Source organism: Cajanus cajan, chromosome 9 (assembly GCF_000230855.2).
Source record: "Cajanus cajan strain Asha chromosome 9, NIPB_CcT2T_4, whole genome shotgun sequence".
NCBI classification, from domain to species: domain Eukaryota; kingdom Viridiplantae; phylum Streptophyta; class Magnoliopsida; order Fabales; family Fabaceae; genus Cajanus; species Cajanus cajan.
The window spans coordinates 49,057,357-49,118,304 of NC_138525.1; the positions used below are offsets into that span (position 1 = coordinate 49,057,357).

General features: G+C 32.3%; 5 protein-coding genes and 1 pseudogene across 7 annotated transcripts; all 6 read left to right on the forward strand.

Moving 5' to 3' along the window:
* The first annotated feature begins 13,461 nt into the window (after positions 1-13,461).
* On the forward strand, positions 13,462-20,116 carry LOC109811124 (glycine dehydrogenase (decarboxylating), mitochondrial). The gene is made up of 15 exons (XM_020374773.2): positions 13,462-14,952; positions 15,730-15,975; positions 16,055-16,132; positions 16,219-16,319; positions 16,405-16,600; positions 16,730-16,855; positions 17,088-17,273; positions 17,379-17,492; positions 17,797-17,949; positions 18,218-18,406; positions 18,502-18,579; positions 18,665-18,790; positions 18,872-18,970; positions 19,182-19,299; positions 19,892-20,116. Exons 1-15 carry the CDS (start codon positions 13,666-13,668, stop codon positions 19,984-19,986), a joined length of 3,192 nt encoding a protein of 1,063 aa, XP_020230362.1. The 5' UTR covers positions 13,462-13,665; the 3' UTR covers positions 19,987-20,116.
* A 2,764-nt stretch (positions 20,117-22,880) lies between these two features.
* On the forward strand, positions 22,881-26,463 carry LOC109795153 (uncharacterized). Of its 2 annotated transcripts, XM_020354575.3 has the most exons (3): positions 22,883-23,039; positions 25,096-25,272; positions 25,459-26,463. In XM_020354575.3, the coding sequence occupies exon 3, from the start codon at positions 25,490-25,492 to the stop codon at positions 26,285-26,287; it is 798 nt and encodes a 265-aa protein (XP_020210164.1). In that variant the 5' UTR covers positions 22,883-23,039; positions 25,096-25,272; positions 25,459-25,489; the 3' UTR covers positions 26,288-26,463. The 2 variants fall into 2 exon arrangements, with proteins under 2 accessions (XP_020210163.1, XP_020210164.1); XM_020354574.3 differs by lacking the exon at positions 25,096-25,272 and having other exon boundaries at positions 22,881-23,039.
* Positions 26,464-29,900: 3,437 nt separating this feature from the next.
* LOC109794887 (protein CHUP1, chloroplastic) lies at positions 29,901-34,845 on the forward strand. The gene is made up of 7 exons (XM_083063509.1): positions 29,901-30,815; positions 31,757-32,704; positions 32,889-33,020; positions 33,265-33,446; positions 33,696-33,807; positions 34,164-34,307; positions 34,560-34,845. Exons 1-7 carry the CDS (start codon positions 30,066-30,068, stop codon positions 34,638-34,640), a joined length of 2,349 nt encoding a protein of 782 aa, XP_082919635.1. The 5' UTR covers positions 29,901-30,065; the 3' UTR covers positions 34,641-34,845.
* A 17,620-nt stretch (positions 34,846-52,465) lies between these two features.
* On the forward strand, positions 52,466-54,700 carry LOC109818911 (pentatricopeptide repeat-containing protein At1g74900, mitochondrial). Its single transcript, XM_020384454.3, has 2 exons — positions 52,466-54,099; positions 54,198-54,700. Exon 1 carries the CDS (start codon positions 52,603-52,605, stop codon positions 54,076-54,078), a length of 1,476 nt encoding a protein of 491 aa, XP_020240043.2. The 5' UTR covers positions 52,466-52,602; the 3' UTR covers positions 54,079-54,099; positions 54,198-54,700.
* Positions 54,198-57,541, forward strand: LOC145949327 (protein CHUP1, chloroplastic-like; annotated as a pseudogene). The gene is made up of 5 exons (XR_014429848.1): positions 54,198-54,330; positions 54,505-54,928; positions 55,866-56,813; positions 57,001-57,132; positions 57,377-57,541. The product of XR_014429848.1 is annotated as a protein CHUP1, chloroplastic-like (transcript).
* A 921-nt stretch (positions 57,542-58,462) lies between these two features.
* Positions 58,463-60,073, forward strand: LOC145952131 (protein CHUP1, chloroplastic). The gene is made up of 5 exons (XM_083064363.1): positions 58,463-58,522; positions 58,698-58,936; positions 59,129-59,240; positions 59,597-59,740; positions 59,993-60,073. The coding sequence occupies exons 1-5, from the start codon at positions 58,463-58,465 to the stop codon at positions 60,071-60,073; spliced, it is 636 nt and encodes a 211-aa protein (XP_082920489.1).
* The last annotated feature ends 875 nt before the right edge of the window (positions 60,074-60,948 follow it).

Genomic DNA, 60,948 nt, shown 5'->3' on the forward strand with positions numbered 1-60,948 from the left:
GTATTTAGTTTTTTTTTTTTTAAATAGAGTCTAAGTTATAAAGAATATATTATTTTCTTCAATATTACAAAAATTAAAACAGGTACCAAGTGTCTAGTTTAAAACCTTTCTCGGCTTGATGATATAATGAAATCTTAGAGTATCTCCAATAGTGTGTTTAGTTAGATACTTCTTTTTAATCTTATTTTACTTTGAGTCTCACAATATCACGTGTAATATTTCAGTAATTCATAAACAAATGGCACATATTTTGTTTTAATGGTATATCTTATAAATAATCTTCAAATAACTCGTCAGTTACACTTATTTATTTATATATATATATATATATATATATATATATATATATATATATATATATATATATATATGTGTGTGTGTGTGTGTGTTTTTAAAAAGTGTTAAAAATATTGGTTAAAGAATCAAAAGTAAAATATTTTTGTTGAAAAGAGCATTTGCAAACTTTTTATGGTCCTCGGCATAAAAAAAATGTATTTACAAATTCTCTTGTGTAATTTTATTATATTTCAGTAAAAAAAAATTTATATTAAATGATTCCTTAATCATCTTAAGATATTTGTAAGATCCGTAGTGTTGCTCCTCCGCCTCTCTCATTTCTATTCCTTCCCTTTCTTCATTCTTTCTTCCTCTTTGAACCTCAAATGGTCTAAACGCCCCTCTTTCCTTCACTCTTCACTCTTTAGTTGAAATGGATACAATTTTGGTCTCATTTGCAAGTTGTTGAACCATAGTAGTGCAAGGAATCCGTTGAAGTTCCGTAGTTATTCTTCAACCCCGAAGTCGTGTGAAAACTTCTTCTTCTCCTTTCTCCTTAGCTCGGAACTGGATTCTCCTTCCTCTGAGGTTAGGGAAGCTTCATGCATTTGTTTTTCCTGGAAATAGTTAAGTTGTTGGGTGCAGATTGTTAAAATGGGTTTTGGGGAAAAGTTGAAAATGTGATGGAATTGTGTTATTTGATGTTTGCATGTGGTATTTCTGATGATTTCTGAGTTGCATGTTAGGTTGTGTGCAGAAAATGTATGATTTCGTGTGTTGGATCTTCTTGCATTGATGATTTTATATGAATTAGGTGCACTTGCATTCTGGTTTTGGGGAAAATGGTGAAGAACCTGTGTGTTTCTGTCATCAATGGTTGAGCCTTTTGAAAGGGTTGAGCCCTTTAGGGGCCACATGAAAGGGGAGCATTCCCAGGAGGCAAAGGGTTGAGCTGTTGGGAATGGCTGAGCGCTTGGTGAAACGGCTGAGCCCTTTGGGGGCTGTGTGCTAGGGGAGAATTCATGGAGGCAAAGCGTTGAGCCTTTTGGAGGCGCTAAGCGCTTTTTTGCTTTTAGAATTTGATTTTGCGGTCTTCATTAAAGTTTTAGACTTGGATCTTAGCTTTCCTATGGCATTAAAATCACCTAAAAAGGAGGTTTATAACTCAAGATATGGCTGTTTTAGTGAATAGGGGTCAATCTGTCAGCATTAGTTATAGCTGTTGCGGCTTTTATAAGTTTTGACAAAGTAGATGATGGAATTAGGACTTGATATCTTCATAAGAGTCTTAGGAAATCTTCTTATATTTCATATGAGATAAGGATGAGCATGATAGGAGTAGTATAACTCCCGATACACTATTTTATGTGAAGGATGTCATTTCACAATAAGTAATTTGATTAAGTTGAAAGTTATTTTGGGTGCTTAAGTTGTTGGAGTTGTTTATAAGGTTGCAAAGTTGTTAAGTTTTCTGATGAAGATGAGTTGAGTAGTTGTTGGCTTAAGTTGTTTATATGTTGTGTATTTGGTGAAACTAAATTGTTTACATATTGTATATTGTTTTGAATTATTAAAAAGTCAATATGTATAAGTTGAAGTAGTTTATTGTTGTAAATTTGTTTCACGTTGTAGAGTTGCATTAAGTTGATTTAAAGTTATCAAGATGACTATTATTGTAAAGCTGAATGAAGGATGTCTATAGTTGTGAAGTCATAAAGTTGATATTGTGATGACTATAGTTACTCAAGTTGTTTATTCAACTTGATATTATGATACCTATTGTTGTAAAGTGTTGTGTAAAGATGCCTTTTGTTGAAAGTTGTAAAGTTGGGGACATATGGTGAAAATATATGTCCTATGTTGAGATACATAGTACTAAAGTGATAATTTGAAAGTTGTTTTAAAGTTGAATCCCTTAGTATTGTGTGCGCGACATGGAAGTAGTTGATTCATGTCATGGTTGATTGACCAATTTGAGTAAGGTATCTAGTTAGACATATAGTCTTTAACTAGGTACTAAAGGGTGCGTGGTACTTGGAGGGAAGTGGGTGGGCTAACTCCATATGTGGATTGGTGATGCAAGCCAAGGCCGTGGTAGGCCGATACCCAAACCATTCTACCCTGACAATAGTATTGGACCTCCGAGTCTAAGTGGCACACTTGAGCAATCACCTATTGTTATCTATACCTGATTCTCTTCGAAGTTCCTAACGATGCCCTATACCTGACCTGGTTGAGATAGGTCAAAGGTTGGATTCGGTAGGATTTATGCCACCTAGACTACTCAACCTCAGTTGTTGGAGATCTCCTAGTTGTATATGTGTGACGACGCATTAGTTGATGTTGCATGTGTTGTTGCATTCAAGTTGCATATAATGTTGTATGAATGAGCTGATAGTTGAGCTATTGTGATAGAAATTGTGTGGTTGTGTTGTGATGATGAGTTGTTGATCACTAGGACTAGAGGAGAAGTTTTCGAAGCTGTTCATGCCATTGTGCAGATTGAGAAAGTTGTGGTGCTCTGAGAGCCAAATTTGTTGAAAAACCCTCATTGGAGAGTTTTCCCTTGGAGTGGATGATGTGTTGTTCTCCTCTAGGACTTAGTTGGTCCCGTGTGTGGATAAGGTCGAGGCACACGTGTATGAAGCGACCACAGTATAGGAGCCAGACCGAACTATACCGATTACAAGTGGCCAATTTGAGGAAAGTACGATGTGTTGAAAATGTTGTTGCTATTAGATGATATTGTATATCCATTATTGCATGTGTTGTGTTGCTTCAAGTTGCAAGTTGAAAGTTGAATTCTATTGCTATTTATTATATATTGACACTTTTTTTTATTATGATTATTGTTGTGAGCTTACCCTAACATGTTTTTCCTTTGTGGTTGGGATTGCGATGACTATACTTTGGTATGTGAGCAAATCAGGATTAGGTGCTCTGTTAGATTGGGTGAGTTTTTTTTTATTAAGACTCAGGAGGAGAGCTGACATTTTATTTAGTTGATTGATAGCATTCGACTACCTAGTTGTTAGTTAGGATATTATGCCCTACTTTCAGTTATATATATTATGAGACTTTTTAGTTGTGTATTCTTATTGTATATATAATTATTTAGTAGTGATATTTTATTTTATGCATATATCTGGATGTTATAGATAGTGTGAGACCTAGCAGGTCGTTAAAATATTGATTAGCAAGATTTTTTTTTTTTTACTAAATTTTGAGCCAAATTAAAATGTTAATTCAATTATTTTAATTAATTATTTTAATTGATGCGTATAAAATTATTAAATTCTAAAAATGTTATGAATTATGATGTGGTTGTATGACACATGGCACAACTTACACACGAACACTTCGCAGATTCTAATCCATGCACCAAGTAATAAATTTCAACATATATGTTAAGATGTCTTTTAAAAAATATGCAAAAAAAAAAATTTACAACCTAACAAGTATGCAATTAAGAAGAATAAAAGTTAATATTAAAAAATTAAAAACCTATTACCAACGGCTGCATTTTTGTTTCATTACACTGTCAATGCTAGAATTCTGAAGATTCATACGCCATAACTGTGTTATATTATAGAGAATCCTACAATATAAGACTGTATTTAGATTTTGTGAAAGAGGCACCAACCAAATTGTTACTATGTCTGAAATTATGATATAAAGACATATTTAAATATTAGTTAGAAGTGTTCTAAGATTTTTTTTTATTAAAATAAATGATTATTTTTAGGAAAAAAAATCAAAAACATTTATAAATTTATATTTAAACATATTTTATTTCCGTGCACTAAGAATTTGGTGAAAAGAGTATACATACTCCAACAAGAGTTCTGCCAACACAAGGATAGTTGTATTTGTTTTACCTTTTTTTGTATATATTATAGATATAGATTTTACTCTTAAATATCTTTTAAACTTTACCGTAAATAAATAAATTATCACCTTTATTATGCATATAACTGCTCGTATTTATTTTTGAAACTTTAATTTTCTTTAATCTAAATTCTAGTTTTCTTTTATCGATTAAAATTATAATAAAGATATCAAAATTCGAACTAAAGACTTTGAATACATTACCTCAATCTCCTGAGAATTTATCTTTATTTTATATGTTACATACTAAGATATCTATTTTTTATTTGTGGTGCCAAAAAAAAATATCTAATTTTTAAATTTATTTTTATAAATTAATTTAAACATATAATAGAAAATTGTTTCTTTTTTATTTCTTTATCTTATTCTTTTATAAACACTTATCTGGTATTTTATCAAAACTAAACTTATGCCTTATAATTTTTAAAATTAAGCACATTGGAGATAATGTTTTGTGAATACAAAAGACAGCCACAGAAGATAAAATGTGATGTGTGAACTGTTCAGCCAAGCTTAGGCTGCATATACACGAACCAATAAAAGATGATAATATAGACTTTCAAGATATCTATGACATATTTTGTTTTACTTTGACACGTCTCGTACTTTTTTTGATTTTTTTATATTATAATTTTAAAAAAAAAGTAATATGGTTGAATGATAAAAAGAATTTACAAATCTGCATCATTTTATCTTTTTCTCACTCTCCATCTATTTTGGTAAGTAATTTTAATTATTTTGAGTTTTACACTATTATCACCTCTCTCCTCTTTTAGTTTTCATATTCACTTGAGACATAGAATTGGTATTCGATAGCATTATAGATGTGTGTGACTTCTTTTATAGTGTCAAAGGTATCAATTCAAATGTATACTTTTTCTTCAAACATTTTTCCGTTTACATATCTAGAAAGCACAACATCAAATAATTTCAATGTTCTAAAAATTACTTTTCGGAAGTGTGTTATTTTACATAATTCTATAAAGATCTTTCCAGAACAGTAAATTTAATGTTTTAAAAAATATTTTTCAAAAGTTAATTATTTTACATAATTCCATAAAGTTATTTCCAGAATAATTAATTTAGTGTTTTGAAAAGTACTTTTCGAAAGTTTGTAAAAAATACAATTTTGGAAAATACTTTCCAGAACACTAATTTCACTATTCTAAAAAGTTTAATGTTAAGGTTTTTGGAGGAGTGAAAAGGGGAGAAGTGTTCAAAGAAAAAATGTGTGTAGTTTGGCACCTTTGAAACTGTCAAAAAAGTCATACGTGCCTAGAATGTTGTCAAATACTACTTCTACGGTTTAGATGTATGTGAAAATCGAAATAGGTAAAGGGGGAGAAAATAATGTAAAAATCAACAGAATTTAAACTACTAAAATATGTAAAATTAAGAAATTAAAAAATTAAAAAAATTAAAGATATTTTAAAAACTTTTCTTTAAAAAGATAGAGTATACTTATTTAAAAAAATGAGGTGTATGTATGATGAACCTAAGTCATTCTCAATAAGAGTTTTTTAACCGCATTCTTAAATACAATTATCAATTTGTATAAATTTTATTATTAGAATATGTTATTGTGGATAATAATATTGTGTAAGAACTATTTTTATAAAAAAAAAACTCTCAAAAACTGATTCTTATTAATAAAATATTTTTATTATTTTACTTGAACCCTAAGTGGCATTAAGAGATCCATAAAAAAATAATCAAAAATAGATTATGTAATGATCCGTCGTGATTTCTACACTTATAAGTGGAATCGCACTAACTATACTAGTTAACTAAGAGAAACTATTAAACTGGATAACAATATAAACGTGTATATAGAAGTAATAGTAAAACATACCACTATGTACAAAATTTAATACTATTTATATACAGTTATCTAATTAATAATAATACTTTTTTAGTGTCGGTCAAGTACCTCTGAACAATTACCCCAAACAGTAACTCTAACACTAGGACAAAACTCTTTAACCCGCAGTGGTCACCACGTCCAGCTCCAACCTAGCCTGACCTACTCCTATACACTATATGATCATTGCAGTCCATCCACATGAAAATAGAAGGGTAAGATAGAGTTCAACAAACCATCATACAAGCATAAGAATAAACTTCTACGCTACTCAATCATCAAATCAACAATCATACTCATAAAGTCACACCTTACACTATCATACAATAATCATGCAACAAATGCAACTCATGATAGATATCCATACATATCAATCATCTAATGCGTCATCACGCATTCACCCAGGTGATCTCCCTGATCAACAGAGCAGAATAAATGTCATCTCATCCTATCGAAATCACCGTAATCGTTTTCACACCCACTCGATCACAAAAAAATTGACATATTAATCCCCACTCGAGTTTACTCGGATGATGTCACTTACATACTTAGAAGTCTAGTTCCACTGTTAGGTATAACACATCTAGGTACAAACTTACTACGATCTTGACATGTATTACCAAGTCACTTGTGGAGTTTGCCCACCAACTATCCACAAGAAACCACACACCTTCCTCAATACTTGGTTAAGGGAATAACCATCGACCTCATACCCCACTCCAATACTAGCTAAAGACTTAGAGGAGACTCACCCAAATCAATGGCCTATACCAAGCACCACTCTCACCCAAAATCAGTGGTTTATCCAAGCATCACTCTCATCCAAAACCAGTAGTCTATCCAAGAACCACTCTCATACAAGTCAGTGACCTATCCAAGCACCACTCTCAAGAGACACTATGTGAGCTCTTCTAGTTCGAAAATATTTTTCCCTCTCTTCAAGTCCTAGGCTAGACACATGCCATAAGGCATCACATGAAAATAATGCATCATACATCATACAAAGTCAATCCACCACTATGATCAATATCATTATCATATGAACATACATACTAAATCATGTTTAAACATTCATATGTATCATTTCTAAGCATACATATGAATCAAACATCAATTTACTTCATATATCATACATATATGAACCAACATTAAACATCAATACATGCAAAAACATCACAACTCAACCACACCAACATAATATGACTTGCGCCTAGCCCAACATAGTCAGATACTCACATAGGCTCACATGCCCGATGTGCTCAACCTTGAGCCTAACGCCCATGAAGTTAGAGACTTCCAGGGATCTCCACACCTGGTGTACCCAATTGTGTGCCCAGCGTCAACCTAGTAGAGGCTAATCCTTTGGAAATTTGCCTAGTGTGACTTATATCACGTCTGGTGCCTCAAGGTCAGAGACCTACAGGGTAACCACCCTCGGCATACCCAGCCATGCGCCCGACGCCATATCAGTAAGTTCTCCCACATAGCCATTATCTAATATCGTGCTCGGCATGGTCCACCTCATGCCCGATGCGATTCATCCAGAGGCTTCCATCTAGAATCACACCTAGCACGACTAGTCTCACGCCCGACGTAATTATGAAATGGCTACCTTTGATGAATGCATGCCCGATGTCATGAATACGCGCCCGGCGCAGATTCAAACAACAACACCCTAGAACTCATAAATCCAGTCCAAACCTACAAATTTAGGCAATCTAATGACATGCAAAGCATCCAGCAGATCAATCAACCATCATACAGTCCATAAACACTATCAGATTCAACAAACACACACCCCTTTGCATTCAAAATCTCCAAATCCTGAAAATGGCCCGAAACCCCAAAATCGAAAAAAAAAATAGTAATTTAAACTCAAATGTGTAACCAATCTACAACCTTCTAGCTTCCCTCACCTGAAGATTGGTCCAAAATAGCCAAGAAGAGGAAGAAGGAAGAGAAATTCCCAAAGCTCGACCTGCGGACTTCAACCAGCCAAAAAAATCAAGTTTCCTAGCCTGAATTCCAAGAAAATACAGAAGGGATTAGTTATCCAGAGAAGAAGAGGAATCAGACAGAGAATTTGAGAAAGAAAGGAGTTCATGAACCTAGAGCCCTTCTCTCTGAAACTTCTCTCTAGAAATTATTGAGAATGAGCTTATGAGGCTCTATTCCTGAAGGAAACCTTGTACACTCTTCTTCCTAGAGTTAGTTGAACCTTAACAATTTATCTTACTACGTTACAGATTATGCCATTAGAGATGCTTTAGAACTATGGTTTAGAGTTTAAGAATAATTTGTACTAATAAAATTAGTTATAAATTAATAGTTCTTTTATATTTTGAAAATAGTTGTAATTATAAAATTATATAAATGATTGAAATATATATATCCTTATAAGAAAATATTTAAATGATATATAAATAAATCATTATAAATTTTTATTTTTATAAAATATTTAAAATTAATTTAAAAAAATAATTTATTTTTTTTATAAATAGTGCTAATTCTATCGGATTTTCTACACAAAGTTTTACAATTTTCATCTGTCTTAAATCAGTTTGATCGATTCATACCTGTTTTAAAACATATTACATCTTTCAAGTTAATAGAGTTGTTATCAATTTGATCCAATCAGTTGGTCCAATCTAATTACATCAATTATACTTTGTGGTTAATATATATCTTTTTAAAGCACCAATATGTAAGTTGATCATTATAACAATCAGTGAGATTGATATATTTTATATTTTAATAATAATTAAATAAGTAACTAATGTTTGATTGTTTAGTTGATATCTCAATTAACTCTTAAATTTCAAAATTTTGAATTTGTTTTGAATTATATAAATATATTAATTTTTTTAATTATTTAATAATAAAAGGGTATAATAAATGTGAACATTAAAGTAGTCAATAAAAAAATTATCTTCTTTATAAATTAGAATTGATAAATAAATAAAGTTTTGGTTAGTGGAAGCAATTTTACAAGAATTTGAACTAAGCTTTTACATTCAGCGTTCTAAGTTGGAGAATAGCGATGGTGTCGATAGAAATTTATGCTAAAATATTAAAACCCAAACTTGGACAATTTTAAGAGCCAGTTTATTCTTTCAAGTCTTACTTTTGAATAATAACTTTGTCTGGTGAGATGTCTTTATTATTAAAATATCAAATGTGTCCTTATATATTCATCAAAGATTATGTTGTACAAATAATACTAAAGAGTGTGAATATAAAAATCAAAATAACTATGAAACAGCAATAACTATGAATCTCTGTAAAATAAAAAATAAAAAATAACTATGAATCAGCATTCCATAAGCATTTTTTTTCTTTAGGAAATTTTTAAGGTTACTAACAAATAATTTACATTTTAAATGTATTTATTTATTATAAATTTTAATTATATAAAATAAATATTTATTATGTACATAGTATGTGTTAAAAACATTATTATTTTTAATAAATTTATTCAACTCAAATTAAATTGCTAAATACCTAATATAATATTTTGATATTAATGGTAAAAAGAGAGAGAGAGAAAATTAATGTAATTTAAAATAAAAGTTGTTCTTATGTTGAATTCATAATATTCTCCTCCTCTTATAATAAATGTCATTCTAAGATTTTTTCATATAAATAATAAACTAATAAAAAAATAAAAGGAAATAATAATTTTATACAATTAATTTATTATTAATCATGTTTAATAAAAAAAAATAAAACACACCAACAATATGTGAAAAATATTATTAAAAATATAAATAATTAATTAATACTATATTAAAAATTAAAATGACATATATTTAAGATTTTTTTACATAATAGTTATTAGAAAGTATGATACAACGGATAGAGTAAAAAACTTGTGTGAGTTGTTATTATTACCTACAACGTGAATTTTCACTTTTCAGTTGGTTTTCAATTACTTAATCTTTTTGAATTTATATTATATCAATTTTTTATTTATTAAAATTAAAATTCAAACTTAGAATCCTGTTATTAAGTGGATCTAGTAATATTCCATGAATTATTTTATTGTATTGAAGGTAAACTTAACTAACCTTTGATTCCATGAACACATACCTATTGTTTTTGCTTTAATTAAGAACAATAATTGGCGTACTGATAAAGTGTGTGTCTTTTTTGTCTCACCAACCCACCTTTGGCTTAATGTTTCCAATTCACATTCTTTTTTTTTTTTTGAACCAATTAAGATTCTTTAAATCTAATAAGCTGCGCCAGGAAAAAAAAAAAAAAAAGAAATATATCACTAGTCACCTACCATTCATTGAATTGAGGTCCCCTGCAATGTGCCAAAGGCACAAATATTAATCACACTGCTAAAACTTCCAAAGATAATATTTGATTTTAATTTTCATGCAGGGTAAACTTTTATATCCACTAATAAATTTATCTCTCTAACACACACACACATATATATATATAATTAGATTCTTGCTAAAATTTACTTAGTGATTGAATATTTTGAGTAGTTAACATGAAATTCTAAACTTATTGTCATATATAAAAGAAAAAAAATGTAATTAGCATTGAATAGTATTACTCACCTTTGGTTCTATATAATATACTAAATGAAAGTATTTTTTTAATTATAAAACATTTGGAATTACTTTTAAATGTATTAATTAATTGTTTTTTTTTATATTTTTAATTTATTATGAAGTCCATTAACAAAGTATTTACTAGTTTTTTTTTATATTGAAATAATGTGTTTTTTTCTTACTACATTATTAATATAAAATATTTATCAATTTTTTTAATAACTGAAATTTTTCGATCAACTATATTTTATTCATTTATTGGATTTCTAATGATTACCTATATTTAAACTCGTAATTTATAAGTTTTTTTTAAAAAAATTTTATAAGTAGTCATTGTATGCAATTCTAAGAATTATAATCACTTGTACACAATTATTTAAAAATTGGCTCGGATCGACCGGGATCGAACTGGTTGAACCGGAAATTGATAGTCCAGTCAGTCCAAACTTTAAGTTAGATCGATTATGCATTTGATCCATTTCATACTGAATTAAACCGGTCAATTTTTCGATTCAACCACAAATTTTTTTTAAAGGGACCAAAAACTACAAAAATAACAATGAAAATTGAATCTTTTAATGGAAGGACAAAGAGTCTTATTAAACATAACAATGACCAGTGTTTTAAAAACCGAACCGGTTATTGAACCGGTGAGAGTACTGGGTCAATGGGTCAATGGTTAGACCGGTGGGTCACCTATTAAACCGCATAACCCGATTTCTATTAAAAAAAATTAAAAAAATATTTGTTATACATATTTCATACTTATAAATTTCAAAAAAAATCACATCATACCTTAAAAGAAACTCCAAAAAAATTACAAACACATTTTAACTAATTTTTGGCAAATCAAAAATGGCGGTTGTGGAGCCCAAGTTTGAATAAAATAATGTTTAAGTAGCCGTAATCAAAAAATCAAAAAATGCTACCAATAAACAATAAAAAAAACACACATTTTCCTGTGATTTTATAACCTTATAACCTGAAGCAAAGGCGTGGTGGTGCGACGAGGCGGCGGTGCAGCGATGCAGCAATGCGATAGTGCGACAGTGCGGTGGTGCGACTATGCGTGGTGCAGCGGTGTTGTTGTGAAGCTGTGGCAGTGCGGCTGTGCGTGCAGAGAAGCGACCAGCAGGATTTGTGTCTCAAACGCAAACTAAAAAAAAAAACTTAGGGTTTGAAGCTTAAACGGAGCGTGCAACGAGAGGCATTTAAAAAAACGACGTCATTGAATTATTTTTTTTTTCAAAAAAAGTTATGAACCGATTTGGGTCCAGACCCGCGAGTCGCTGGTTCAACCGGGTTTTTAACCGGTTCACACCGAGTCATACCGAGTCAGCTGCATATCCGATCTGATCAGTGGTTCGACTCGGTCCAACCACCGGTTTTCGGTTCGACCGGTTCGACCGGCCGGTCCGAACCGAGTTTCAAAACACTGACAATGACTACTTGTTCTAGTACTTGTTTATAATATATGCAACTTAAATAACTTTTATAGTATATTATTAATTTTAAATTATATATTTACTAATATAATATCTATGTAGATATTACATATATTATTTTGTGATATCAATTGCAAGCATATTACATATGTACATATTATTTATATTTTTAATTTGCATTAATATATAGTTTAACATGTAATTTTTTTTATGTATTTCTTTATATAAAATAAAAATAAAGATAATTTTAAATAAGATGAAAATTGAAATTTAAAATAGGATATGAATTTATTAAAATTTATAAGTTTAAAATATATTTAACATGCATATTTTTAAAAAAATTTAATAAAAATCGAGTTATGTGATTCAATTAATGACTCACCGGTTCAACCTTTAACTCATTAACTCATTAACTCAGTACTCTAACCGATTTGATGACTAGTCTGATTTTTAAAACTATGATTGTACATACTACTCAATCAAATGAGTTAAATATTTTCAGTTATTTTAATTTTTTAATAACCATGCTATAAAAAAAACTGTATTTTACATTTTAATTAAATTCGGTGGGAACAGAAATTTCTCATTACATTTTAACTAAATTCTTATTCTTAATATTTTACATTACAATTCAATCAGAAAAAAACTGTATTTTGCATTTCAACCCATTGATTTTTATTGGCAAGATTTTCTACAATTTCCCCAAAACTACACAAGACTTGTTTGATTTACAAAGATAGATTCATCGTACTAACGAATCCACACTGCATTTGTCAGTGAGACACTTTCTTGAAAATTGCCTCTAACTACCCCATTTACTAAACATTTTTGAGTCATACTCAAAAATCAACATGGAGTCCCAGGAAGCCTGCATCAAAAAATCTCACGTTCAGATTGTGATGGTTCCTTTATTATGCATCTAATTCTAAGGTGTGATATCATCTCATCTCACACCATTCACAAGCATGTTAGTGACCAAAATAACCAAAATTCCAATCCCCAATTTACCCTTTCTTTCTTTTTGTCCTTTCGGACACAAAGGATAAGCCTGCTGTGAAAGAGGATCTGCCACAAAGAACTCATCAGAGTCTTACAATTTTCAAACCTCAGAAAAAAATAAATAAAAAAAACATTTTTCCCCCTTAAATGCCTTCCATTGAAACTCAATCTTCACAGCTTCAACGCCTTCCATTCATTCCTCACTTCCACAGTTTGTGGTGTTTTCTTCTGAGACACTGATAATCTTGAATCTGTCTTTTTCCTTCACAGGTGGGCGCATAGTCACCAACCACCTACCATTTTCTCCAGATCTCAAAACTACACTTTATCCCTCCCACAAAAAATTCACCATATTTTACTCATTCACTTTCAAAAACCAAACCTCTCATAATATATTATATCATATCATATATAATATATAATATACTACTATACGTTCATATTTTTATATAACAATATAGCCTTCAAAGGACTATATTATCGTCAGCCACACTTTACACCCCATCCTCACTCATACACTCCAATGGAATCTTAACAAGAAAAGTATAAACACACCCCACCACAAAACACCACTTCCTCTGCTCTCTCTTTCCATTAGACTCCTCTGTTTTCCTCTGTAGCAGCACTCATGGAACGTGCTCGCAGGCTCGCGAACCGCGCCATTCTGAAGCGTCTGGTTTCAGAGGCGAAGCAGTACCAGAAGAATGAGTCCTTTCTGCAGTCTTCCACCACCCCCATGCTGTTGTACTCTTCCTCCAGGTGCATGTCCTCTGTTTCTTCCCCTGTTCTGCGAAACAGGGGAGCCAAAACAGAGAGCCTCCTGGGGAGGAACATGAGCATCACCAACATCTCACGTGGAGTTGTCGGTGGTGGTTTTCTCAGTGTTGGCTCAACCCGATCCATCTCGGTTGAAGCGCTTCAACCGAGCGACACGTTCCCCCGCCGCCACAACTCTGCCACCCCTGAGGAACAGAGCAAGATGGCAGTGTCTTGTGGCTTTGAGAGCCTTGATTCCCTGGTTGATGCCACCGTGCCTAAATCAATTCGCTTGAGTGACATGAAGTTCGGAAAATTCGATGCCGGGTTGACAGAGAACCAAATGATTGAGCACATGAAGTATTTGGCCTCAAAGAACAAGGTTTTCAAGTCCTACATTGGGATGGGGTACTACAACACTCATGTTCCACCAGTGATCTTGAGGAACATAATGGAGAACCCTGCATGGTACACTCAGTACACTCCTTACCAGGCTGAGATATCTCAAGGGAGGCTTGAGTCACTGCTGAATTACCAAACCATGATCACTGACCTCACTGGCTTGCCTATGTCCAATGCTTCATTGCTTGATGAGGGCACTGCTGCAGCTGAGGCAATGTCCATGTGCAACCACATTCAAAAAGGGAAGAAGAAGACCTTCATCATTGCAAGCAACTGCCACCCTCAGACCATTGACATTTGCAAGACAAGGGCAGCTGGATTTGATCTCAAGGTTGTGTCACAAGATCTTAAGGACATTGATTACAAGTCTGGGGATGTTTGTGGGGTGCTTGTTCAGTACCCTGGGACCGAGGGTGAGGTGTTGGACTATGGGGAGTTCATCAAGAAGGCTCATGCTCATGAGGTGAAGGTTGTGATGGCAAGTGATTTGTTGGCACTCACTGTGTTGAAGCCTCCTGGTGAGCTGGGGGCAGATATTGTTGTTGGCTCAGCTCAGAGGTTTGGGGTGCCAATGGGGTATGGAGGCCCTCATGCAGCTTTCTTGGCCACATCACAAGAGTACAAGAGGATGATGCCTGGGAGAATCATTGGAGTCAGTGTTGACTCTTCTGGAAAGACTGCTTTGAGGATGGCAATGCAAACTAGGGAGCAGCATATCAGGAGGGACAAGGCTACCAGCAACATTTGCACTGCTCAGGTAAACTATCTCATCTGGTTGGCTCAATCAGTTTTAGTTATTGGCTTTGGTGTGCAAATGCCACTAAGAGTTTAAATATTTCTAGTCTTTTAGGGATTTAATTAGAATGCACTGATGATATATAAAGTTCTTTCATACTTTGATCTAGGCATGTTTGGATAAACTTTTCCATAAGTACTTTTAGAAGAAAAAAATAAGAAGAAAAATTGAAATAAACTTCTCTTTAACCAAAAACTAGCTTATGTATGAGTTAAAAATAAGATTTTGAAGAAACTAATAAGAAAGAATTTCTACAAATTAGTATATGGAGAGGTGTATTTTATTTTTCCTTTATAATTGTCTCTCCTAGACTAGAAGTGTTTCTTGAAAAATTTACATAAATAGACTTCAAATCTAGATTGGCATATATGGTAAGATTGTTCGCTTTTGTAATAATTAGAATGTATTGACGGTATAAAGGTTATTTACATTATCATCTAATTATGGATTGTCGTGTATGTTGAGATTGTAGACTTTTGTAATAATTGCTTTCCAGTTTATATTCATGATGATTTCTAATTTATTGACGATGTAAAAATCTTTATGCGGATAATTTATGAAAATTAAACTCTTGTTTTTTAACTGTGTTTATGTTTCGAATCATAATTTTTGTTTTGGAACTTTCTGTTATGGATGGATTGTCATAACATTTAAGACTTAAGAGTGTTCCTGGAGCTATGTTGTGAATTTGTTTGAGCTCGTTGTGGATTTTATTTAATACTGGTTGGTTTTGTTTAGGCACTGCTTGCAAACATGGCTGCCATGTATGCTGTGTATCATGGACCTGAAGGCCTTAAGAACATTGCACACCGTGTTCATGGTCTTGCTGGGGCATTTGCTCTTGGATTAAAGAAACTTGGAACGGTGGAAGTTCAGGACCTTCCCTTCTTTGACACTGTGAAGATCAAGACTTCCAATGCGCATGCAATTGCTGATGCTGCTATCAAAAATGAAATTAACTTGCGAGTTGTAGATGGAAACACTGTGAGTGTTGCTTTTTGCTGCACCAAATCTGTTAATTGTGTTTGCTGTCTTTAGATTATGGAGCTTGGTTGCTTTTCAGATCACTGTTGCTTTTGATGAAACAACCACACTAGAGGATGTTGATAAGCTTTTCAAAGTTTTTGCTGGTGGAAAGCCAGTAAGTATATGATTATATATTATATATTCGTTTCATAAATACCAATTGTGTCATTACTTATAATTTTGATGTTAATTTATATTCAGGTCTCCTTTACAGCTGCAACTATTGCATCAGAAGTTCAGAGTGCAATTCCTTCTGGACTAGCTAGGAAGAGCCCTTATCTGACACACCCTATCTTTAACACGTATATCCCTTTTCACAAACTTTGAGTTCATGCGGTTATATTAATATTATGGAAACTTACTTCAATTTTATTTTTCTTTTCATAGGTACCAAACTGAGCATGAGTTGCTTAGATACTTACATAGGCTACAATCAAAAGATCTCTCACTATGCCACAGTATGATCCCACTGGGATCTTGTACAATGAAGCTGAATGCAACAACTGAAATGATGCCTGTGACATGGCCCAGCTTCACTGATATTCATCCTTTTGCACCAATTGACCAGGCTGAAGGTTATCAGGTAATTGGATGTTCAAATAATCTTACAACAATAGTGAATCAAAGAAATTCAAATATATACTTCTTTGTGCCTGAAAATATGGGATAGAAGTTGTATTTTCTCTGTCTAAACAAGCATATATGGTAACAGGAAATGTTCAACAATTTGGGTGAACTGTTGTGTACCATCACCGGGTTTGACTCCTTCTCTTTGCAACCAAATGCTGGTGCTGCTGGAGAATATGCTGGACTGATGGTTATTCGTGCATATCATTTGGTATGGTAACTTGGATCATTATCATAATTTATTAGGAAATTTATGGTTCGTCTGATTTACTCTTAGGATATAAAAGTTTTTCTGTGGTTATTTAATGTAACATTGTACTTTCATTTTAGTCAATTATGTATAGCCTCAGTTGTGTCATTTTCTGTTCCTACATTACCATCTATGATAAATGTTCTTAAATTCATGTGATGTTCTTCTTATTATTATTCATCGGAAATTGTAGGCAAGGGGAGACCACCACCGCAATGTTTGCATTATACCTGTCTCAGCACATGGTACAAATCCTGCTAGTGCTGCTATGTGTGGAATGAAAATTGTATCTGTTGGAACTGATGCCAAGGGAAACATTAACATAGAAGAGTTGAGGAAGGCTGCTGAAACACACAAGGACAACTTATCAGCACTTATGGTACTGCTTGCTTCCTATAGAATATTACTCATATAATTGACTTTATACCATCTAATTGAGGCATAGGCATTGTTTACATTAGTTTGGTTTTGATTTAAAATGCAGGTAACATATCCTTCAACCCATGGTGTTTATGAAGAAGGTATTGATGAGATTTGCAAGATTATTCATGATAATGGAGGCCAAGTATATATGGATGGTGCCAACATGAATGCTCAGGTTTGTTTTTCTATGCATTATTTAGTTACATTCATGTAGTTAGTGTTGGGCCATGTGTCTTTTTAGGATGGTACAACCAAAGACATATAGTTCAAGAAACTAATTTCTCCCTATTTTTATTCTTGTCCAAATTGTGAATTGATCCAAAATCTTCAGTCATGTTGTCTTTCAAATTTCTTAACCGATTGTTCTGTTGGCACATTCTTCATATCATGTTGATCCAGAATTTATCAATTTGTGCCTCATTTAGTCATTCTCATAAGATGTTTTGTTCAGTTATCAAATTATTTTTCCATGTTTATAGGTGGGACTCACAAGCCCAGGTTGGATTGGAGCAGATGTTTGCCATCTCAATCTCCACAAGACATTTTGCATTCCTCATGGAGGAGGTGGCCCTGGAATGGGTCCTATTGGTGTAAAGAAACACTTGGCACCATTTTTACCTTCACACCCTGTGGTAAGCACTTTTTCTTTCCTTGTCATGGATGACATTATGTATAATACGCATACATGTTTTTAACTATATTCATTAGAAAATGCATTGCTTTCACAGAAAAAAAAAATAGTCTTTAATTTAATTTCTCCACATTGTATAGCATTTTTCCTTTTTATCTCATACATAGAACCTAATTCTTGTGAAGATTAAACATTTATATGACTTTGTTCTTGCTGTTTAATAACACCTTTGTCTTTGTATTTTTTTTTTATCTGTTACCTTAATGAAGATATCAACTGGTGGAATTCCTGCCCCTGACCAATCTCAACCACTTGGTACCATCTCTGCTGCACCATGGGGCTCAGCACTCATATTGCCAATCTCTTACACTTACATAGCCATGATGGGTTCTAAAGGACTCACCGATGCATCAAAGATAGCCATTTTGAATGCAAACTACATGGCTAAACGATTGGAGGTATGCATTCCTTCGAAATCTTTTCTTTAGTTAGTGTCATGTTACTGTGCTTTTGTATAAGATCCCTGGTTTTACTTATACTTTGATTCCTACAGAATTATTACCCGGTTCTTTTCCGCGGAGTCAATGGAACAGTTGCTCATGAGTTCATCATTGACTTAAGAGGCTTTAAGGTAAGTCCATTCCATGATTGCAGTTGTTTTTCAATTAATTGGAATTATTCATGCTCTGACAACTTTTAAGCTATTCCCATTGTAGAATACTGCTGGAATTGAGCCTGAAGATGTTGCAAAGCGCCTCATGGACTATGGTTTTCATGCACCAACAATGTCATGGCCTGTTCCTGGCACACTCATGATTGAGCCTACTGAGAGTGAAAGCAAGGTAACACTCCTTATGATGCCTTTTATTTTTTGTACAATTTTTGTTTAATGTCTTCTCTAATCCAACTAAACATCATTGCAGGCTGAGTTAGACAGGTTCTGTGATACTCTTATTTCCATTAGACAAGAAATTGCTGAGATTGAGAAAGGAAATGCTGACATCAACAACAACGTACTTAAGGTAAACGATTTTTTGTTCTTCATTTATATGATGTTACTAAGACAAGAAATGCTTGTTTTAGTTTTAATTATTCAATAGTATACACCATAATTATTCAACGTACTTAAGGTAAACGATTTTTTGTTCTTCATTTTTTGTTCTTGGTGCATATTTTAATCACAATTCCAACCTAGTTCTTGAACTTTTATTGATTATCTATAATGTTCTACAGGGAGCCCCTCATCCACCATCACTGCTCATGGCTGATGCATGGACAAAACCATACTCCAGGGAATATGCAGCATTCCCAGCTCCATGGCTCCGTGTTTCAAAGTTCTGGCCTAGCACAGGTAATCATGTAGTAATTGTTTATATAACTATATGTTCCTTATGGAGACATTATTGTATAGATGGTTACAACCAATCTTTTATGTAACATGTAGAAATAATTTGAAAATGTAATTACATGTCACATAGAGATTGATTGGGACCACAGTTTTGAATCATACAATAATTTTCCATTCCTTATGACATCCTTCTCATAATCAACATTCACTGTTATCCCTTGTTTTGTTTGAGATAGTATATATGAAATATTAGCAATACACTCTCTAACGTTAGCTTTCTAACACACCCTTCTAATGATTGAAAATCATTGATCCCACTAATTTAGGAATAGAACCCACCAAATGTCAATCCATCCTTTAAGTTACTTCTACATTTGCGCATTGGAATCTGGAAAAACTTCATTCAACGTGATTTAAATGTGTTTCCAAACACACTAATTAGTAAGATCTACATAAATTCCACCCCGATAGAATGTGTTACTAGCATGTTTCATAGTCTATTGAAGGTGTGCTATATTGAATGTAGTACCTACATAATTTTGTTTGACTAATGATAAATGCATAGACTAATTAATAAATGTAACATGTGTAACAGGACGTGTTGATAATGTGTACGGTGACCGCAACCTGATCTGCACCCTTCACCCAGCATCACAGGGTGTTGAAGAAGAAGCTGCAGCCACAGCCTAGAATTCAGTTTCCATTGACAACTATTTTCATTTCCCGTTGTACATAAAAACTCTTCCTCTTCATACAGTCCTTGCACCTGTTGAATATTGCTTCATCATATCTGATAATGATGATAATCAACTGCTCTTAAGTTTCATCCAACAACAAGAATGAAAGCCCCTCCCACAGGGAAAAAAATAGTAAAGCTAAAGAATAGTATAATTGCTACTGCTATTGGATCTTAGGAATGTATTTTAGGCCTATATATCACATTAATGTGAAAAATGAATTTCATTCATGTAAACAAAGAAGTATAAAAAAAAAATAAAAAAAAAATCCTCAACTTTAGTTCCTTTTAATAAAGAAAGTATTTGTCAAAGCTTTGATCACAAAGACTTTTATGTCTTGGTCAATCCACGTATGTGGCAGCTCAGAGAGGTTTTTCTGTTGATACTTGATGTGTCGTGGTAACCTTGTTTTAACTGTGTCACTTGAATATTCACTTTATCACATATATTTTTACTTTATCATTTGATACATCAGACATACTTTTTAATTATATTACTAACTATTAATGTTTTAAATTTTCAAAACTATTTCATATCATATTTTTTTATTTCTTAAATATTTTTAAAGTTTTTTTAAAATTTCTTTCATTTTATTACATTTGCTATTTTTTCTCTTCCTATTCTTTTCCTTTTCTCAAAAAAAAAATAAATACACTTATAAAGTAATGTGACTAATGTATTTTTCTATAAAAAATAATTTTATGTTTTACTTTAGTAATCAATCACTGATAAATTATATTTATTGGTAAAATAACAATGAATATATATTTAAATGATTAAAAAGATAATTAAGAATTTATTAAAATATTTATCTTACATTAAAATAACCATTGATCATGTAAAATAATTGCTTATAAGCAACCCCTATTACAGATGTTCTAAGTAGGGGTGTTCACAAAACTATTTTTTTTTTTGTTCGTCCCTGGAGTATCCACCGCCGATAGCAGTGACTAATATCTTCGCTACGTTGGAGGCACCTCAAAGTTCACAAAACTATTTAAAACTAAACTTTTTAAATAACTAAATTAAACTAAACTAAAATAAACTAAATTATTTTTTAATAGTTTAAACCAAACTATTACTTTTAGTGTAGTTTATAAAGCTAAACTATTAAAATTAATAGTTCAGTTCACTAAAATCAAATACAAGGACTGAAGCACCACTTTCGTCGTTCAAAACTATTAATGTATAAGTGGTAGAATCATTCACTTCTAGCAATTGCACATTTCCATAGTTTATCTCATTTGGGCCTTCAGTTATTGGGCTGGTCACATTCCCAGGCTTCTTGATCTCAAGTGGACATATTTTATCCATGGTAGAATCATATACTTTTGGTTTATTTAAACATCACAACATTCTCATTTAATTTCTCATATTTTAAATATTATAATTCAATGCTCGCAATCTTTTCTCCTTTCTTATAGAATCCTTCTATTTTATCCGTTCAACATTGCTTTTGTTTATTTTCTCCCGCTCTAATGTTTTGACATCTTATTCAGTCTTATATATATTCATGACCTACATTCATATGTCACTAGCAACTATTTTCGGCATTGAATAGAATTTTTTAAGTAAAATTTACTTATAAATAACTTATATTTAAGATAAAAAATTTAAAAGTTAATATGAATTAATTTTAAAATATAGGTAGTTAAAATTTAAGATAAAATGAAGAAAAAAATAATATAAAAACAATTAATATATGTTTAGATGCAAGCAAAAAGTACTTTTAAACTTGGGTTCAAACAAATCCTTGACGAAAACAATCTTTGACCATATTTTATTTACCTCTGATTTTATTTATCTATGAATAAACCAGATTAGTCTAAGACTAAGTTTTAAAACAATAGTACAAAATAATAAATAAATAAATAAATAAAAACTTTTAGTTATACACTTGGCTTTTGGGAGCTTCAAGCAAAGACAAACAAGAAAGTAGAAGTCAGGATAGCACTGCAGATTCTACCATTGTTTTACATAAATTATTTTAAATTTAATTTATAATTAATATTAATGATTTGATAGCTCAATTTAAAAATATTAATTTTAAATTTATTTTTTTTAATGTAGTTCAATTTAGTTTATAATTAATAATAGTTTAATTTATAATTAAAAATAATTTAATTTAATTGATATTATAGTTTAGTTCAAACTCCTAAAACTATAATGCACTAATCTAGATAATAGTTTAGTTTAGTTTAGTCAATATTTATATTAGTTCAATTTAGTTTAGTGAACTATTTATTATAGTTTAGTTTAGTTTTCTTCTAGTTTAGTTTATCAATTTGAACACCCCTAACTCTAAGGCACATGTCTTTACTCATTATTGTCTTTACTCATTATTGTCTTTACTAATTATTGTCTTTCCATTTTGCACATTTTTGTTTTGGCTCACCACTTCCTTCACCTATATAGGCTCCAAACATTATTCTTGTAGTGTATCTATCCTTTCATCTTCAACTTGCTGGCAAAGAGCCTTCAATTATTTTAGGAAGAAAGGATAATTTTGGGGGAGATCTAAAATTATTTTTGCTAAATTTTTTTGTTAGTATACTTTACTAAAATGAATTTAAAATTTAAGAGTTTTAATAAAAAAAATTAATTAACTAAAAATAAAGAATTATAAATTGTACCAAAATTTCAAGTTCTTCCCTCACTGGATCGCCTGGCTCCTTCAACCTCGAACTCTTTCTCACTTTCGCAAATAACCGAATTTAAACTGTTTTGAGTTATTGGATGGTTTTTGTTTAGCGGCCCAAATAGCATAGAACCGGCCCACCATATTGGACTGAAGCCCAAGCCCATTAGTCGCCCACCCAAGTCTAATGCCCACTCCCACTCATGAAAAAACAAAACCCACTGGCTCTATTTTCAACTTCTCCACTGCGATCACTTAGGGTTAATTGTGTTCGTTTCTTCTCCGTGCCACCGCACCACCTCGCCGACTTAGGGTTATTTCTGTTGTTTCTTCTCCGTGCTACCGCACCACCACGCCGACGGTGACAGGTACGTCTCATTTGTTTTTTGCGATTTCAATTTGAGAAATTAGTTTATATTTCGATGTGCTTAAGCAATTGCTCTGTATACGTATGCACGGAAGACTGTTGATGTTGAATTGTGATCAGAAATCAGAACCTTCTGAGTTGAATTTCAGCTTATTTCTTTGTTCTTCTATTAGTTCTATAGAATTGTTCTATTTTGTTTTTTTTCTTCTTTTTAACAATTAACTTATAACTTATCCTGCTCGCTGTTTTGGAGATGAGCAATATTAACCTAACCAGTCTGAATTGCCAGAACAAACTTTATTAGAATGCTAAGTTAGACCAGAGCCAGTTTTGTTGTTAAGGATTTTATGATATTTCAAAGGACAATATAGATTTTTTTAATAAAATAATGCAATTAATAAAAAAAATACAAATGATGAGGTTTGGTTTGAATAAAGAAAAATAAAATTAATATAATTTTTTTCAAATTTTTAATAAATAATTGATTTAATTTCATATCCTCTTAACTGACATTTTACTATCTATAGTCCTCTGAGATTTGATAGTTTTTCATTCATGCTATTAAATTCGGACATATTGTTTAAATTTGTAAAATTTAATAATAAGTAGATTTGTTAAAATTTACTAGCTTGATGGGCTGATTTATTGACCCACTAAATCAATCCAAGTTAGACTCTTTCAAAGTTATATTTCATATAACAATTTTAAATAACCTACAAGTTTCTTTTCAAATGTGTTTGGATGAGAATATTTAAAAATTGAGATGCTAGAAGAAGAAGAGGAGGAGGAAATGAGATACAAAAGAAAATAAGAGGGAGAGAGAGAGAAAAGAGAACATAAGATAGGGAAAAGAAGAGAAGAGGAGAGAGAGAGAGAGAGAGAGAAATAAGGTATGAGAGAGGAAAATAGAAAGAAAGAAAAAAGTCATGCTAAATCTTTAAGATTTTTTGTAATATTGTTGGATGAGTAAATTACACTTAAATTTTACTAAAAAGTTTCATAAAATTTATTATTTAAAATAATCTATTAAAAATTTCATGTTTTTTTAATTCTAACAAACTTTTTTTAAGTAAAAAAAATGTTTTAATTGAATCCTACCATATTTTAACACACTCTTAAAATAAATTATGATTATATTAATTGAATATTACTAAATTTTGATGTACTTTTTAAAAAGATCCTTATTATTTTGATTGAATATCACACAATTTTTGTTATATTAAATTTTTTTATTAAATACCATAAGTCTTTTAAAGTCCATTAAAATTCTAATCCAATACAACTCCTAATTGTCTATTGCATTAAATATTTTTCTTGTAATATCCTTAATTAATTAACAATCTAAATAATATAATTTAAAGATTAATGAAAAAATTCTTATTAAAATTATAAAAGATGATTAAACATAGCTTTTGGATTATTAAAATATTAAATAATTAAATAAAAAATAATCAAGAGAGAAAAAAATGGTTTATTTGCCGACTTTCTTGAGTGGCATTAATTAGTTGAAAACGTGCCTGAGTTTTAAGTTATATATATACATATTTTATCAATTATTTCTCACTTAATTTATAATTAATTTAATCATTTTTCACCTAAAAATTTAATTTAATCATTTATAATTAGTATGTATTTATTGTGGAGAAAAAAAAAGATATACAATAAAAATTTCAAAAATATTTTATAAAAATAAAAAAATATATTATATTTTTTTGATTTGTATATAAAAACCTTTAAAGATACTAAAGTAAGATATTTTGATTTTACATGTCAAAATTTTACATAAATATACACATAACATGCCCAATAAAATTCGTATCTAAAATATATATTATGTGATAACTTTTAAAATATTAACTTGAATATTACTGCAAAATTTCATTAAGCTATATACCGATAAATATTAAAATCTAAAAGAAATTATTCATTAGATATTACTTAATTAGCAGTATAAATAAGTCATAAATTGTAAAATACAATCATATTTATAATAAATAAATAAAAATAAATAAATAAATAAACGAGCTGTGTATTGAATCCGCTTATATTTGACACAGTCCATAAACCGGTCAGGTTCCCTAACCCGGACGGGCCGGACCGCGTAAAAGATTTGATTAAGAAAAAGATATATATTACAACGACGTTGTTTTGCTCAACAAAATTTGAACAAAAGTATCAGCGTTTTCAATCTGGAAGAAACCCTGGCCGTTGCTCCTCTGTTCACAGTTCACCAGGTTAGGGCTTACTCTTAATTTAATTATAAATTTGGATCCTTTGCTTTTGGTAAATTTGTTACGTGAATGAATTGGTTTTTTGTTGTGGTGTATTGAGTGATTTGTGGTAAGTTTTGCCAAATGCTGCATGCATGCCAATTATCAAGTTCTGAATTATTAAGGTGCAATTGACGGTTTTTAATTTAGGGTTTATAAGTGAAGGCCAAAGGGGAGGAAGATGAAGACAGTTTCTGGACATTGTGTTTCGGTGAAAGACGTTTCACTTTCCAAAGCAACCAAGATTTTCTCAAAGTTTGTCTCTGCTGACAACGGTGCTTCACATGGCATCAATGCTTATCTCCACCGGGCTTCCATGTCTTTCGACGAGCTCAACCAGCTCCACAAGGAGTTTCACTCATCACGCTCTCATAAGAAGAAACACAAAAGCCACATAACAGAGGCTGCTAATGATCAAAGTGGGAGGGTAGTGGAAAATTCTGTTCATGGGCATGTGAAATCTAATGAGTTTGGAAGGGATTGGAGTGCCAGTGAGAATGTTCTTCGAGATGAAGTTAATGGTTCTATTGGGTATCCAACGGAAAATGTGGGTGGGAGTGAGAAGCATAAGAAGAAGAAGAAGCTGGAAGTTTATGATGACAAGCCACTTACTGGGGTGCATAATGAAATTGAGTTGGGCAGGGAACAGGGTAATGAAGGTGAGGTCAACCATGGAATGGAAGAGGGAAAGGAGCAGAAAAGTGCAAAGAAGAAGCACAAGGTAAATGCTAGTAGTTTTCCTGATAAGGATGTGGAAGGTGAGAATGGAAGAGGACTAGAACAGCAGAAGGATATAGAAAAAAAGCTATGCAATGGTGTTGAGGGTGAAAATGGAGGGATTGGTGGTTCCTCGGACTTAAAAGTTAAGAAGAAAAAGAAATATGAGGCAGGGGACGAGAATAACTTATATGCTGAAGAGGTAAAGATGGAACGCAGCAAGAAAAGGAAAAGTGATGATGTTGAAGGGATACTTGACTAAGAACAGAATCAACTAATAAGAAGAGAATCAAAAGGAAACAGTGGTGATACTTAAATTTAGGTGTTTTATGTAGTTGCTTAATCCCTTTTCTAATTTTTATTGTACAATTGATACATTGTGGGATCAATTTTTGAACTATCACATGACATCAGAGAATTAGCTTTTTGATTTATTTATCCCACTTTTTTCCTTTTTATACTTCCGTGTAGTCTTACAAACGTTGCTGCATTCAAAATATTGATTGCAATCATCAGCTGTTGGTGATACTAAATTCATCATGGAGACTGTATAGAGCAATCACTGCTTAACAAGGATCATCTGCTCTTGGAGTCTACATATTTTTAAGGTAACTACTTTTGATTTGTTGAAAAATAATTGCAGTGTCATTTGAAATCCGGCTGCTACTGTTGCAGAATTTTGGCTAGGTACCATTCAGAAACTTACTATTTAATGATTTATGGTATTTGCATATGTTTTGTTTATGACTTTATTCAAGTCATAGTTACGGATGTGGCTTAGTAAACTAATCTTAATAGCATTGGGTAGGAGAAGATATCTTGTGTCCAAACTTTGAGTTCTTGGTGTTGGAGGAAATTTTATATTCTGGATGCAATACCAAGGGACTATTTTCTTACATCATTGTTGTACAAACGTATTGTAATATTTCCACGAAAGAATATGAAATTTCCAATTTTCAGTAATTATAAGATTAAACAGATCACTAAATGAAATTAGTAAAGGAACATTGTTATTGGTTGCAAAACACAAGCATGAACTCAATCAAAATGATTGTCATGGTTGCATGTCCATTGTTAAATGTAGTCAAAAGGGATCAGTTATCCAAATCTAGAGAATGTCCAGCCTGGTCCTTGAATTAATAACATCTTTTTCTATATGTTACAGCAAATGCACATCTCTCTATGCTCTAGCAGGAAGGTGGCCATATAATGATATAAGTGTTTGCTGGTACTCATGATTCATTTAGCAACTAGAGTTTCTATGATATCTTGTTATCAACTAGATAGTTGGCTGCCGAGTAATATGCTTTTTTACATTTGTAGTCTTTAGATTGTAGTGCCTTGAACTTTAGAATTTAGATAAATTGCCTTTTTGGCGAAAACATGTTTTCTTTACGTTGTAAATTGAGATGAGGCATCTCTTTATAATACATAACCGAATGGTGTTTCCATTGTACTGAGTACACAACGTAAACACATTTTTGTTGTATATTGTAAATTTGCAATCTTATTTATATCGAAATATTTGTTACACACACCAAGCACTTGTGACGATTATCAATACAAGTAAAGTTCACGCCACACATTAATAAGTAGAATGAATTCAATATTCATGGTAAAGTGTTATGAGAGTAATAAAGTCTTGCGAGAAACACAATGTAATAATATCATTACCAATTACCATCACATTTTAGTAATTTTCAGATGTTCATGTTCCTCAGTTGCAAACAAAGAGTTGAAATATCTTACATGGCTTAAATATGAAGTTGTTTACGAATGTGCATCATTATGGTAGGATTTGTCCTATTACTAAAAGTCTCTTTTTTGTATTTTTGGATATAAGTTTAGAATTATTTTTTTAGAACTTCTCTATTAAAAAATATTTTTTAGTGAAATTTTTTTTAAAAATACTTTTAACTTATATTCAAATAGACTAATAGAAGATAGAACCCATCTTTTAAATAAATATGCAAGAAGTATTAATTAAATAAAGTTAGTGAATAACATTGTATAACGATTATATTATTCATTGCATATTTATTAGTTAAAAAATATAGTATTTTAGTGTGTTACAATATGATTATGTTATTCATTATACCCCAACAACAATTTATCTTCATATTTAATCATCTCAATTAAGTTTTATTAAGATGTGCATAAATTTTATTTCATTATTTGTATTTTTAGGTCTATTTTCATTGATATTTATCAGGTATAATATCTCATGGTCTAAACTATTTTTAATTGCAGCTATTGTATACTTTGTGATTTATTTAATACTAATAAATGTTGAAAAACAAAACGAATAAGTAAAATCTGAATCATCCAACAATTAAAACCAAATTATTTTTAATTGAAGTATATTAAATTTGATATTATATTTTAATTTATCTAAATTAAATTAGAATTAATTTGTATAGTTAAATTATATGACCTTTTTTTGTTATCTAAAGAACTATATATTTAAAATGCAAACATGCCATTGGTCCATGCTAAAATTTACATATAAGTGTATTTATTTTGAAACAGAATTTTCAGCAAAGTAGAATTTTTTTTCATCATTTAGTTCATAGTTTATTATTCTCTCGATTCAAGTCGTATCATCTTAGAACTTTATGTATTTATTTTATTAATTTGATTAAACTTTAATTGCTAGCAAAATAAGTTAAATATTATGCTATTAATCGATCCATTCATAATCTAACAATTTTTAAAATCAAGTTTGTATTCAAATTAAATCATTTTGTATTTAGGCTTCTTGAATTAAAACCTCTTTAAAAAAAAAACTTACAAAACTAATGACTTTCATTTTCATAATTGATTTTTAAATATGTTTTTAGTTTCTATAATATAGTTCCGTTTTAGTTATGGTCCTTATAAAATTATTTTTTTAAAATGATCCTTGTAAAATTTACTTTTATATTTTGATTCTTGTAATTTTATTTTAGTTTTTATAATGTACCATTTTTTTATTTAGGTCCTATAATATTTTATTCATTTTGAGTTAATCATTTTAAAACAAAATTAGTAAGAACTAAAAGCAAATTATTTGAATAGTATAAAGACAAAAAAAAAAGTAAATATATTTACAAGGACTAAAATAAAATAATAAAAACCAAAACAAAAAAAGAGGAATTTTAAAGAAAGTATTTTTAAAAAGAAATAATTTTATAAGAATTGAAATATAAAAAAATGCGATATATTAAAAAGATTAAAAATACATTTAAGCATAATTTATTCTTTGTTAATTAATTAAAATCATCCTAAATATAACATAGTGGTCAAAAAAATATTAAATACAAATTTTAAAAGTAATTATCATAAAATTTAACGATTTCACTATGACAATTTGTAACTTCATAATAGAATAAGGCTAAATCTTTCTATTAATATTCTTATAAATCATCCTACTTTTTTATGAAACAAATTAAATAAAAAAAATAAATATGTTTAACGTATTTATTAGTCCAAAAGAAAAGTAAAAGAATGGACAAATATAAATTTATAATATTTCAATTCTAATCGAATAAAAACATAATAATAATTTTAGCTTTGCATTAAATTTAAAAGAAAATTGTTAGAAGATTTAAAATTAGACAAAATTCAAAACTTGCTTCTTCACCTATAATCATAATTAAACGTATACTTAAATAATAAATAACCCATTCATCATAATTTTGATGTAGTAACTTTCTCTTAAAAGAAAGTCAACTTTTATTGCACGTACTATGTGGCGAGACTCGAGAGTATGCTAAAGGTTAAAAAAAGTGGGGCCCAGGACGCCAAAAATCGACCGTTGTATTTCCCCGTTCCCAGGCTCCGTCCTCGTAGTCCTCGCACACTTCAATGTCTCTCTCTTACACATTTCAAAATTCAAACTTTCAAAATCACAAAGCAAACCTTCCACTTCCTTTATACATCCTTTATACATCCTCACACACACACACACTCCTTGTTCATAAACCAAACCAATATTCTTTCATTTGTTCATTCTCTGGTTCTGCTCCAAGGGTTTTCTTGTTCCGTGCAGTTGTCACAAAATGAGGGAAGAAAACCCATCAGAGAACAGGTCCAAAGCTTCAAAATTTGCAGACCAAAACCAAGTCCCAAAGCCTCAAAACATCAAAGGAACCAACCCCAACAACAACAACAACAACAACTCAAAAACGAGGTTGTGGGGTGCCCACATAGTGAAAGGCTTCTCCAATGACAAAAAAAGCAAGCTTCAAACAACAACGCTAGCCAACAAAAAACAAACACTAACATCATCAACAACAACCTCGGATGCTAAGAACAACAACAACAACCCTTTTGTGCCTTCTCACTCCCGAGTGAAGAGGTCCCTCATAGGTGACTTGTCATGTTCAATCAACCCCGCTCAGGTTCACCCTCACGCGTTCCCAACGCATAGGAGGCAATCTTCCACGGATTTGTTCACCGAGTTGGATCACATGAGGGGGTTGCTGCAAGAGTCCAAGGAGAGGGAGTGCAAGCTGCATGCTGAGCTGGCAGAGTGCAGGAAGAGGGTGAGTGAGGTGGATGAGGTTGTCAAGAGGGTTGGCTTGTTGGGACAGGAGAAGGCCATGCTCTCTGAGCAATTGGCTGGTTTGACATGTGAGGAGGCGAAAGGGGAAGAGCAACAGCTCAAGGAAGTGAAAGTGCAGAATCTTGAGCTGGAAGTTGTGGAGTTGAGGAGGCTGAATAAGGAGCTGCAGATGCAGAAGAGGGACCTCTCTTGCAAACTCTCTTCTCTTGAGGCTCAGCTGGCTTGTCCTAACAAATCTTCTGAGGTGGTTTTCTCAATTTGGCTTCTTTGCTTTTATGAGACATTGAAATGTCTTGTCTGTTTTTTGTTTGGTTGTTTGTTGGGTTGGAAAGGGTTTTGGATGGAAGTGTAGTGTGTGTTGGACTCACGTTTAATCAGGCAAGATGATGTTGAAATATATTTTAGGTGAATGTTCATATGTTTGATTTTTGGAGTCTAAAATTGATTGAGTTTAAGTTAAAGATACTAATTTAGGCCTTGGATAAAAAAAATATATATTGAGTTTTAGTACTGGCTTGTGTTTAGAATTAAGACATCCCTTCAAAATCAATTCTAACCAAATTCATTCAAAAAAAATTTTACAAATAATATGACATGAACAATGTGAATGTACAAATTAGAAGAAAAGATGCTTCATTACTTGTGGCACTTTGTTTGAGTTAAATAATTAATTAATTAATGTGAATACAAATTATTTAGCAACGCTTCATTGCTTAATACACTCTTATTCATTACTTAACATTTCAGATTCCAGATTTCTTTTGCTCGTTGATTTGTTTTGATTGCATACATGTATGTTTAGGGTGAGCACTTGCAAAATTTATTTTTGAATGAAATTGATTTTAGTTAAAGTTGATTTTGAAACGAGTGATTTATGTTTGGATGTTTTTATTCTGAAGGCAAGCCGGTAGTAATACTCAGTAAATTTTTGGATCTTACACAAAAATTATCTTAAATTATTTCCACTCAAACTCAATTTTAGACTCAAAATGAAATCTTTAAAAGCCGGACATAACACATGATTTTATATGATCCAACGAGAATCCAAACATAAACTGATGTATGTTTTGCTGGTTTCTTATATTTATCCTTTTGTGTTTTATAGTTTCCCCAATAATTTTCTAAACTAGTAAGTGTGAACTTTACTTGAGTTTGTCTGATTGGCTTTTTTTTTTGGTTGATCAGAGTGACATTGTTGCCAAAATTAAAGCCGAGGCATCAATGCTGAGGGTCACGAATGAAGACCTGTGCAAGCAAGTAGAAGGTTTACAGATAAGCAGGTTGAATGAGGTTGAGGAGCTTGCCTACTTGAGGTGGGTGAATTCATGTTTAAGAAACGAGTTGAAGAACACATGCTCAGCATTGGATTCTGATAAGCCATCTAGCCCTCACTCTGTTGTGAGCAATAGTAGTGGAGACTGTGTTGGTTCTTTCTCTGATCAAACCAATAGGTACCTAAGTTGTGGCATTGCAAATAGGTTCAATATGATGAAGAAGCCAAAAAAGTGGCCCATCGCTAGTGACCATGTATCCCAAGTAGAGTGCCAAGGTAATCTCATTGAGAAAAATTGGATTGAATCAGATGTAGGGGGAAGCCCCAGAAGAAGACACTCTATCAGTGGATCAAACTACTCAGAGGAAGAAGTTGTTTTGAGTAAGAGAAGACAGTCTGATTGTTTTGTATGTTCAAAAGAAATGGAAAAGGAATCAGTGCCATTATCTGTTCAACAATCTGGTTTAGAGATTGCACAAAGACCACAATATTTTGGCAATTGCCAAGAGGCTAACAAGCTTTTGGTTTCTTCAGATGTTGAGAAGAGGGCCCTACGTGTTCCTAATCCCCCTCCAAGGCCTTCATGTTCTATTTCTAGCAAAACAAAACAAGAAAGTTCAGCTCAAGTTCCACCTCCTCCACCTCCACCTCCTCCACCACCTCCGATGAATTTTGCATCGAGAAGTAACACGGCCACTGTGAAACGAGCCCCACAAGTGGTGGAATTGTACCATTCACTTATGAAGAGAGACTCTAGAAAAGATTCTTCTAATGGAGGACTATCTGATGCACCTGATGTTGCTGATGTTCGTAGTAGCATGATAGGAGAAATTGAAAATCGTTCATCACACTTGCTTGCTGTGAGTAACTATTGATGATTTTAGCTAGCATGTCATTTTATATTATTCATGATTTCTTGTATTTTCAAGCATACATAGAGGGGGAATGGAATCTTCTCAGCTAGGCTTGCTTTTAGAACTTAATTTATTGAATGGTTTTCCTCACATCTATGTGGCTAATAAGTCTCTGTTGATATGTATGTAGATAAAGGCCGATATAGAGACTCAGGGAGAATTTGTGAATTCATTGATTAGAGAGGTGAACAATGCAGTTTATCAGAACATAGAAGATGTAGTTGCATTTGTGAAGTGGCTGGATGATGAACTTTGCTTTCTTGTAAGTTGCTTTTTTCTTATGATCTTTGTAGCTTGAAATTATGCCATGTCCAAATTCAGGTATAAACTTTGCTACTTCTAGAGTGAATAGGTCCAATTTATCCATCATGAAGTTAAAATATGTGGTTGTTATTGTTCGTAGGATCTGTAGGAGATTCTTTTCCATTATACCTATGAAAATTTATAAATGTTATGTTATGCTTGTATCTGTCATCTGATTGAACTATGATTGTGTGCATTCGAAGGTGGATGAGAGGGCCGTGCTTAAGCATTTTGATTGGCCAGAGAAGAAAGCTGACACATTAAGAGAAGCAGCATTTGGGTATCAAGATTTGAAAAAGTTAGAATTTGAAGTTTCCTCCTACAAGGATGATCCCCGGCTTCCTTGTGATATTGCTCTAAAGAAAATGGTTGCATTATCGGAAAAGTAAATTACTCAAATATTTGAAAAAACACTCTTAAGCCTTAAGTTTAGTATGAACATGTTTGGATATAAGATTAGAAGTTTTAAGAACTTACATGTTTGGATATAAGATTAGAAGTTTTAAGAACTTCTCTCCAGAGAAATATTCTATTTTCAATAGAAAATCTCTCAAAAATTCTTAATAGACCATATCCAAACAGGCTCTCTATGTCTACCAAAATTCTTATGAACATGTTTGTGTTTCTTTGTTAGGATGGAGCGTACGGTTTATAACCTTCTTCGCACAAGAGAATCATTAATGCGTCACTGTAAGGAGTTTCAAATTCCCATTGAGTGGATGCTTGATAATGGAATCATTGGCAAGGTACGTCACACTGTGCATCAATTCTTACAAAATGCAAATAATAAATTTATAAAAAGAAATTATAGTATTTGGCATTATAATACTATGAGATCATAACATTTTAATATACTTTAGCACTGATATCAGCAATTGCTTCTATAAAACATAAAAAAGAATATTAGTATTTATTTCTATTGGATTATGTTCAAGTGTTTCATGGAGAAATTAATATGAAATTAAGCATGTTAGTTATACATATGGTGACCCATAATGATTACGCTGGCAATTAGGCTTGTTTTAACAATCATCCATCTAGCAAGATAATTGTAAAATTCTATCCGATATTGCTTATGTGAATCAACAACTATTTTTTGCAGATAAAGTTAAGCTCAGTTAAATTGGCTAAAAGGTATATGAAAAGGGTAGCTATGGAACTTCAAGCAAAGTCAGCACTAGAAAAAGATCCTGCAATGGATTACATGCTTCTCCAAGGAGTGAGATTTGCTTTTAGAATCCATCAGGTCTGTCCTCTAATACACTTCAGCATCTCAGTTTTTGCTTTTTAAGATGTTCCTCCAATGCAAAGTGAAACTCATGTTGCTTTACACTTACTTTTTTTATGTACACTCTTGGTGTAAGACATTTTCCCACAAACATCTATTTTATCACTATTCTAACAACATTTTTCTAGTATTGTCGTTCTCCTCTTTATAATAAAACTGCGTAGTAATATACATTTGAGCCTATTAATCTCCATATCTTTGTCAATGCAGTTTGCAGGAGGATTTGATGCAGAAACAATGCATGCATTTGAGGAACTTCGCAATCTTGCTTCTCTTCTTAACAAAACATGAGTAAAATGGTGATGATGGGTTTCAGCTTACCATCTCAGTAAGCCGTATACTAACTTGTTCATAGTTGCAATCAAGATTGGTTTGATCTGTGATTGCATTACATTTTGGTAGTGAAAAATAGGCAAGATTTTGTAATATGTACAAACCAGGTCTTTTTTGGAGAGATCAGTTGAAATCAAAAAATAGAAGTCACTTCAAAATCAAATTTTGTTGTGTAACTCAAGTTCAACCGAGAAAATTTATATGGTAGAGTGAGATCTCTTAGCCCTATATTTTGATTTAATAAGATAACTTTAAACTACTTTTGAGTCTCTTTGAATACAAGTTAGAAGTGTTTTTAAAAGTTTTTCTATTGAAAATAAATAGTATTTTCTTATAAAAAAAATTCTCAAAACGTTTTTAAATTCGTATCTTTAAAGAATTTTTGAAGGACCGATAACAATTTTTGGTTTGGCAAAACCATGATCACTATCCTCTATAAGTATTTTACAATTGTAGAGATCCATCTTAAAATAATAAATGAAAAAAGCAAGAGAATCTTAAGATATTGAAAGTTTTGTTTAGATAGTTATGTTTATTAGTACAATAATGCAAAATATACAATTATAGAAAAATGCTAGATCATGCATATTCCCTTCGACTAATTAAAAAAGCTTTTTTCTTTTTAATTAAAATTTATATTTTATAATTAAAAAACTATAAACGTCAATCACAATTAATTTGAAAGAGCTTTCGATTAAAACTTCAACGGATGCATAATTGCTCGTAATTATTTAAAGAACATGTCCATTTAATAATGAGTAACTTTTACACGCAAGACTAATTATTTTTATTAAGAGTATGTTGCTTAAAAATAAAATATTGTTTTTGTATGTCACATATAATTTTGAGTTGTTTAAAATTTAAAAAAAGTTTTTTATATAAGTTGTTTTTTTATTGTGAATTGTTTATTATGTGTGTGTGTATGAAAGAGAGAAAATATGAAATATAAATATAGAGAAGAATATTTATGAATTTAAATTAGTTGTCCAAATGTGACATGACAATGAAAGATTCAATGAAGTAAAATAAGATACATGATTAAATGTCTTAGATCGTAAATAAATACTAAAAAAAAAATTCTTTTGATTATGTTTTTTCATCTAAAAAAAATTGAGTTTAAGTTCACATAAACTAATAACTTATTTATAAATACGGTAGATTTAGGTTAATTCATTAAAATTTTATTAAAATATCAATTAATATTATTTTAAATAAATATTCATATGCTTGATTTTGTATTGAGATTGAGACTTCATACCTGATTTTATGTGAATGGAGATTTAAGTAGTTTCTTTGTTAGATAAAAATTATAAAATGTATTATACCAATTTTTATTACTTAATCATTTTTAAATTAAATCATTCAAATATATATAAATCATATTAGATGACATTTTATGATCCTAATTTTGTAATGGTGGTAGACATTACAATCTGGTAACTACTTTTTGTATGGACTACGTTGAATTTTGTTTAGGTGACTTTATATTTTGTAATGGGTTGGGGTACCCCCTTGTATTCCCCTTAATTTATTTTGCTTATAAAAAAAATAAATCATATTACTTCATAATCAATTTTAATCAAAATCAATTATACGTAATTATTTATTCAAAATCAATGTTACACTCATTTACCAAAATACATACACACCCATTATCGTGGATGTGATTGGACCTTGGACTCAAGTAATCTGGCTAGCTATTTTGGCCATGTCTCCCTTAAGTTGTTTGAGAATTACGTTTAAAATATCTTCATTTTGTTTTAAATATTTTAACCGTAGCTATATTAACAAAAAGTATGAAACCACTCCAAGAATAAATGAATGTAAAAGATCTTTTTCAAAAATATTGTTTTAAAACTTTTTCATGAAAAAAAAATCATTTTTCAAAATTAACAAATTCAGTTTGCACTTGGTTCTATATTCATTACTCACGACACGTCTATGCACATTTTCACCTCAAATATTTAAAACATGCAAAAGCTACTTCAGCTTCAAAACGACACGCATGGAATGATTCAAATCCTTTACCACACATAACCAAACATGTATGCATCCTGTAGACTTGATTTTTTGAACATAATATGTGAATCATGATCATTTCTTTTTATCAATTAAGGAGTTTCATTTGTTCACCTTTATACTCCTTTAAATTCTAAAATTAGAATTTTTCTGATCTATCATGGGATTTTTCTTTTCATCATTTTTATCGTGAAAAGAATAGAATAACATATTCTCTTACTAAGATTAATAATATTTTGTCTGACACTAGAATCATACGATTTTATTGTCCTACTCATATATTTTCATTATTGTGAGAATATGATGAAGACTTTGTAATAAGGGGTACTTAATTTGCTTTCTTTTCTCTTTTATTGTTTTTATTGCCCACTAATTCAAAATCAATTATACATTGTTTTGATGCGCTATAAAATTTCATATTGCTTGAAAGTTGAGAATAATGGTAATTGAGAAAAAATCAAGTCCATACCAAAAAATCTAACTTAATATTATGACAAAGATAGATTCAAGAAACTAGAGTGTTGATTGAGTAGATGAGAGTTATTTTTCCTATGTTTTATGAAAAATGTGAGATTATTTGAGTGATTCAATTGAGAAAGAAAAATTATTGTAAGCTTAATTTAAGAGTAGATAACTTATACTTGACTAGATTCCGTAATTTTTCTTTATTTGCGTTAAAAAAATTACATAAAATTTTGAGATTATTCTTTTACTGTTTTTTTTGTTTTTATCGTTATGCTTACTTCCACCTATTTTATATTTACAGACGTGATTTTAGAAAATAATTTTGGACCATTTGACCTGAATCTAAATCTAAATACTTTAATAAAGTAGTACGTGGTAATATTATTATTATTATTATTATTCTTTGTCATAATTCACGTGCATAATTTATAAATTTGTCGTTTAAAGCAGCAAGTTGAACACTTGAAAGCGACGTGCAAGTATAACTATGCATTTATGCCCAAAATAAGTGTTTAGGGTCCCATACCTAAGTTTTTCAAAATGGAATAATGGTCCGCTTTATATTTTAAAGCTTTACCCTTTCTAATTTGGAATATAACTATAACTAAAAAGCATTACATCAATGTTGATATTAAATATAACTTTTATTTAACATTATTTTAATTATTAATCAAAATTTATTATACAAAAATCCCCACATCTCATTTAAGAACTTTCTCTTAATTTTGTGGGTCTTATATGTTAATTAAATATACACTACTTTAATCCTTCATTCACACTAATCTTGATAATATTTCAAATGTTTATTTGTTAACAATATTTAATTTTTTATTTAATAAAAGTTAAATAGTATTAATTTTATTTACTTATTTAATAAGATAATTAATAAAATAGACCAATATTAAAAAAGAATTTCATATATACAAAGAAAATTCTAAGTAATATGTGCATGATTTTATATTCAAACTCTGATGTCATTATTATAATTTTGATAAATAAAAAAAATATATTTAAATATAAAAGTATGAATTTTGGGAGAGAGAGAAAAAAGGATGTCAATAGTATCAAAGATCTCTTTTAATATAGAACCCACTTGTATTAATAAAATTGAATTTAAAGTATATTTCATGACACTCTAAAGTTTATCCAATTGCACCAACATTTTTCTTTGAGGTTTATATTAACCTCTTTTATAAAAGGTCATAATTTAATGTTTTTCAAATAATTAAGTGAGTTAAAGTAATATATAAGAAGTATTAGTGTAATATTTTATAAATATTTATAAGAGGTTATTGCAGGGATAGAAAAATTAAAAAGTATTAATATAATTTCATGAAATTTTGTAGAGTATCAATGTAATTTACTCATAAATTTATTATAAGATAATAATTTCATGTAAAAGGGTGAATACATATAAATAAATAAATAAATATTATATTTTATATAATATATGATAAGAGTTAATCACCTATATATTGTTAGTGTAAAATTGTGTCATATCACTGTAAACACATTTATCTTTAACAGTGACATGATATAATTAAAAGATATAATTAGTTACCAGTGTAAAAAAAACTTTACACTAATAATGTATAAAGGATTAATTTATATGATAATATTTTTTAAAAGATTTTTACTAGAAAAAAAATATATAAAATCCTAAATTACCAACCAAAATAAGATTTTGACGTTCAAAGTTTTTCTTTTTTACATAAACAAAAGGAAACAAGGAAAAGAAAAAAAAAACAAAAACAAAAACACCACTGCTAACCCCTTAAGTAGGGGAGGCCAACCGAGTTGACCTTCAAAAAAAATTTAAAGACATATTTGGATAAAGAGTAAAATAAGAAGAAAATAAATAAAACAAATAAGAGCAATATAAATATAAAAAAAAATAACATAGAATAAATATGTTATTTACATAAATATAAAAGTAGAAATAAATTGATAAAATTATTTATTTATTAAATGTACATAAATGGGTGTGAAAATAAATCAATAAATAATATGATTTTTTAGGTAATTTAAAAATAAGTTTAATCTAAACTAAATATTTTAATTTATTAATTACTTTTAACATAAAAGTATTTATTATTATTATTATTATTATTATTATTATTCTTGATATAAAATTATTTAATTTTTAAACTATCTACAACAATAAAAAATAAAATAAATTAGCCATCCTCTTATTTTCACGATTCTAGGGGAAAATTTATTTGTGAAGAAAAAAAAGTCTTCCTTTTCATTTTTCCTTTCTAAATAAATAGTGAAAAATCATTATTTTTTATTTAAAATTTTCTCCCTTAGATTGCTTTCTCTTTTAATTCCGTGATTTTAAACATAGTGTAATTAAGATTGTTGTCTAAGGAAAAACATAAGTGATATGACAAAACTTAAAATGCATTAAGACTTTGGTTCTTTTTTACCTAAAAAAAAAATACTTGATTCTTTCATAGTTTGGTCCTTGTTTGTTTCTTGCCTTTGAGGCGACCAATTGAATTTTTTAAAAATCCGCCATCTTGAACTCATAACCTTTACATGAAAACCAGTTTTGACGTTATTTATCGTAGGTTTTATCTTTTAAGATTTTTTTTAATTGTATACAACTGTTGGCATCAAAACAAGCCATTTTAGAGTTTATAGTCTGACTTTCAATCTAGGTAGCTAAGCTAAGTTTGAAAAAATTCACGAAACCTTGTGCAGTAGTATTTATTTCCCAATCTATAATATAAAAAAAATACTAAACAAAAAAGTATATTATTTTTTTTCTTTTAATTTTTATTTTCACTTGGTCAATTCTCATATGTTATGCATTATAAGAAAGTACTGTGATTAATTGGTTTCATTAGAAAGGATTAATACCTCACAACGTGGTGATTAAAAGTTAGAATCTCAGTTATATGGAGAAATGATCATATATCTAGTGTTTAACAATGTCACCAAAAAAATCGCCTCTTAAAGAGACACATAGGAAAAAAAAATAGATAAGTAAAAAATTGGTTTAATCTTTTAAAAGGTATACAAGTGATATCAATTTACTTATCCAAAAAAAGTCACAAGTGTCTTTTATCATACATAATATTATTTACAATATAATTATATTGACCATGAACACATTTTTTAATAAAGATATTTGAATTTTAATTTGTCACGTTGTATGAGACTATCCCTTAATACAACCTCATGAGTGTTAACTTAATTATTTAATCTTTAAATTATCTTTTAAAATTGATATCAACTATACACACTGTTTATTTTAAGGAATGTATATATGTTTTAACTTTTAAGGGTATGTGTTAAGATTAATTATTTACTAAAGAATCTTATTTACTAAAAGATGAAAAACATTAAATAGTTTTAATATATTCTTCATCACATATAAATGCTCATACTTTTGGATTAAAAAAAATGCTCATACTTTTTGTTTATAGTTTCTGTTTTTTATTTTATTTCTCAAATTATTCCAAAGTCACATCATAACAACATCCCTATAAACAATTAAATCAATTTAGTCTCTAATCATTAAAAGCTAATATCGACTGCACGTGTTCATCAATATCATCGTATCCATATACACATGCATATTCAAAACAATGATTTTGATGCTGCTTCCGGAACTGAGGAACTAAATTAAATAATTAATGTTAACGGTTTTGAAGAATTAAATTAATATTAATTGTAATGTAAAGACTAAATTCATTTTTTATTCCGTTGTAAATTTACGATATCAGACCTCGAAGTTGTAGATACTATTTTTTTTTTTTATGGTATCCGGATTCACAATTCAACATTTTGGCTAATGATTCAATTAAAATATATTAAATTATAAATATTTTTATAACGTCAACTAGATCATTTTTTTCTGAGGAAATTATTATAAATTATTATATAGTTAAAATTATTAAATTTTATAATAATTGCTTTTAAATATGATACCTAAAATGTTACTAAAATAATTGTCTGCAATAAAAATTTTAATCTGACAATTTATCAATACTAAACCTTTAGACAAGCAGTAATAAAAAATGTGTAAGATCCAAAAGTTTTACATCTGTTTGTGACGTTTTTTTTATTACAAACACATAACTGTCACGATTTTTGTTTGGCATAAACTTAATATGCATTTGCATAAAACAACAGTTTTGGATCATAACATGTTATTACGATGGTTCAAACCAAACGGTCATAATTAATTGTGTATAGAATGATTGAATGTAGATGATTTGGCAATAATTCTTTGAAGGGAGTCATCAATTATTACCATAAAATAATAATTGATGAAGGGTGATTAAGAGTGAAATTATGAGAGATATTGTAATTTCTTGGCTGCATGGTAGGTTGAGATTTGAGAATGAGGGTTTGGTGAGGAAGAGACGATGGTAGGTGAGGATGTGCTTTGTTATTGCTGTGTTAAGTGTTAATTAATTTTAATTATATCATTTGTGGTTCATATTCACTCATGCTTCTTCCATTGCCTCTATCTTACGTATCCAGTAATTCTCCACTGCCTCTTTCCCATTTAGTTCTTCTCTTTTCTGTGACTTCCCTCGTACTTATGTAATTATTTGTGTATTATTTGTGTCGCAATCGAGATTGCGACAAGATGGCAAAAAATAAATTAAAAAATAGGGAGTCACCACTAATGTTATTTTTTACAGAAAAATATTGAAAAAACCATAAAATAGAAAATAATCTACGAAAACCAGATTTTTGAGTTCGGGAGTCGATTACGTGTGAGGAAGGTATTAGCACTTCACAACGTTCGTCCTAAGACGATTACCTTTAATTAATTAAACAAATTATTTATAATTTATAAAATATTTATCTCACTAATATGATCAAATATATTTTATTTAACTAATACATTAAAAAAGTTAAAATTATTATTATTATATAAAAAGGAAGATAATATATTTTTTATTTTTTGGCTCGACAAGATTTATTTATTGCTCCTATGTATCTTCATGTGTAATGAAGAATCAGAGTCACGTAGTTCTTTGGTAGAAAATATTTATGTGTTGATATTTTTAGTTAAATTTTATTTTTGTTAAATATTATTATCTTAAAAGATTTTTGGTTAGACATTTTGTTTTTGGAGAAAAAATTTAAAGATAAGTTGTCACAACTTGTACTTTAAATTCAAAGGTTAAAAAGATGTCACATCTAATTAACCATTCCTCCAATAAAATTTTTGATACAATAATTTCAAATATTTATATTGAATATTGTAACACTATATTTTGATATTTAATCACATTTTGAATTTAAATAAGGATTAATGACAGATATTACTAATATAAACAGAAAATAAAAGATATAAAGAAGTGAGTTTAATATACTCACAATTCTTCGCTAAAGAAGTGATAACTTGTTGGTCTCTTCTTCTGGGTTCCCTCTGGTCCAAAGTGGAGATCTGTGTGTGTGGGAAGGCCAAGGGCTGCTATTTATAGACTTTCAGGAGTGACCGGAACGACTCGTTCTGAATTCGGAACGACGTTCTAGGATTACATCTTTACTCACAACGGACATTTTCGGAATGGCCCGTTTCAGTTTGGGAACGACCGTTCTGGGCTAGAATTTATAGGTATTTTGGTAGTTTGGGAATGACTCGTTCTGGGCTAGAATTTATAGTTCTTTTTGGAAGGTTGGAACCGCCCGTTCCAGTTTTTGAACGGCCCGTTCTGGGCTAGAAATTATTGTCGCAACCCGAAAATTTCCGATCTTGCGACTAATGGTTTAGACATCCTTTTAAAAGTCTCATTAATTAAGGAATGTTCGGACACCAGACTAATCCTTAATTAATGATTTTGAAAATAGGTTCATGGAGTCGCCACCAATATTTTACTCAAAACATTGGAAAAAGAAAAGGTTTTTAAAAGTCCAATAATGGCCTTGATAACCAGAATTGGGTTCGGGGGTCGGTTACGTGTAGGGAAGGTATTAAGCACCCCTACAACGCCCTTAATCGGTACCCTATGACGAAGTTAACATTATAAATAATAATAATATAAATATTAAATCCCCTTTTATTGATGACTATTTACATGCTTGAAATTTAAATTATACAATTAATCTTAAAATGTCTACATGATTATTTTTATTATAAATAATATTTATTAAAAATAAGAAATAAAAGAGAGAGAAGAAAATTAGTTAAAATACCTCTTGAACGAGCTCTATTAATCTTCAAAGATGGAGATTTGGGTGCTTTTTGGCAACCGAGATTCTCTATTTATAGGCATCAGATGTGGGCCGGAACGGCCCGTTCTGGATTCGGAACGGCCCGTTCCGGATCCGAACGTTATGCAGTACATTGCGCCCTAGAACGGCCCGTTCTGAAACCAGAACGGCCCGTTCCGGGGAACCAGAACGGCCTATTCTGATTTCAGAACAGCCGTTATGGGGTACAGATTTTAAGCCCCCTTGATTGGTTCGGAACGGCCCGTTCTGGTCTAGAACGGCCCGTTCCAACCTATATTTTTTTAGGCTTTTTAGAAGCCCAGAACGGCCCGTTCTGATTGAGAACGGCCCGTTCCGGACTTGGGAACGGCCCGTTCCGATTTTGGAACGACCCGTTCCGGGCCACTAAAAAATTGGTTTGGGCCTTTGGGCCCTCTGATGTCCTATCTTGTTATTTGTATGCCCCCCCGGACGAAATTGGGTGTCTACAGCTGCCCCTCTTTACTTGTCCTTTGGAATAGCTGTGTTGCTTTTCCAAAGGCAAGTAAAGACGTAGATATTTCGTCTGGGTCTTCTTCCCGTCTCTGTGTTGGTGCTTCTGCGTTGCTTCCCTTGGACAGGTGTATTTGCTCGTATCCTCACCCTTTAGAGCAGTTGAGCATTGATTGCGTACTCAAGGTTGATAAACTGTACACCTGATCTTCAGTCTTCGAGTAGAAGCTCCATTGTTTCTCTTGTGATAATGTGTGCCTTTATTTGTTGCTTGTTGAAGAGGGAGTATATTATGAGCTCAGCCTCTCCAGGCTGGACTGATATTTAGGGCTTCAGCCGGCCCACAGGTGGGAGCTCGATGGCAATCCCGATTTTGACTTTGAAGAACTCGGTGGTACCCTCATTGTCATTCACTGATTTGAGAGGCTCGACGGCGGCTCTCGATCAAGTTGTGCTGATTTTTAAGGCTTCAACGGACCTATGGTGGGAGCTCGACGGCGGTCCCGATTTTGAATTTGAGGAACTCGGCGGTACCCTCGTTGTCGTAGTATTTTCGTAGCCTCTGCAGACCGTAGTATTTTCGTAGCCTCTCCAGGCCGTAGTATTTTCGTAGCCTCTCCAGGCCGTAGTATTTTCGTAGCCTCTCCAGGCCGTAGTATTTTCGTAGCCTCTCCAGGCCGTAGTCTTTTCGTAGCCTCTCCAGGCCGTAGTCTTTTCGTAGCCTCTCCAGGCCGTAGTCTTTTCGTAGCCTCTTCAGGCCGTAGTATTTTCGTAGCCTCTACAGGCCGTAGTATTTTCGTAGCCTCTACAGGCCATAGTATTTTTGTAGCCTCTTCAGGCCGTAGTATTTTCGTAGCCTCTTCAGGCCGTAGTATTTTTGTAGCCTCTTCAGGCCGTAGTATTTTCGTAGCCTCTTCAGGCCGTAGTATTTTCATAGCCTCTTTAGGCCGTAGTATTTTCATAGCCTCTCCAGGCCGTCTGCTGGTGTTGATGATGTGATTGCCCCTTGACGAGGATTGTTGATAAGTGGTGCCCTTGTGTTGGTGGGCAAATGAGTAGATGGTTGACAGAGATTCTGGTGTTGCCCCTGCCATGTGAGTATTGTGATGCCTCTCCAGGCGAAATGTTGAGTCCTTTTGATTCATTGATTGTTGTGGAATGAAAGACTGCCCCTAAGTGGATGGGCAGGAGATGTTTGTTGTGCCCCTGTGTTGGTGGGCAGAGAAGTGGATGGCTGGCGGGGATTCCAGTGTTGCCCCTACCACGTGAGTATTGTGATGCCTCTTCAGGCGCTGCTTGTGATAGATTTTTTTTTAAGTTCATTTTTGTTTAGCTTCGGCTCTTTCATGTTTGAAGCTTTCCTTTTTCTGCTATTTTTATAAATGCTTCGACTTTTTTCAACATGTATGAAGCCTGCCTTTTTCTGTTTTTTTTTTATCTTTTGTTGTCATCATTGGTGGAGGGATCACATGATGATGTTATTTGTTGAATCTTTATTGATGAGTGTTATTTTGGAAGCCACTTCTGGCTTTGGTTAGGAAGTCATTCCTGGTCTTGGCATTCTCTTAGATCATCCTTCATTCAGTTGAGGAGTAGGGCGCGATGGCCTCTTCATGCTTATAGGCTTTCTTGTTTGATTGTTGAGCTTTTATGAATGCTTCAGCCTCTTGATTCCTCCAGCAAGTGATGGATAGACACACACAAAGAATGCAAGAATGCAAAAAAACATGCAAAGCAGAAGTGGATTGGATTTTTTTTTCAAATTTCCTTTTTTTTAAATGAACTTATACCCTTTTGTGCACGCTTGTGCCAATGCATGTTATGCAGTGATGCTTCTATGCTAATGCTTAAAATGCAAATTTATTTTTACTTTCAAGAAATTAATTTATGCGCATTGATCAATGACATGGACTGTTAGCCTTTAGCCCTGTCGAATTCAGTGTTGCTTCTTGAACCTGAGGTTTGTGTAGTTCTGCCCTCTTGCTTGTACCGAATATGATATGTTAGCTCTTAGATTAGGTGTACCTAGACTCTGTTCTAGGACACCTCCATCTTCTCCTTGTGAGTTTTCACTGTGCATACTCCGTGTATCTCTCAAATTTATCTTAATGCCATATAGGTCAAGAGGAAAGAGAGGAAGAGGATATATATATATTTTTTGTAAAAGTTTTGGTAGAAAGGATTTTTTTCAAAAATGGTTTATAGAAGAATGGTTGGCCGAGGTAGGCTAGTGGTTTAGGCTGATGAACAAGCACATTCAAAGTGAGGAAATCATTTTCTGCATTAGCTTATTATTTCCTTCAAAGTTAAGCGATGACTTGGGATTGCATATTGATTAAATGATCTTCTCGAGCCGCCTTTCAGTTTTCAGCTCGGGATGCTACTTTGTCCTAACTTTTGCCTAGGTTACTTGAGATGTGTTCCCTAGCGGACATTTTCTTTTGATCCTTACTTTTGCCTAGGCTACCCTTTTTGTTTGTGAGTCTCCTAGCGGACCTTGCCCTAATTTTTGCGCAGCCCCCTTAGTGGGTTTCCTGCCAGGCTTTTGTCTTTGCAGCATTTGTGATCATCTTTCATTCATTCATTAAAGGGGGATGCCCCTTGCACTGATTTCATTTGGACTTTTATCCACAAGTCATGCCCAATTCGATTGATCTTTATGTGTTTTTTTTATTGCGTATTAAGCCATTGTTTCTGACGACGTCCTTATTTCAAATGTACTTGTTCATTTAAGGTTTGATGACGAGGCTTAGAGTAGATAAAAGGGAGAAGAGAAATGAAGTAGAAAAGTGTATGGCATTAAAATATAATTGTCAATTTACACGTGCCCATTTAATGTAGCTTGAGGGCCCGAGCATGCCCCAAGTTCGTGATTCGTACACAAAGGAAAAGAAGGAGGTTGCCCCTTAGAGAGGCTTAGGTCATCTAACTGTAGAGCTAGTCCTTCACTTGCTTGGATGTGGCGCTTCAGAAGATTTTGTGTAGAGGGAGGGCCTTTAGCTTCTTCTCTCATGAAGGTTTTCTCAACCCATATCTTTCCTGAGATGTAGGAAGAGGTAGAAGCGATGATAGAGCTTTCTATGAAATCTCGAGAGGAACGTTCAAGCTGTCTCTCAATTTTCAGCTCGAACAGACAGTGTTTTTTTTTTTTTTATTTATTTATTTATTTTTATTTTTTTGCCTAGAACGCCCTTTGCGGGTTTTCATTCTAGCAGCTTCTTAACAAGCAATGCTTCTCTCTTGTTGAAATCACCTTTCGAGAAAGCTCTAATCGTTTTGCCTCAGTGTTTGAGAGATTCGTCATCCTCAGGTTCTTACAACTCGTTAGGAGTGTGGGTTCGTCCATCCCTATTCCGCCTAGATTTCACGGTTGCACGACACGGCTTTGTCCTCTTAAGGCATCTTGATGATTTACCCTAAACTCTTTATGCACGGTTTGCTTCCATTACTTCCGACTAACGCACATAGGTTAATTTCCCTTTTTATTCTCATTTATTCTTTTTCAAGGAGGGATATGCTCTAAACGAATGTAATGCAGAATGTATAAAAAGTTGAGAATAATAAATATCAGTCTCATTGATTTATTTATATGTGAATGCTCAAATAGATTTTGACAGTATTAAGTGAGAGTCTATATTAGATTCTAAGAAGACTTACTTTAAAAAACATATCAAAGCAAGTGCCCCACTATAGTATTTTTTAAAATCGATTTGGGCTTTTCTTTAGAGCACAGGTACTGTCGTATATTAGAGCATTCACTTCTCTTAACTTTCTATACATACTGCAACCTAATCCTCCTTAGCTAATAAAATAAAATGAATGAAATTAATGAGCTAATCTAGAATGCATGTCATCCTTTTTTTTTAACTAATCTTTATCATGTTTCTATTATCTAAAAGGGAATGATGCATGGTAAATAAGAGACTTCTTTTATTGATTTTTTTTTTTTACAAAAAGGAAACTATCTATATGATGTTAATGGAATGCTGACCTAAGAATGTACGAAGGGGTATAAAATTTTTATTATTATTTTTATTATTTTATTATTATCTATTTGCTCATTTTAAAATTCCAATCCACTCTTATTAGAAGAAATAGTACAAACAAATGCACACACACATGCTCAATCAATGTACACCCACGAACGATTGTGTTCAAATCCTTGGTCTGTGGTCCCTGTCAAGAAAAGTGTGTGGTATAGGACGGTTCTAATCTCACTGGTCTTTAAGGCCCCCAAGGTGCCCCCATTACAGGGACCCAGTATCTCTGTCGCCGTCACCTGGCAAATTCTAAGGTCTGTCACAGTATTTCAGGCTAGAGTAACCGGTTATCACCTTGAGTGTGATTTCCGACAAGGCTCGCAGGCTCTAAGGCCAAACTTGGGCCGGTCGTACGTCAACCACTCCCTATGGTTAATACCCTCATGCCCCCGGGTGTAGGGGGAACTGTTGTGTGCAAAGATTTGTGTACAATTTTATTTCAAATAGGTGCGGAATTTAAATAAGCAAACAGATATCAAAGCCAAACAAAGAAAACAAACAAGGTAAAGGGGAAAAATATTTAAATTATTATTTTTTATTTTATTAACTTCATCAATTAAATGGGCCTGACCCTCTTTAAACTTCCCCAGTGGAGTCGCCATCTGTCGCAACCCGAAAATTTCCGATCTTGCGACTAATGGTTTAGACATCCTTTTAAAAGTCTCATTAATTAAGGAATGTCCGGACACCAGACTAATCCTTAATTAATGATTTTGAAAATAGGTTCATGGAGTCGTCACCAATATTTTACTCAAAACATTGGAAAAAGAAAAGGTTTTTAAAAGTCCAATAATGGCCTTGATAACCAGAATTGGGTTCGGGGGTCGGTTACGTGTAGGGAAGGTATTAAGCACCCCTACAACGCCCTTAATCGGTACCCTATGACGAAGTTAACATTATAAATAATAATAATATAAATATTAAATCCCCTTTTATTGATGACTATTTACATGCTTGAAATTTAAATTATACAATTAATCTTAAAATGTCTACATGATTATTTTTATTATAAATAATATTTATTAAAAATAAGAAATAAAAGAGAGAGAAGAAAATTAGCTAAAATACCTCTTGAACGAGCTCTATTAATCTTCAAAGATGGAGATTTGGGTGCTTTTTGGCAACCCTTCACACTACAATGCCTCACAAAAATCTCAAGAAATATAAAAGAGAGGAGAGAGAAAAAGAGAGAAATTTCGTGCTCTAGGGAGTCTGGACGAAATTTTGGGGTCCTCAAACTGCTGGCCGAGATTTTCTATTTATAGGCATCAGATGTGGGCCGGAACGGCCCGTTCCGGATCCGAACGTTATGCAGTACATTGCGCCCTAGAACGGCCCGTTCTGAAACCAGAACGGCCCGTTCCGGGGAACCAGAACGGCCTGTTCTGATTTCAGAACGGCCGTTCTGGGGTACAGATTTTAAGCCCCCTTGATTGGTTCGGAACGGCCCGTTCTGGTCTAGAACGGCCCGTTCCAACCTATATTTTTTTAGGCTTATTAGAAGCCCAGAACGGCCCGTTCTGATTGAGAACGGCCCGTTCCGGACTTGGGAACGGCCCGTTCCGATTTTGGAACGGCCCGTTCCGGGCCACTAAAAAATTGGTTTGGGCCTTTGGGCCCTCTGATGTCCTATCTTGTTATTTGTATGCCCCCCCGGACGAAATTGGGTGTCTACAATTATAAGTCTTTTTGGCAGGTTGGAATGACTCGTTCCAGTTTGGGAATGGCCCGTTCTGAGCTAGAATTTATAATTCTTTTTGGAAGGTTGGAACGACCCGTTTCAATTTCGGAATGGCCAGTTCCGGGCTAGAAATTATAGGTCTTTTTGGAAGGTTGGAACGACCCGTTCTGGACTACTAAAATCATATGAAAATTTCTAAATTACCCTCCATAAAATATAAAAATTGAGGTGTTACATTTGACGTCCATATTTTTTCTTTTTTATTCTTTCTTGTATATACCTTTATTGCTATTTTTTTAAAAATAAAATTAATATTTTCCTGATGAAATTGGGTTACTACAATTTGTACTCAAGCACAATTTTATTATTTTATTATTTTATAAAGAAATATAACTTATTTTGACTCCATGCTCAAAGTAACGATTGATCCCTGGTTATTAGTTACAAAATAAATGTATAATCACTTGAGATAACGACTTTTCATTTTAAGCATTGTTTTTAAAGCTAGGGAAAAATGATTTTTGGATTATTATGTTCAAACATTTGTGGAGTGCATTGCTGAAAATGAGTTTATCTATTCAAATGGACAGCTTATGCTCAACTTGCATACAATTTCTTTAATTTATGTGATTTGATCCGACATGAATATGAATTGATTTTTAGGTCTATGATATTAATTAACTTCTATTATGGGGTTTTAAGTTGTTTGTTGGACTGTATCAACTTATTTGGTTCAGAAAGCCCAACCAAATAAATTGGTGTTTAAGGGTGTTAAAGTGGGCTTAATATGCTCTAATCCAATTTTAAGTTCCTTAAATATGATCGAATGGATTGATTGTTAGAAGTGAGTTGAGAATCACCTTTTAAAAAAATGCTAGGCAAATTAAAATTAATAAATTTAACTCTCACTTTGAACTAATGAAATAAACTCAAGACTATTATTATGTTAAAAAATATTAAAAAACACACTTAAAAAGAGATAGTATGTCAAATAATACACCTATCTAATATGAAATTACATCTTAATTTCCCTAATTAATATTTGATATATAATTCATTATATTAAGAGTCGTGTCTAGCATAATATATAATATGATAAAATATTTAAAAAAATGTAGTTGTCAAAAATTGAGTCTCTTTCAAACTTTTGTTAAAAGTTAAGAACTTTCTTTTTTCTCTTTTTCTAGAGATCCTTTAGGTGAGTTGAGATATTTATAATGACACTTTGACGCTCTTGCCAAAAAGATAATAATGTTACATACAAGTATTATAAAGGTGTAATATATGTATCTTATGAAAATATGTTACACATCATTAGGAGTTATAATAAAAATGTTTATCAATTATTATTATTATTAATAATTATATTAGATGTTACTTCATTTTCCATTTATTATTTGACCATATTCAATATATAAGCCCCCAAGTCTTGAGTCTATGGAAGAAGAGGTTTGATTGTTTAAAGTGCATTCATAAACATTTTAACCAAAACATGTAGTTTTTGTTTAATTATCATGTCATAAATGAAAATTAAACTTTGTTTGTACAAGTAGTAGACACATTTTTGTTTGATAGAAATTTTTCTTATTGAAGTGAATTGTAAAAGATAATTAACTAAAATTTATCGACTAAAAATTTTATTCAGCCAATTCGACTAAGATTTTACAATTGGATTTTATATTTGAAAACTTTCATCCGATAATATTTACTAGGATGAGAACATGTTGGCATCTTATATGAGAGCTTCTCTATCAATATTTTATACTTGAAAAAATCCATGTGAGAGTTTTTGCACTAGTGAGAACACGTTGACTTATCAGATGAGAACTTATTAGTTAATATTTTATACTTCGAAAAATCCATCCGAGAGTATTTACTCAGATGTGAACATGTCAACTTCTCATATGAAAACTTGTTGACCAAAATTTTATACAAGAGCATTTACTTGTATGAGAACTACATGCCTGCTTCTTGAATGAGAAATTATCGACCGAAGATTTATACTTGAAAAAATTCATCTGGAGTTTTTACTCAAGTGAGAACATGTTGACTTCTCAATGAGAATTTGTTGGTCAAAATCTTATACTTGGATAACTCCATGAGTTTTTACTTGGATGAGAACATGTTGAATTCTCGAATGAAAACTTGTTGGTTAAGATTTTATACCTAGAAAAATCCATACAAAAGCTTTTACACTAGTGAGAACATGTTGGCTTCTTACATAAGAACTTGTTAGCCAATATTTTTTACTTGGAGAATCCATCTGAGATAATTTTTTGGGTTAATAACATGTTGATTTCTCTCATGGAAACTTCCTTATCAATGTTTTATACTTGAGTTTTAACTTGCATCTAAGAGCACTTATTCAGAGAAAATCTTTTAAGCTAAGATTTTATACTTATATTTTAACTTGTATTTGAGAACATTTACTTGGATGAGATATTCTTTACTAAAATTTTATACTTTAATTTTAACTAAATTAATACCAACAAACATAACACATGATTGTATTTGATTTAGGGTTGACTTGTCACGTGACTTAATAAAAAAACTCAAAACATAACTTTAAAAAAAAATATAATGAAAAAAAAATATATATATATATATGAGTGAAAAATAATTTTTATCTTAAAAATTAGTTTTGTTAAGTCACATTTTCTTATAATAATTAAAATTTATCTCAATATCATTAGACTAATACTTCAATTATGCAAGGTATAGTTAAATATCTCGTATCAACAAAAAAGAAAAATATATTTTTTAATGGATATGATTTACGTATCTCTTAAAGTTAATAATTAAATATTAATCTCTATAAACCGAACATTATTTTCATGGAAATCAAACATAAAAAATAATGTCAACAACAGTCCCAAAGAAATCAGAAAGAAAAAAAAAAAGAAATCAACATTCCTTAGCCCATGGTGTGAGTTTCTGTTTGGCAGCGCAATGCAAGGTAAAAAAAAATAGTGCACCATACCTGAAAGAGGTTTAAGGAGTGAGGGAGCAGTGAAAATCGGAAAAAAACCCCTAAAAATCAATGTTGCCCAAGGGCTCTCAACTCCACCTTCTCCCTCTATCAACGAAGCATGAGTTTTCGCAGCTTCGACGTTCAGCGTTTACCCTGGCCGACGGAGCCCAAACGGAAGACGCCGCCGCAATAGCCAAACTAGTCCTCGAATCCGACCCACGCACTCTCCCCGAGGCCCTATACAGACCCACCATCAAATGGACCCCAGAGCTCGTGGACAAGGTCCTGAAGCGCCTCTGGAACCACGGGCCCAAGGCCCTCCAATTCTTCAAGCACCTGGGCCGCCACCCCGCCTACACCCACTCCCCCTCGGCCTTCGACCACGCCATCGACATCGCGGCCCGCATGCGCGACTACAACTCCGCATGGGCCCTCCTGGCCCGCATGCGCTCCCTCCGCCGCGGCCCAATTCCCCGCACCTTCGCCATCCTCGCCGAGCGCTACGTCTCCGCCGGAAAGCCCCACCGCGCCGTGAATCTCTTCCTCTCCATGCACGACTATGGTTGCCGCCAGGATCTTCACTCCTTCAACACCATCCTCGACATCCTCTGCAAGTCCAAGCGCGTCGAAATGGCGCACGACCTCTTCAAAACCCTAAGAAACAAATTCAACGCCGATAGCGTTAGTTACAACATAATCGCCAACGGTTACTGCATCGTTAAGCGCACGCCGATGGCGCTGCAGGTTTTGAAGGAAATGGTGGAGCGAGGGATTAGCCCTACCATGGTCACGTATAACACGATGCTCAAAGGGTATTTCAGGAATAAACAATTGAAAGAGGCTTGGGAGTTTTACTTGGAGATGAGGAAGAGGAAGTGCGAGATTGATGTTGTGACTTACACCACTGTGATTCACGGGTTTGGTGTTGCGGGTGAGGTTAAGAAATCTCGTAGGGTTTTTGATGAGATGGTGAAGGAAGGTGTGGCTCCTTCGGTTGCTACTTACAATGCTTTGATTCAGGTTTTGTGTAAGAAGGAGAGTGTGGAGAGTGCAGTGGTGGTTTTTGAGGAGATGGTGAGGGAGGGGTTGTGTGTGCCTAATGTGACAACTTACAACGTTGTGATCAGAGGTTTTTGTCATGTTGGGGACATGGAGAGGGCGTTGGGGTTTATGGGGAGGATGGAGGAGCATGGTTTGAGGGCTAGTGTTCAGACTTATAATGTTCTACTTCGGTACTTTTGTGATGCTGGGGAGATTGAGAAGGGTTTGGAGGTGTTTGGGAAGATGGGGGGTGGTGAGTGTTTGCCTAATTTGGATACTTACAACGTTTTGATTTGTGCAATGTTTGTGAGGAAGAAGTCGGAGGATTTGGTGGTGGCTGGGAAGTTATTGATGGAGATGATTGATAGAGGGTTCTTGCCTAGGAAGTTTACTTTTAATAGGGTTTTGAATGGACTTGTTCTTACTGGAAATCAGGAGTTCGCAAAGGAGATACTTAGAAAGCAGAGCAAGTGCGGCAGGGTTGTTCGTCGTTTGAAATTGTGACATGTTTTATTGTTGGATTTCGTAGGTTTTTGTTTCTTTCTTAGCACCATTAACATTTAGAAGAGGCTTCGATTGTTTTTGTCGAGATAATATTGGTCACTGCTCACTTGTGATGTTAGGTACTTGAAGGAAGACAATTCACATTGTTCTGAACATCAGGAAATGTATGGAGTGTTCAATTGGAGAGCATGTTCTGCATTCTGCTGGACACTCTGGTGATGAATCCACCATTGCTGAAAATGTTACTTTCAGGTTCATTTGAATATTGCATTTTGATATCCTTTTTTCTATTTGTGTTCTTGAACAAAACATTATATGGTGTGGATTTCAATGTTTTATGGTGCTTAAACTTTACATGATTATTGAGTTTCCTTGATTCTAAGCTTGGCTTATTTCAAGTTACAATGTGATATGTTGCTGAAACAGAGTTTGGTTCAATAAGCATTTTTCTTCTTGTTATCCTTGGATGTCTATACAATCTTCCACGGATTTGTTCACCGAGTTGGATCACATGAGGGGGTTGCTGCAAGAGTCCAAGGAGAGGGAGTGCAAGCTGCATGCTGAGCTGGCAGAGTGCAGGAAGAGGGTGAGTGAGGTGGATGAGGTTGTCAAGAGGGTTGGCTTGTTGGGACAGGAGAAGGCCATGCTCTCTGAGCAATTGGCTGGTTTGACATGTGAGGAGGCGAAAGGGGAAGAGCAACAGCTCAAGGAAGTGAAAGTGCAGAATCTTGAGCTGGAAGTTGTGGAGTTGAGGAGGCTGAATAAGGAGCTGCAGATGCAGAAGAGGGACCTCTCTTGCAAACTCTCTTCTCTTGAGGCTCAGCTGGCTTGTCCTAACAAATCTTCTGAGGTGGTTTTCTCAATTTGGCTTCTTTGCTTTTATGAGACATTGAAATGTCTTGTCTGTTTTTTGTTTGGTTGTTTGTTGGGTTGGAAAGGGTTTTGGATGGAAGTGTAGTGTGTGTTGGACTCACGTTTAATCAGGCAAGATGATGTTGAAATATATTTTAGGTGAATGTTCATATGTTTGATTTTTGGAGTCTAAAATTGATTGAGTTTAAGTTAAAGATACTAATTTAGGCCTTGGATAAAAAAAATATATATTGAGTTTTAGTACTGGCTTGTGTTTAGAATTAAGACATCCCTTCAAAATCAATTCTAACCAAATTCATTCAAAAAAAATTTTACAAATAATATGACATGAACAATGTGAATGTACAAATTAGAAGAAAAGATGCTTCATTACTTGTGGCACTTTGTTTGAGTTAAATAATTAATTAATTAATGTGAATACAAATTATTTAGCAACGCTTCATTGCTTAATACACTCTTATTCATTACTTAACATTTCAGATTCCAGATTTCTTTTGCTCGTTGATTTGTTTTGATTGCATACATGTATGTTTAGGGTGAGCACTTGCAAAATTTATTTTTGAATGAAATTGATTTTAAAGTTGATTTTGAAACGAGTGATTTATGTTTGGATGTTTTTATTCTGAAGGCAAGCCGGTAGTAATACTCAGTAAATTTTTGGATCTTACACAAAAATTATCTTAAATTATTTCCACTCAAACTCAATTTTAGACTCAAAATGAAATCTTTAAAAGCCGGACATAACACATGATTTTATATGATCCAACGAGAATCCAAACATAAACTGATGTATGTTTTGCTGGTTTCTTATATTTATCCTTTTATGTTTTATAGTTTCCCCAATAATTTTCTAAACTAGTAAGTGTGAACTTTACTTGAGTTTGTCTGATTGGCTTTTTTTTTTGGTTGATCAGAGTGACATTGTTGCCAAAATTAAAGCCGAGGCATCAATGCTGAGGGTCACGAATGAAGACCTGTGCAAGCAAGTAGAAGGTTTACAGATAAGCAGGTTGAATGAGGTTGAGGAGCTTGCCTACTTGAGGTGGGTGAATTCATGTTTAAGAAACGAGTTGAAGAACACATGCTCAGCATTGGATTCTGATAAGCCATCTAGCCCTCACTCTGTTGTGAGCAATAGTAGTGGAGACTGTGTTGGTTCTTTCTCTGATCAAACCAATAGGTACCTAAGTTGTGGCATTGAAAATAGGTTCAATATGATGAAGAAGCCAAAAAAGTGACCCATCGCTAGTGACCATTTATCCCAAGTAGAGTGCCAAGGTAATCTCATTGAGAAAAATTGGATTGAATCAGATGTAGGGGGAAGCCCCAGAAGAAGACACTCTATCAGTGGATCAAACTACTCAGAGGAAGAAGTTGTTTTGAGTAAGAGAAGACAGTCTGATTGTTTTGTATGTTCAAAAGAAATGGAAAAGGAATCAGTGCCATTATCTGTTCAACAATCTGGTTTAGAGATTGCACAAAGACCACAATATTTTGGCAATTGCCAAGAGGCTAACAAGCTTTTGGTTTCTTCAGATGTTGAGAAGAGGGCCCTACGTGTTCCTAATCCCCCTCCAAGGCCTTCATGTTCTATTTCTAGCAAAACAAAACAAGAAAGTTCAGCTCAAGTTCCACCTCCTCCACCTCCACCTCCTCCACCACCTCCGATGAATTTTGCATCGAGAAGTAACACGGCCACTGTGAAACGAGCCCCACAAGTGGTGGAATTGTACCATTCACTTATGAAGAGAGACTCTAGAAAAGATTCTTCTAATGGAGGACTATCTGATGCACCTGATGTTGCTGTTGTTCGTAGTAGCATGATAGGAGAAATTGAAAATCGTTCATCACACTTGCTTGCTGTGAGTAACTATTGATGATTTTAGCTAGCATGTCATTTTATATTATTCATGATTTCTTGTATTTTCAAGCATACATAGAGGGGGAATGGAATCTTCTCAGCTACATGGCTTGCTTTTAGAACTTAATTTATTGAATGGTTTGCCTCACATCTATGTGGCTAATAAGTCTCTGTTGATATGTATGTAGATAAAGGCCGATATAGAGACTCAGGGAGAATTTGTGAATTCATTGATTAGAGAGGTGAACAATGCAGTTTATCAGAACATAGAAGATGTAGTTGCATTTGTGAAGTGGCTGGATGATGAACTTTGCTTTCTTGTAAGTTGCTTTTTTCTTATGATCTTTGTAGCTTGAAATTATGCCATGTCCAAATTCAGGTATAAACTTTGCTACTTCTAGAGTGAATAGGTCCAATTTATCCATCATGAAGTTAAAATATGTGGTTGTTATTGTTCGTAGGATCTGTAGGAGATTCTTTTCCATTATACCTATGAAAATTTATAAATGTTATGTTATGCTTGTATCTGTCATCTGGTTGAACTATGATTGTGTGCATTCGAAGGTGGATGGGCTTTTTGACCATAGTGGGGTCATTTTGGAAGTTTTTTACGTAAATGGGGTTCTTTTGAAAGTATTTACGCCTTTGAGGCTGTTTATAACGGTGTCGCTATGGGCCATAGCGACACCAGTGACACGTGGCATTTTTGAAAGTCCACGAAAGCCATGAAAGCCATATTGATAGTGTCGCTACAGCCTATAGCGCCACAAAATAGCTTCACTAAAGTCGCTATAACCTACAGCGCCACATATTTAATATAAAAAAATGATTTTAGAAATAAATTAAAATGTGATAAAAAATAATTTATTTAATAATTTAAAAAAAAAAAACAAAAAAATAGTGGCGCTATGGTCTATAGCGACACAATGTCGCTATAGGCCACAGCGCCACTTATTTTAAAAATTAAAAAACGTAAATAAAAAAATAAATATGTAAAAAATAAAGAAAAATTAGAAATAGCTAAATATATAAATACATATTTTTATGATATTCGTAAATAAATTAAAATGTAATAAATTATTTAATAATTTAAAAAAAATATATATAGTGAAGCTGTGGCGCTATAGGCCACAGCGACACTTTAAAGGCTCCTCCTTTACCTCCTCCTGCACTCATTTACCTGCTCCCTGCACACATACATACATTCCACATTTAATTAACTCACACATCATAATACTAATAATAATAAACATAAGAATACTAGAATTAATTAAAGAAAGACCATGAACCTTGTCGATTCCCAGAATACCAATGATCTGGCTCTCGTATTCACCTTATAGGCACGTTCATATATGGGGATATAAACAAATTAATATTTAACTTTATAATTACAAATTAATATAAAATAAAAAAAATTTAAAATAAAAAAAAAACAAATTAATTAGTGGCGCTATGGGCTATAGCGACACTGTGTCGCTATAGGCCATAGCGCCACTCAGAAAAATAATTATATATATTTTTTAAAATTACGTTTTTAAAAAACTATTTTTTATTTTTATAAATATATAATAAGTAAACTCAGTTGATTATTTTAAGCATACATTTAAATTATTTTAGTTTTTTTCGTTTTTTTTCTTAAATGGTGTCGCTATGGGCTACACCATTTTTATTGGCTCACCAACTGTGTCGCCTCAGCCCATAGCGACACTGGTATGGCTCATTCGAGCCCACTCTACACCAAAAAAAAAAAATGCCACGTGGCATTGGTGTCGCTATGGGCCATAGCGACACCGTTATAAACAGCCCCAAAGGTGTAAATATTTTTAAAAGAACCCCATTTAAGTAAATAAGTTTCTAAATGATCCTACTTTGGTCAAAAAGCCAGGTGGATGAGAGGGCCGTGCTTAAGCATTTTGATTGGCCAGAGAAGAAAGCTGACACATTAAGAGAAGCAGCATTTGGGTATCAAGATTTGAAAAAGTTAGAATTTGAAGTTTCCTCCTACAAGGATGATCCCCGGCTTCCTTGTGATATTGCTCTAAAGAAAATGGTTGCATTATCGGAAAAGGAAATTACTCAAATATTTGAAAAAACACTCTTAAGCCTTAAGTTTAGTATGAACATGTTTGGATATAAGATTAGAAGTTTTAAGAACTTACATGTTTGGATATAAGATTAGAAGTTTTAAGAACTTCTCTCCAGAGAAATATTCTATTTTCAATAGAAAATCTCTCAAAAATTCTTAATAGACCATATCCAAACAGGCTCTCTATGTCTACCAAAATTCTTATGAACATGTTTGTGTTTCTTTGTTAGGATGGAGCGTACGGTTTATAACCTTCTTCGCACAAGAGAATCATTAATGCGTCACTGTAAGGAGTTTCAAATTCCCATTGAGTGGATGCTTGATAATGGAATCATTGGCAAGGTACGTCACACTGTGCATCAATTCTTACAAAATGCAAATAATAAATTTATAAAAAGAAATTACAGTATTTGGCACTATAATACTATGAGATCATAGCATTTTAATATACTTTAGCACTGATATCAGCAATTGCTTCTATAACACACAAAAAAGAATATTAGTATTTATTTCTATTGGATTATGTTCAATTTTTTCATGGAGAAATTAATATGAAATTAAGCATGTTAGTTATACATATGGTGACCCATAATGATTACGCTGGCAATTAGGCTTGTTTTAACAATCATCCATCTAGCAAGATAATTGTAAAATTCTATCCGATATTGCTTATGTGAATCAACAACTATTTTTTGCAGATAAAGTTAAGCTCAGTTAAATTGGCTAAAAGGTATATGAAAAGGGTAGCTATGGAACTTCAAGCAAAGTCAGCACTAGAAAAAGATCCTGCAATGGATTACATGCTTCTCCAAGGAGTGAGATTTGCTTTTAGAATCCATCAGGTCTGTCCTCTAATACACTTCAGCATCTCAGTTTTTGCTTTTTAAGATGTTCCTCCAATGCAAAGTGAAACTCATGTTGCTTTACACTTACTTTTTTTATGTACACTCTTGGTGTAAGACATTTTCCCACAAACATCTATTTTATCACTATTCTAACAACATTTTTCTAGTATTGTCGTTCTCCTCTTTATAATAAAACTGCGTAGTAATATACATTTGAGCCTATTAATCTCCATATCTTTGTCAATGCAGTTTGCAGGAGGATTTGATGCAGAAACAATGCATGCATTTGAGGAATTTCGCAATCTTGCTTCTCTTCTTAACAAAACATGAGTAAAATGGTGATGATGGGTTTCAGCTTACCATCTCAGTAAGCCGGATACTAACTTGTTCATAGTTGCAATCAAGATTGGTTTGATCTGTGATTGCATTACATTTTGGTAGTGAAAAATAGGCAAGATTTTGTAATATGTACAAACCAGGTCTTTTTTGGAGAGATCAGTTGAAATCAAAAAATAGAAGTCACTTCAAAATCAAATTTTGTTGTGTAACTCAAGTTCAACCGAGAAAATTTATATGGTAGAGTGAGATCTCTCAGCCCTATATTTTGATTTAATAAGATAACTTTAAACTACTTTGAGTCTCTTTGAATACAAGTTAGAAGTGTTTTTAAAAAATTTTCTATTGAAAATAAATAGTATTTCCTTATAAAAAAAAATTCTCAAAAGCGTTTTTAAATTTGTATCTTTAAAGATTTTTTTGAAGGACCGATAACAATTTTTGGTTTGGCAAAACCATCATCACGATCCTCTAAGTATTTTACAATTGTAGAGATCCATCTTAAAATAATAAATGAAAAAAATGCTTTTAAAATTGCCATCCATTACTAGATTAGTTAACTATTGCACCATTCAAGTTTAAAAATTCACAAACTCATTGAATTTGATGAAATAGTAATAATATTTTAAAATTATATATACTAGTGGGAAGGATTGAAAGAGTCATTTTGTGCCTCCATGTATTTTATTTAAATAAAAACTAAAAAATATGAGGGACAAAAATTAAGAAAAATGACTTAATAATATATAACACTTCTAGTATTAACCCAAATAAATTTTGTACATGATATTCTTTTACAAATAAATTGTCCTTATATGAGTGTGTAGACCATATTGAAAGGTAAAATATAATCTATGTGGGGCATTTGC

What these genes read in the sequence shown, in the direction of transcription:
- LOC109794887 (XM_083063509.1), top strand. Translation starts at nt 30,066, where the DNA reads ATGAGGGAAGAAAACCCATCAGAGAACAGGTCCAAAGCTTCAAAATTT. An exon ending in GTCCTAACAAATCTTCTGAG is followed by an intron (nt 30,816 to 31,756) that starts GTGGTTTTCTCA and finishes TTGGTTGATCAG; the next exon opens with AGTGACATTGTTGCCAAAAT. An exon ending in ATAATGGAATCATTGGCAAG is followed by an intron (nt 33,808 to 34,163) that starts GTACGTCACACT and finishes TATTTTTTGCAG; the next exon opens with ATAAAGTTAAGCTCAGTTAA.
- LOC109818911 (XM_020384454.3), top strand. Translation starts at nt 52,603, where the DNA reads ATGTTGCCCAAGGGCTCTCAACTCCACCTTCTCCCTCTATCAACGAAG.
- LOC145952131 (XM_083064363.1), top strand. Translation starts at nt 58,463, where the DNA reads ATGGGCTACACCATTTTTATTGGCTCACCAACTGTGTCGCCTCAGCCC. An exon ending in ATAATGGAATCATTGGCAAG is followed by an intron (nt 59,241 to 59,596) that starts GTACGTCACACT and finishes TATTTTTTGCAG; the next exon opens with ATAAAGTTAAGCTCAGTTAA. An exon ending in TTGCTTTTAGAATCCATCAG is followed by an intron (nt 59,741 to 59,992) that starts GTCTGTCCTCTA and finishes TTGTCAATGCAG; the next exon opens with TTTGCAGGAGGATTTGATGC.
- LOC109795153 (XM_020354574.3), top strand. Translation starts at nt 25,490, where the DNA reads ATGAAGACAGTTTCTGGACATTGTGTTTCGGTGAAAGACGTTTCACTT.
- LOC109811124 (XM_020374773.2), top strand. Translation starts at nt 13,666, where the DNA reads ATGGAACGTGCTCGCAGGCTCGCGAACCGCGCCATTCTGAAGCGTCTG. An exon ending in GAGTTGTAGATGGAAACACT is followed by an intron (nt 15,976 to 16,054) that starts GTGAGTGTTGCT and finishes GTTGCTTTTCAG; the next exon opens with ATCACTGTTGCTTTTGATGA. An exon ending in GTGCCAACATGAATGCTCAG is followed by an intron (nt 17,493 to 17,796) that starts GTTTGTTTTTCT and finishes CCATGTTTATAG; the next exon opens with GTGGGACTCACAAGCCCAGG.